Raw genomic sequence first — 72089 nt, 5'->3', positions numbered from 1 at the left:
GCTTTGCTTATCACTCTCCCACTCTGTTCCGTTGCCAGCAACCATGCCAAACAGTCACAGTCAACTTCTTAACTTAACACGGGGGCTGCTGGTGCACGGGGTCCCTGACATGGTGGCTCGTCTGCCGGCTGGGGTCTTGGCCGTGGGCTGACGGATGGCGTGCTGCCGTCGGCAGGGTCACGGGGGGAACGTGGCCTGATGAGTGGCTGGCTGAATCCATCCAGGGTGAAAGGAGAGGACACATCTCTGGGGGGAGGACTGGTCTGCAAAGGAATTCGGGTTCCCTGCTCCAGAGGACACAGCTGCAGTGTCAGTCGTGGAGCATTGCCACTGTCCCAGAGTCAGAACTCTGAATAAAGTGTCTCTTTTCCAAAATCAAAAAAGAAAAAAAAGAAGAAGAAGAAAAAGAAGAAATGAAAGAAAGATCAACAGAAACACCAAAGCGGCGAGGAAAAGGGCCTTTGCGCACCAACTCTGCCGCGCTATGCGAGGGGAGAGGCTGAAATCCCCAGAACAGGTTGTTGACATGGTTGTGGCAAATGCTGTCTTGCCACGCTGGGCTGGGAGATGTTTTTTTTCCGTGACAGTCAGAGGTCCAGCGTTTTCTAAGGGTTGTCAGTTGAAGGACATGATTTCAACAGAACACCCAGGCGTGCTGATGAATCCCCCCACGGCAAGGTTCGACGCCTGCTTTCTTCAAAGGCCAATACTAACTCTAACAGTGGGGAGACTCAGTCATTTCAAGTTGTTGTGAGTGCTCCCTGACTAAGGTATTGTGAGCCAGAATCCCTGGCAGGGTTTGCCATTCGGACCCCAGAGAGCCTAAATCTGCCACCATGTTGGTCTTCCAGGCAGTTATTTGCGAATACTGGTCTGTTCCACTGGCTTCGTTTGCCCTGAGGAGGCTGACGTTCTGAATCTAACGGGGGGTTGGGTCTAAGGTTGTGGGTTCAAGCCCCCTCTCCTGTGTCTGGAATTCCAAGAGAAAGCACAGCCTCCCTGTGTCACCAGCTAAGCCCACGTGTCCAGGCAAACCAACGTTGCTGCTAGGGTTTCAGGAGTGAACGTCTCTTCACAGCTCACTGGAAGTCGAAATTCAAGTGCCTCCTTGCAGAAAGGTGGCTCCTCTATTTGTCACAGTGGGACAGAGGCTTTGACCCATGCAGGGACCCGGTTTATAGAGTGTCAGCTCAACCACGTCCACCGCGATCATGCTTCTCCTGGTGACGAGCCCACAGCCCAGGGACCCAAGGCCCGACGGCAAGTGGTCATCTCAGCAGCACCCAAGTTCCTGAGACTGATAAGTCCCCTGCCCCCCCTACTCTGCCCTCCCAGGAGCCCCCAGACCCTAGACGGAGAGACTCTGTCTTGGGCAGGAGGAGAGGCCCAGGGGGTAGGGGGAGGGAAGGGCAGGTTCAGGACCTGCAGCTGTTCCCTGTCCCCTGGGTTTTGGCCTCCCCGGGACGGGAAGAGCAGGCCCAGCTGCTGCCGGTGCCCCACGCTCCCTGACTCACCCACTCCTGATGTGGGGGCTGGGCCTTCTCCCCCTACCTCAGCCAAAGCTTTTGTGTTGGTGGCATCTCTGCAGCCCTTCAGAAGCCCCCTCCAGGGCCTAAGCCAGGCTACCAGACCACTCTATTCCAGAGGACGTGGTTTTCCAGACTGAAACATGGTCAGGACCCCGTCATCCTGGGGATGGTCTGAGATCATCCTGGACGGGTAGGACGGTGGGAACTGCAGGTAGCAATGACACAACATACAAGCTGGAAAGGGGGACACAGGGTGTCCTGTCATCGGGATGCTGTCCTGGGGGTCCGAACTACTTTGCAACAAATCACCCACCTGACTCTAGGGTTACGTTTTCTCGCCTCCTCAGCTAAGGCGACCTCCCTCTCTCCATATCGCCTCAGTGCGTGTGATTCCTCACATCCAGAGATGGATAGGACGACAGATGCCAGAGGAGAGGGTGCGGTATTTGCTCGTGTGGATGTCCGGAAACCAGAGCGCTCAGGACGGGGTGGACAGGGTGATACATCCCTCAGCAGCTTTAGTCCTCACGAGAAAACTGACCTACAAAAGCACAGGTTGGGATCTTTCTTTAAAAGGTCTATGTTCCCTAGAAAAAGAAAGTCTCCACAGCATTCGCTTTCTGTTTTGAAGCTGTTACAAGAAAAATGGAGTGAGAATGGACGCCCCCACGTGTGTCCCTCGCCGGAACCTACACGACTCCCCCTCCTCTGTCACTCGGCCGCCCGGCTCCTCTCCTGGCCTCTGATCACAATCCTTAACAAGGGGCCGTCCTATCATTTGTCACCTTCCACACAGACTCCATAGATTTCAAATGTCAAAATCAGGGAATTCCCCTCATGACCGTTTTATTGGAGGGGGAGAGGGAAGGAGAGCAGGAGGATGAAAAGTAAATGAAGTACAGCTTACATTTTCCACACCCTCTGTGGATGCTAGTATGTTGGCCGAGTCTCCTTCTGACCATGTGTTCTGCGTGTTGAATAACAAACTGAAAGGTTCGTTTCCAGGGTTATGTTACTGTTGGCTGATAGCGTATCATTTCAAGGGGGTCCATTTTTCTCAGCTCTGTTCAAATCACTTTGGCAAGTTTAATCTGCTCTAACAGTTTTGCTATTTACTGCTGGAATTTCTGTATCTTAAGAGCACTCTGGGAATTTAGCTTAGTGGCTAAAAGATTGACTTACGGCTCTAAACCAGGTGGGTGTGGGCATGCCCAGAAACTCTGCACTGGGATGTGCTGCTGAATTATCTCTGCTTAGACAGCATTCCCATGGGCCCGGGGATTAATTCCTGGATTTCAAACAGTGCAGAAGTGATGGTTTGAATCTAGAGGTTAGAACTCCCCCAACGCCACGAGAGGGCCGCTGGGCTGGGAACCACGGGGGCTGGGAGGAACGCAGCCTCAGGCTCTCTGATTTACTAGTCCTGTGGTCTTGGGTGTATTCCTTGATCTCTTTGCACTTTCTTTTCCTCATTTGCAGAATGGGGTTAATAAATCCTGCCTTGGAGGGTTGTCCTGGGGACAGAGCAGGTGAGGCTCCTGGGAAACATGACATACACAAGTTGCTCGCTCTCTATTAGTTATCTCCTTCCAAGCCTTCCCTATCCAACCCACTCTCTCTTGCTTTTCCTTTTGACGATGTGTTTTGAATTATGCAGAGCTTGGGAATCATGAGGGGAATCAGAGTAATTGTGGCCCCCCAATCTTCCCAGATGCCACGATCATTGATAAAGTTCATTCTCCAATTTGACTCATCTTATTCTTGCAGAGCCTTAGAGAGGGCATTGTTACTTCTCTTATGTAGATGAAGCAAGCACAAAGCAGGGACCTAAAAACCAAGGACCACTATGATGACAGTGATGATGACTGAAGGTTGCATTGTTAATGACTGCTGACATTCACCAAAGGCTCCCATGTGCCCCATACTCTGTGAAGTGGTTCAACAGTCACTCAAGTGATGCTCACCCCAGCTCACTTGGGAGGACCACTGTGGTCCCCTTTTTATAGTTAGGATGAATTTCAGAGATACCCAAAGTCACAAAGCAAGTGTGGAGCAGAACAGGATTCAAATCCAGTTTCTAGGTTCCATATCAAGTCTTGGTTTAATTCTTTTTACTATCTTGAATGATAGGTGAACTTAGGGAAGAAATATTCCCTTTGTAGAAAGTGTGTCATAAGGAATATTTTTAAAGGAAGAGACAGTGAGAGCCTTCAACAAATACTTTACAAGTCTATTAAGATTAGCCAGTGCATGGGACATTGGGAAGTGCTTAAAGTCACCCACGTGAGAGATTACCATAGCAGGTATATCAGAAACTTCTTTTGTCCCTTATCTATTTCCAGGGCCTTTGGCTACTTGTTCTGTACCAGCCACCACTCTGACCAGCTCGACGTGGATTCCAAGAGATCACACTGGCCCAGCCTTATGGTGCCTCCCTGCCCACGTCTCTTCCTACCTCAGGGTACATGTGCAACCTGCCAATCATGGGGAATTAGTCTCATGGCACAAACTTTAGACCAGGAGAGGATGGAAACAGATGAAGAAGTGATTGCTCCTTCCTTCCTCAGAGTGAATTGTTCTCACACTTAAATATTCTTAGGTCCTTCAGAAAATGCTCCCATAAGGACGAGTCATCAAGGACAATTGTGGCCAAGTGGAGGTCATCTTGTGATACTCTCACCCTCAGACTGGGTCTCTCTCTCTCTTCCCCCCTGGCTCATTGCTCTCCTTGCTCATGGTGGTTTCCCAGGGAATATACTCCCTGGTGTCATACAAACTTGCCTAATTCTGCCTTGGACCCTGCTTGCTGGGTCACCTGGACCAGGATGCCAGGACTGGGGCAGTGGGCATCAGGAATGGGAAGATATGCATCAACTAGCTACACTTACAAAGGACAAGGACTTGATGACTGGAGGTGAGTGTAAAGAATGGGTCAAGGATGGCTTCCAGGCTAAATTTTCTTTAGGGATGCCTAAATTTTCCAAGGGATGCCTTCTTTAAAAAAAAAAAAAAAAGTCACCATTGGAGGGCTACTTTCTGAAGAAACTGATCTTATTTAATTAACCATTTCTAGCACCTACCATCCTAGATCTTTTGAGAGAGCAAATGGCCGTCTTTTTTGTGACAGCAATCCTGTGAAGTGGGTATATGATAGGAACAGGAGTGACCTCTAATATTTGAATAGAGTTCTATAATTTGGAGGTGATTTCATTTAATTTCTTCCAATGCCCCATGAAGTAGCAAGATAGAGACTGTTGTTGTTTATACCAAATAACTCTGAGGCACAGAAATAGTATTTTTCCTTGTGGAGTATAGACAGCCCCTCAGCAAGCTGTGAGTTTGGACTCCTGGCACCATGTTGCTTTAACCTATAAGATGTAGTGCCCACCAGACCCTCACTGACACTGCTCTTAGAGTCCTCATCCCCTCTGACACAAGGATCCCCCTTCAAGGTAACAGATACTACCATTCTTCATGAATACAGGTGGGCTTGTGATTTCCTTCTTCAGTATAAGGCTCTCAGAGATTCTCAACAGTACAGAGGGTCAAATCTTCACTTAATGTGTTTCCTAGATGTAAAAAGGGAGATTATACCATGTTCATTGATTGAAAACCCAATGTTGTGAAAATGTCAGCCCTACTTAAAATATAGATTCAATAAAATCCCAATCAAACCCCAACAGGGTCTGATTTGCTACATTTGACAAGTTGGCTCTAAAAGTGTGGAAATTCAAAAGGCCAAGATAACTAAGGCAATCTTAAAGAACAAAAGGATTCCCTCTCTTCTCTGCAAATTCATACATTTCCTTCCTTTAAATTCTGCTCAAAGTTTACCTTTCCCAGGAAGCCTAGTTTGTATTGCCTACCTGAGCCTTAGCAACACATGCAATCTGCATGATTCCACTAGAAAGTTTCAGCTTGCACTGTGAGTTCTGTAGTGTTTTAACTAGGAAGTCAGTGCACCTTTATGGGACTCAGAAGCTCTTTCATATATTGTCTGGTCTGGGAGACTGGGCTGCTATGAACTAGATGGATTTGATATTGTCACTAATATTCTATTGCCCTTCCCTAGATCATCTTGTATGGGGGGTGGCCAGGATCCAAAGCTGGTGCCTTCCCCTTCCCTGGCTGCCTCCTGGGATCCTAACCAAGGAGCTAGTGCCCCACCTACTTGGCACCTCAGCTCTGCCCCTTTCTCTCCAAGCACCCAAGACACCCCAAAGAATTCTCTGCAGTACCGAGCCCAGGACTTGGCTCAGAGAGTCCTAGTTCTTTCTAATTATGACATCCTGTCATCCTTCGAGGACAGTCTCATTCCATAAGCATCCACAGAATTCTCCCCCCTGTTGTTCCTACTGCTGATGACCAATTACTGGGCACTGGTTACTCAGCATCATAGTGCAGAGATGAAGGCATCCTTTCTCTGTCGAGGTCTCTCTGGGGATTAAGACAGATTAACAACCAAATAACAGTGGGATCCAAGGTGTTGTTAGGCACACATGGGGTGCTGTGCAAACCCACAGTTGGGTCATGAAACCTTCCCCAAGGAGAAGTTGAGCTAATGAAAGGTTTACATTTACCTTTATCTTCTGAGGAGATCCACAAGAAGGAAATATGGATATTTAACAAAATCTGTAGGTTCTCTGAAAAAAATATCTTTTCCCTGCTTTCCCCTTCCCACTGAGGTGGCCCAGGTCCATGACCCAACCCTTGTCTTCCACTTTCCTCTGTGTCCTGCACAGGCTTTCAGGGCAACCTTGAGCACACAGCCTTGTTCCTCTGGAGTCTGCCTTGGCTCCCTAGTGCCTTCAGCAACACTGACTTCTTTTCTGTTCCCTACAAGAACTACATTTGGCACCACAGGGTCTTGGACACCACCAGGCTTCAGTCTAAATGTGACTTCTTCAGGAGAACCCTCCCTGGAGTCAGACTGAGGGCTCACCACCACCGCACTCCCTTCTTCTGTGACATCAGTCCCAACACATGTCCATCAGCATGTGTGAAATTTCCAGGGTCTGTTTCCTGTGCCAGATTGGAAACCCTATGAAAACAATGACAGTGACTGTCCCAATCACCACCACAGTTGCTGTTGGTAGAGCGAGGATGCATGAATGATGTTTCACGGATGGTAATTGCCTGGGTACTTGTTCCAAGACCATTCTCAGCATTTGGAGGTTTCCATCCAGGGCGTACTCAGACTCCTCTGCATCAGATTTTATAGTAAAAGCTAAAAGAAACACAAATAGCCTAAAACTCAGCCCAAGACCCAGAGGCTTACAGGTTACTCGAGGAGACAGATATGAACACGGGCTCCGAGTCTGGGCGCCTGTGTTCAAACCCTGTATTCCAGGCCATCAGCTTCCATCAGCTTCCATCAGGACGTGTCTCTAATCACATTCCTCATTCAACACCCCCTCCCACTGCACTTTCTCTAAATCTTCGGAGTTAAGGTCCTAGGGGCTAAGGTGGGACATTCACTCTGGCTTGGGCGTGAGGCAGAGCATTGCATACATTTTTACAATCCACCCAGGCCGGAGCTCCATTTGAGAGAAAAGATATTGAGGCTTGGAGAGATGAACTAACTTGTCTCCTATCACACAGCTCGGGGGTGGGGGTTGCTGAGATGGATTGAGGGCTCTGGGAGCCTGTGATCAAGCCTCATTTCAGAGCGTAGAGTCACTCCAGCCGGCTTAGGAAGGATTTACTTCTGTTGTTGAATGGACAGCACACTTATGAGGGTTCTGGAGAATATGATGACAGGTGAGCTTCCAGGAACAGCTCCTATGACAGGAAGCTGCCCAGCAAGCTGTCTGTCAAGTGGGGAGCCTTGGTTCCAGTGCTGCTTGGGGTGCCTCATGACCTGCCTCCCTCCCACTCAGCTCACTTGCAAATGCACGCTCCGAAAGAGGACTCCCTTTTTTGGGTGGGTATCATTGACATATAACATGATATTAGTTTCAGACATTCAGCTATAATTTGATGTTTGTGTTGGAGTGCTCCTGATCAGCACAGACTAAGTCACAGCAGAACCCCTGCTCAACGGTGTCCGAGAAGGATAGTTTTTAGCTTTGAGCCTCTGTGAAGCAAAAAGGCATATTAACCGGAGCTGGAGAGGATGTTAGGCAAGGCAAGTCAGAGAATCAGCTTCAAACTCCAACACTGGATCAAAGTCCAAACATTAAATTGTGATTAGTGTGTGCGTGTGTGTGTGTGTGTGTGTGTGTGTGTGTGTGTGTATACAAGACTATAATATCTTATATATTATATTCTATAAGGTATGTATATCCTAGTATGGAATTATATAAAATATGTTCTAGCATATATAGATTATACGTAGTGTAGGATATTTACACATGTAATCTTCTCCTTCCATGCAGAAGGACCCAGGAGAGGAAGAAGCACATGTCAACTCCCACCCAGCATGTGCCACCATATTTCATCTTGTCCAAAGATCTTTTCAGCCCGCTAACCTTCTGATTGCTGTGGACGCTGCCGATTGTCTCCCCAGTAGATATCTGGTAACACCTGCTACAGGCTCGTGCCCTTTTCCTGACCAGGAGAAGCCAATTTATACTGGAGGACCTCCTGCTGCTAAAGATAGATTCCCCACCTCATTCTGGCCCAGAAGACCTCATCAGCAGTATGGCAGGTGGAGCTTCCAGCAAAGCAGTTATTTTCCTGATGAAAAGGGACAGACTGAACTGGAATTTTCCTTAGAGAGTTGTCCTTTTCCCTCTCTTCCTTCCTGCCTGGAAGTGTGAGCAGATTACCTAGGTGGTGGACCCATCCAGGGAGCGTAGGCCCCAATGCCACATCCAAAAACCAGAGGAGGGGGGGCCTGGGTGGCCCATGTGGTTGAGCATTTGACTCTTGGTTTCTGCTCAGGTCATAATCCCAGGGTCATTGGATCCAGCCCCACATCAGGTTCCACACTCGTCGAGGAGTCTGCTTGAGATTCTTTCTCTCCCTCTGTCCCTCCCCCCACTAAAGTAAATAAATAGATCTTTAAAAACAAAAAAGAATCAGAGGGGGAAACAGGAAGGAGCCTGTGGCCTGACTGTATTGTTTTGGTGTCTTGCCAACCTCGCTTGCCTGCTTCCAGACTTACTGATGTGCCGAAGTGTCTTCCCTAGGATCCGTCCTTGGACACCCTGCCCATGGTTGCTAGGGATAGATGAGCAGTTAGATGTGACCCGCTTTCAGTTACATACCACCTGTAATAAATTTAACGGCTTCAAACAATCATCTTTCTATTTATTCTTGATGGTGTGGGCCAGAGATTCTGATGAGGAGGTTAGTCTGAGTCCTGTGATATTGGCCAGGATAAGTGGTTAGGCTGGACTTAGTGGGTACCTGGGATGGGTTGGAAGGTCCTAGTGGGCTTCAATCCCAGGTCAGGCACCTGGTCCTCCACCACGAGGCTGCTCTTTCTTGCTGGTTATCTTGGGCTTCCTCGCAGCATGGTGGTCTCAGGAAAGTGAGGTTTCTCAAAGAGTCAAAGGTAGAAGCTGTAGACATTTTAAGTTCAGGCTTGGAAGTTACATGATCTTATTTCTACCATATTGTCTTGGTCAAGAAACTCACAGAGCCCACCCAGATTCAAGGGAAGGAGAAAGGGACTCTTTCATAACAGGGGCACAATAGGGTCACATTGCAAAGACGCCTGTGGGGTAGCAGTCCTATCTGTTCCCGTCTTGGGAAACAAATACCCCACACAACCTTTCACTTCCCTACTGTGCCACTTTATGCTACAAAGTGCCTCATTTAATAATTTTTACATAGGAGAAAAAAACTAGTATTTATGGGATTCCTACCACATGTTGATTACCATGCTAATCACTTTCACATAGAATTTCTCACGTACTGTGACTTATATTTTAAAATGATTTTCCCTAGACCTAATCAATCTGTTGATGGAAAGTGAGTTGCTGGTCAGTCCCTAAAGCAGGAGGCATGATGATTCCCTGACAGAGGGGACTTGTCTTGCTGTCTTCCATATGCAGGGATAACCCTAAACTTCTTTTCTTTATCCCTGGGGATCACAGTACACTGACTTCCGTTCCTAAAAGACTTCCTTCACGCTCTTGTTCATTCGGCTCCCCAGGGGGATAGAGCCCTGTCCCTTTAAAAGTTCTTTCATTACTGAGAAAAAATCATCTTTGGGCCTCTGGGTACCCAATTAAAACTTGTAGAGACAGAAAGCACTGGGGCAGCTCTGTGGAGACTCTCTTCCGTTCAGTTGTAAGACCCCCTCCCTGAGCGAGGCAGAGACTACATGCTGGGGTGGCAGCCCGTGACGTCAGTAGGAGAACTGATGACAGACACACCCAGAGGCTTGAGGGTGTTGGTGCTGAACAAGAGTCCCCTTGGGACTATCTTATGTTATCCCATTTGAAACTCTTGACTGTGATTCAAGAGTCAAGAACAAAACAATACGCTGCTTGTGCACCACAGAGCAACTCAGCTGCAGTAAAAACAGCAGATGCCTGAACATTCCATCTGCCAAAGAATCACCCGAAGTCAGGGGGACATCGTGACATCAGGGGAGTTGAGTTCACCAGAGTCAAAGGGGAAAGTTCTAGAACCTTCTAGCATCTCAGTAGGACTTCAGGGAGGTCATGGAAAAGTCGGAAGCGGTCCCTGATTTTCAACAGGCACAACTTGCTAAGAAATGCCTTTTACTGCGTATTGAAGATACTTTCAGAGCCATCCAGTTATTTCAAACTATTATTAGCCAAATGAGGAAACAGAGCCCCTAAAGTGAGGTGACTGGGAGAGGCTTGGTGCACTGGCCTGTGCCTGAGCAGCACCTGGATCCAGTTCTCTCTCTCTCTCTCTTTTTTTTTTTTTTAAAGATTTTATTTATTTGACAGAGATCACAAGTAGACAGAAAGGCAGGCAGAGAGAGGTGGGGGGGAAGCAGGCTCCCCGTCAAGCAGAGAGCCCGAAGCGGGACCGATCCCAGGACCCTGAGATCATGACCTGAGCAGAAGGCAGCGGCTTAACCCACTGAGCCACCGAGGTGCCCAGGATCCAGTTCTCTTGATCTCCAGTCCAGCCCTCTTTCCAGATCATCCCTGACATGTGTCTGACCAGATCCATCCCCTGAAATGGGGAAATAGAAAAATCCCACTTGCTCCTGGCAGGGAGTGCAGGGCGAGGGATGGCAGGTGACGGAAGGGACCGCCCATGACCAGAGGCCTCCCCTGAGGCAGCCTCCAGATGAAAGCCATGTGTGTCGGGGGTCTCTACCACCACCCTCACTGAGGCGCAGAGGACAGACAGCAGGAAGATGTTCTGCCGGAAACACCTGCGCAGAGCCTGTGCCCCACCTCCCACGCTGCACGCTCTGTGCTCCCTCCTCCCACCCCACTCCGGCCTCCCGGCTCCGTGAGCCTCGCTCAACCCACTGTGCTCCGTGCTCTGTCCTCCTTCCTCCATCTCCATGTGCTCCATGCTTGGGTGGAGAAGGGGACTGTAGCAGGGGGACCCACAGAGACACAGGACCCCTCGTTCTCAGAATCGGACACCCCAGCAAATGGAGACGGAAAGCGAAGAGTCTCACAGACTCTGAGGTTCCGAAGGTAGGGCTCATCTGTGCGAATCATGGAGCAACACAGGAAAGAGAAGGTGAGGGGCCAGTCCTTGGCACAAGCAGTGCAGACAGGGTAGTTTGTGGACCTGAAATCACGTGGGGTCTCCTTTGAGTGTCAGGGCATCTGTGAGTAAATGGATCTGGGTGAAATTTTTTTTTTTTTTAAAGATTTTTCTTAATTTATTTTTTACTTATTTTCAGCATAACAGTATTCATTATTTTTGCACCCAGTGCTCCATGCAATCCGCGCCCTCTATAATACCCACCACCTGGTACCCCGACCTCCCACCCCCTGCCCCTTCAAACCCCTCAGATTGTTTTTCAGAGTCCATAGTCTCTCATGGTTCACCTCCCCTTCCAATTTCCCCCCAACTCCCTTCTCCTCTCCATCTCCCCATGTCCTCCTGGGTGAATATTTTTAACTGCGCGGCTGAGAGCGGAATGCCTCTTAGTCTTGTCTTTGTTTGGGGTTGTGGGTTACCAGAAGATGAAGAGAAAAAAGCCGAAGCTCGGTCCTCTGCATTCAGAACGAGCAGGTGTGTCAGGCTCACAGTCGGGCGAGCGAGGGAGGGAGAATCCAAGGCCCAGGCTGGAGTGTGAGCGTCGGAACTAGCCAGACGGCTTTTTAAGCGAAGAAGTTCCAGTATTTTAAGATGCTGGGGAACCTGTGACAGGATTCCTCTCTGGCTCCTAGATATTCAGTCAGATCTGTGCTGTACCCATCAGCCTCAAGGCTTGGGGGGTGGCAGGAGCCGGGTAGATAGAAAGGAAAGGAATGCAGTCCCACTCTGGCCAGCCTGGGCGAGAGGGAGAGAGCCTGCCAGACAGCAAGACACCCCTTTAACCACCTGGATTCATCGGACACAGATAAAGCCCAGAGTGTAAGCCCCTAGGGATTACCTGCCCCTGGAGGAGCTCACGGTCCGGGGAGGGAGGACCAAGTCCATGCTAGTTCCATCCTAAGACCCAGGGCCCTGAAGACATGCTGTGACTGTTTAGAAGCCTGGCACAGCTTATTGGTAATGAAGGTTCAGGAACTTTCATGAGAGTCCTGAGGTCCACACCTGTGTCCTTAACCAGCATGGGACCTTAACCAGAAGAAGTCCAGGCCTGACAGACTCATTATACCAGGAGGTGGGAATTCTGAATCAATTCTGCCCTGAAAAGAGTCTCATGTGGGCATACCTGTCCCACTCTTCCCTCAGTCTCTGTCCCTCCCTCCCTCTTTTGCTCACTCACTCTCTCCCTGCCCTCTCCCCAACTATGTAATTCTTCCTGCAAATAGATTCTGAAATCCTACCTTGTCTTCAAAGCCTCCTGTGTCATACTGCCCCACCTCACGCACATACTCATATACACACTCACACACATACTTACACCACACAGCTCACCTTCACACACACTCACACACAAACATGCACACTCACTCACACGCACACACCACACGCACCAACCTCACACACGCGAAAATGCCATCTCTCCACCGGGAAGCAGATTTGAAAGGAAAAGTTTCTGATTTTGGAAGAAGCCATCACTTCTCAACCTTGATGCTTTCCAGCCCATACTCCAGACAGAAGGGTCCTGTCACAAGAATGTCAGGGGAGCGTGGGGCAGTGGGCGCGAGGGGCCAGACCTAGAACCCACTTCCGCCAAGCCTGGAATGAGGACAAACGGTGGTAATGGAATCACAGCTGTGTGGTCCAAACGTGTGGTCGGAGGCCAGCTCTGGCCCAAGGTCATGAGGGAGAGAAATGGGAAGTTCACGACCTCTGCAAAGCTAGTAGCTAAGGCCAGAGGCTCGGGAGGACCTCAGGGGGGTCAGTGAGATCTAGATTAAAGATTAACGGGAGTGGGGGAGCAAGGCTGCAGGAGGCAGGCACAGCCCTGGGGATCCAACCACACGGAAGGGGAAGGGGCGGGCACTTGCTTGTGGCTTTGTGGGCAGACCCTGGGTGGTGGACGTGTGACCCACATTCTTACCAGGAGCGGTTGAGCTAGGCCGGTGCAGAGCCAGTCGCCATCTCAGTGACCTGGGTCTTCTGTGGAGGTTGGGGTGAAGCCCAAGCAGGAGAGGCTTGGTATGGAGGGTGGAGTGTAAAGGCCATGCCTCGCCCCCAGGACAGAATAACCCCCAAACACGGAGACTTTGCCCCAGGGGTCCCTTGTCCCAAGGGAAGCACTTCATACCCTTCAAAGCCTCTGCCCGAGTGTGCTGTGAAGATGGGGGCAGGCAGAAGAAAGGGAAAAGTAGAGGAAACGTGAGATACGGGAGGGAGCACCCCCTTGACCTTGAACAAGCCCCCTTTCTCCTTTGGAAAACAAAAGCATCACAGGGGACCCAGCTCAGCCACCCCTCACTCAGGACCCTAGAGTGAGCTTTAGTAACAAGTGAAGTGGGGTGCGTTCCTGGGTTCACCTCTGGTGCTCTGGTCTGGGAGACACAACGGACCCCAAAGCTGTGCAGACCCACGTGGTACCCCGGGACATTTGGGAAGATAAAGGGCAAGAGGCAGATGTTTCCAAGGCAGTACTGGGCTGCGTTAAGCTCAGAGTGAGCTCCTCCCGGGCTGTTGGGGCTGGCAAGAAGGAGCAGAGCTGAATCGCCACCTCCGTGCTGGAACACAGAAAAATATCTTCCTGTCTGGTAACCCCCGCCCTGGCCTCCACTCTGCCCTGAAAACTCACATTTCAGGAAAAAATACTGTGGGACCACATTGGGGGAGGGAAGAGATCAGAGGAATGTGAATGTGAACGGGAGTCCCCACCCACCGCTCGGTTTGCAGGATTTCTGGGGCCCCTTTGCACTCCGCCAACTCTGCCTGGCTGGGGGAGCACTCAGGGCTCTATCAGTAACCTGAAACGTACTAATGGGGCTCTTTGCATTGCCTTACCCATGTGTGTATTTTATAAGACATTTTCCGGGTGACTCCTGGCCATACCACTTTTCTATCAAGCTGAACCCCCCTCACCCCCGCCCTCACTGGAAGGCACCAATGTGAAATCAGTGCACAGTGATCAAGGCATGAAGTCGCTCCTTCTTAATGGAATATTTCATTTGGGGAGTGAGGAGGATTTTGTTACATCTGCTTAAATGAAAACCTTCCTCATCACCCAATGTGGGGCGTCATTTACCAGATGTGCTAATCTGTCTTATACGTCATCCCTCGGCTAAACTGTCCAAGGCAGTCCACGCTTGTCCCAGAGAGCGGGGCTTCATGCCGCAAATAATCAGGAGTGCCCATAGAGGTGAGTCTGCAGATGACCAAGCACACCACCACTTTTCCCCGTCTCATGAGTATCTGTCCTGGCTTTCAGGGAAGAAAAGGCTCGTAGGTTTAAGAACTTCTAACAACACATCAGAAGGATGGAAAAGGTGTCAACAGGAAACTGAACTCCAAGTCTGGATTCAGACGGCCAAGACTCGGTCTGTTCCCTGAGGTGAGTCAATGCCTGGGCAGTTTGAAAAGTCGCTCTCCATGCCTCCCTCTTTCTGGGAAGGGCGTGTGCAAACACACCTGCCCAAACCCTCCTTTTGCTAATCTGAGTTTGAATTCCACTTAGATGACCTGGGCACCAAAATGAAAGGGATACCTTCGAGAGATTCCAGAACCCTATAGGTTGTCAGAGCTGCTGATAGATTTTTCTTCTAAGTGCCCAGTAACCCCTGGTGGTAAGTAGATATGCACTCTGATAGGCACGCATGTGCAGGATGGAGGTTTTCTCTCCAGCTAGAGTGCTTGCCCCGACCCCAGATCCCAGCCTCACTCATTCCTTCACTAGAGGCTAGGAATACCCAGGGGAAAAAAAAAGAAAGAAAGAAAGAAAGAAACACTCCTCCAGGAGTGTGGTTTGAAGCAATGCTTTGCAAACTTTAACAGGTACCCAAATCCTCACTGAAATTCAGACTCCAATTCAGTCATTCTAGGGTAGGGTCTGACATTGAATTTCTGGCAAGCTGCCAGGTGATGCTGATGCTGCCTCTGGGGCCACACTTTGAGGAGTGACAGTTACCACAGTGGTTCTAAAGGGTGGTTCCCAAGAATTAGCTGTAGAGAAGAGGGGCGAGGGGCGGGCCGGGGAACATTCTCGCAGGCCTGCCGGCGCCGAGGTTCAGGCCTTCCGTGGCTGAGCGTCACCGCTCCACCGGCCCCACTGGTCTCCACAAGGGAGGCCAAGCACTTGGCTGCAAGGGGGGCATCTTCTTGTCCTAGTTGATTTTAAACCTTCCACCTTCCTGGAGAGAAAAGCCTCAGAAGCAGAAAACGATTTGCAGTCTGATAAATTCAAGACAGCAGCTGGAACTTTGTTTTCCCGCCCGGACGGTGAGAAGGTCATGAAGACATCCCCATAGCTCTTTCCTGAGGATCAGAAGGAGCAGGGAGTGAGGGGCAGGCCAGGGGAGGAGGGGGAGGCCAAGGTCAGGAGGTTCATTTGTGTTTGGCTTAATAAATGGGGTCTTAAAGGAGGGAGGGTGGTTCCCGTGTGTATTTTGGTCCCAGTAGGCTTCCTTCTGTCTCTGACATTTTCCACTCACAATATCCCCACGGCAGAGCCTGAGCATGATGCCAGGAGCTACGGAAATAGCCAGGGAGAGTCCACGAGAAGCTGAAGTCGTCTTGATTTTATCTTTAAAATGTGTGTACTTTTGTCCTATTAAGTACTATATGTTTGTTTTAATTTAAGAAATGGCTCAATGCAGAGTAAAATAAATCCCCGTTACCCACGGTTATATCCCAGTGACGATGCAGAGAACAGGCACGGACAGATTTTGAGAACACATCGTTTTCTGAAGCAGTGGCATTTTCATGGAGGGGGACTTTTACAGGAAGAGCTAAGTCTGTCTTCTCTGTGGGTAGTGCACAGGGGTTGGGGTGAGGGCAGGGCGCCAGGGGACATCCTGTGACCGGAGGCTGTGCCTGGCAACTCTCTTCACACAGAGACCCCGACAGGCTGGGGTCCCAGAGTTCCACCCCTGAAAGGAAGTAAGTATAGCAGGTAAGGGAGGTAAGGTGGGTACTGGGGCCTGCACTCGGATCCTGAGGCTTGGGTGCTAGAAAGTGCTCAGATTCTTGGGAACTAAGTAGCACAGTAAACTCTTTGACCATATGGAAGCTTCTTGTCCTCAGAATATGTCCCCTCTACCTAGTCTTGGAGCCAAAGTTGGTGGACCAGAGTCTGCTAGGCCTGTGAGGGGTCGGAGGAGCTGGGAAGGGTGGGGGGAGCTGCTGCGAAGGTGGTGAGGTCAACTATTTGCTCAGAAGACACACCTAACTCAAGCTGCATATTGTACAAGAGTGCACACTTGCTCAGAACTCAGAAGGACTGGGGAGGAAGTGTGGGTGCCTTAGCTTCAATCTGTAAGAAAGCCACATTTAGAAGGCAGTCTCTTTTGCAAAGCAATCTTGGATCTTCTGGTGACAGGTCCCTCTGCCTCCTCAAGTCCTCCACTGATCAGGTTCTGGAGGGACACGGCATTGTCGATGCACCTATTTCCAGAAAGATCATCCATTTCCTAAATCCTCATAAATATCTAACACCTAAGATACAGAAGCTGACTTGCAAAACTTTGGTTTTTTGCAAGCAGAATTATACCTAAAGCTCCTCTGGAAGGAGCTGGGAGGAACTCCCTGATGGTACAGAGCTAGGGAACATCCTTCATGTCACAGAGTCAGGGACAGCTGCAGCCTTACTGTCCCCACCAGGAAAATAGGCACAGAGGTATGCTCTCCTCTCCAACTGAGGGGTCATGGAGACTCCTGGGAGCAGGAGCCTAGTTCAGGGCACACAGCAGGTATGGGTAAGGTGGGCTCACTCAGAGGTGTTTCTACTCCACAGTGGGCTCCCAGCCTGGAGACAAAGGCGCTGGAATCATGCTGAACCCACTCAGGAAACCCAGGCTCCAGGCTGGCCTGGATTTGGATGGAGACCAGCCTTCAGGAGCTGCCCAAAATACTGACAGCCGTGCTTTGGAAAGACACAGATTTCAACAATACACCCCCCTCTCACTGACCCTCTCACCCTCTGGCTCAAGGAGAGGCTTTCTGTCACTAAAAAGGCATGTTCATTTATAACAGATGGGGGTGTTTGGACTTTCTGGCAATGGATTTATAGATTTCATCCCTGCCCTACCTCTCTGAATTTCTGGCCTGGTGGGGTCACCCACCTTTTTTCCTGGGAGGGGCCTGAAGTCCCCTGGGACTCCATGTCGGAACCAACAGTAGGAAAGTGTTTAACACCGCAGTTCCTGACCTTGGTGATGTTCACTAGAGCATAAGGGGCAGAAAAGTGTTTGATCAAAACTTGTTTCCTTGCTACGTGGTTCAAGTTGATGAAACATGGTTTCTGAACCTAAAAACAAAAATCAAAGGGACAAAGTAATTGACCACAAGTTCGTATTTTCCCCACTCAGGACTACTCAGGGAGGCACATTTTCCTCCTGTTCTCACACTTTGGAGTACATCAGAGTCCACTGCAGGGCCTCTTAAAACCCCCATCCTCGGAGTTTCTGATCCGGGAGAGGGAGATCCTGCCTGTCTAGCTGAGTCCCAGGTGATGCTGAGGCTCCAGGGACCACACTTTGAGAACCACAGCTCTCCAGCAAGAACACCACTGGCCTCTTGACCCTTTGTCTTGCAGGTTCATCTATTACTTTGGTCTTTCCAAGGCCACATTTCCCCCATGCACCTGGGGCAGCCCAGAACGGGCCTCTGTTGACGCAACCCTGTGTTATCTGCAAGCCAAAGTCCTACAACAGGAAGTGGGGTCTTAGAGCTTCTCAAGCGCCAGCTGAGGCCACCAGGAGGCACCACGAGAGCACTCCCCCACCGAGGCACACCAGACTGCCCTTCACACCAGCATCGTGAGTCAGAAACGCTGGCAAGGCCAGCAGTAGCCCAGGGACCGAGGTCACCGTCTACTGGAAATTTCCGCAGGCAAGTACCTCGAGGCTTCAGTCCCAGCACAAGCACCCCAGGCAGGCGGTCCTGCTCCCTGCACAGGGAAGGATATCAGAGAGAGGCAGGTGGGGAGGGAGCTGCCGAGAAACAGAGCCTTTTGGTTTTGCTCTGCGACAGACAAAAGCAATTTGGAAATTATCAGATGGGAGTAAGCACTAAAAAAGAATAAACATTTAGCTATTTTTCCCCAAATCCAGTGAATGGAGTCATAAAGGGAGGATTAGTAGTAAAGAAACTGAAGAAATAACATTCCTCTGCATTCAAGTCTCAGGACGCCTTGGATCTGCTACACTGTTGTCCAGCTGGGCCAACACCAACACTTGGCCAACACTCCTCAGATTGACAGCAAATGTCATTGGACATTTAGAGGGTGAACCCTTTTTTGTGGTCACGTTTCCAGCAGTCTGGGAGAGTGATGTATTCCAGAAAATGGGGAGCAGGTGTCCCTTGGGACCCGTCTCAGCTCTAGAGAAACCCCTCTGGAAAGAGCCACTGCCTCTCTGCTCCTGATCCCTGGGGTGGGGGGTCTGCTGGGATCTGCTGGGCAGGTTAGTGGTGAAAAGTATCCCCAGGAACTGAATGGTGTCACTGTCAAAAACAGTTAGTTAGGCTTTAGCATTCACGGTTTGGGAGATGTCTGCCAAACACGGCTATTTTCTTTTTTACAGAATTAGTATGGAGACATCCCTGCCAGCAAGAATGGATTCCAGAAGGGATTCCTTCTTGAAGGTCCCCACCCTGCTTGTAAGAGACGTCATCAGCAGGGGCAGGGCACTCGCCTCCCACCTGACAGGAAGCATTTGCTGAAAAGCATTGTTGGATCACAGAGGCCCAAGTTAGAGGAATACAGGAATGATCCAGAGATCACAGAGCCGTGGAAAGACTTTCTAGCCTAGTATTGGGTATGCATGCTGATGGCTTCCTGTTCATTTGTTCATTTTTCATTCATTCATTCATTCAAACCCAGTGGTTCTGGAGCCACAGCTGTCCTTGCTGGGGTCTTCCCCGAACTGGATCAACCCTTGTTACTGTTCACATTCCAAGATCTCACTCCAAATCTGGAAGCCTGAGGAAACACTGCTACTATAGATCATACAGTTATGCTGGGGTCATTTTCCTTCTTTTAAAGAGTTGGGGTCTTGGTATCTGGGTCTCCTGTCCAGGTGGATTCATCCCAAACTTCTATATTCTTTTCTAAGATGTGAGGGCGGGGGCGGGGGGGCAGTACCATCTCTAGGCGGGAGCAGGAGTAGGGCAGGAATAGTTATAGGGTGGGAGCAGGTGTAGGCAGGAGCATGTGTAGGCCTGGAGCAGGTGTAGGCCTAGAGCAGGTGTAGGGCAGGAGCAGGTGTGGGGTGGGAGCAGGTGTAAGGCAGTAACATGGCTTTCAGAACAACACAGCCCCCATCCATTTGGTGAGCCAGTGACACAGGGCTTCAGAGAGGCCCGACCTCTACTCCACCCCCAAGACGCTGTCCTCCTAAGGCAACAGGGACTCAAGGATTGTTCAGGTGTGCTGTGCTGGGCAGGCCCAGGGACCACATACCTGCTGCCTGTTCTGAAACCAAAGTTTTAATTTCAAGATAATTGAGGATTCACATGCAGCTCTAAAAGAGAACAGAGACAGGTCCATGCACCCTTCACCCCTTTTCCCTGGGCATCACCTTCCATAACTTCCTTCCACTCTCTCAGCCAGCTTTCCCAGCCTAGTGGGATCCAGGGGAAGTGATGAGTTCCCCGGGTCCTTCCCCCGCTGTCCTTCTTTTTGTTCCTACAACTCTCACCTCTTCCCGCTCTGAGGTCCTTCTGCCAAGAGAGGATCTTTAATTCCTTCCACCGCCCTGTTTCTCCAGTATTGGTTCATGTTAGAAATTGCGATGCTTAGTGACCAAGCAAACAGAACAAAACCCCATGAAGTCAGTGATCCAGAAAATCCTTATACTTCTCAATGCAAGACCTGTGTGTGAGATCTTACCGGCCTGTGGCTAGTCACACTGTCTTGCACTTGAATGAGGAGCAATTCTATGGATCCTTTCAGAGCCTATATTTCATCCAATACAGATAATCAGAGGCTCCCTGGTTGTTTTTAATCATTGGTAGGGCTGCCGGCAGGCCAGGGAATGAAGGCTCTGGTGCCGTATTTAGTGTCTTGGGGCTGCCTGAGGCTAGAAGCCAAATTGCATCTGACTCATCTGCGCACTCAGTTTGGTTCCTGGACAGTTTCCTTCGGTCTTGCTCAACTGTGCTTCCGACAGGTCTGGCTTCATTTGGTGCCGTACACATGCTCTCGGAGGGGGCAGATGCCTCATCCTGCGCCACGACGCTCACAGGCCGAGGGCTGTGCTCCTTCCCGTGTATTAGGAATCCCTTCCCCAGCTGCAAATATTGCATAAGATCTGTTGACTTCTTTATAGAATAAGCCCAAGCTACAGAGCTGGCTGGCTGTCCTCTGCGGGAGGAAGCCGCCCTGTGGGGTCATCCCGCCTGCACGCCGGGCCACCCCTCCCCATGCTGCGGGAGACACAGTAAAGCCCAGTCATGCGCTAGGGATACGCTCACTACGGAGGTGGGCCAGCCTCATGCCCTGATGGGGAGGAGGGGAGCTGCAGACCCAAATGACTTGTGTGTAGACCGTCAAATGCATGCTTTTTCCTATTGGTTCCAGCAAGAGCTGAACAGATTTCTCCTGCCACCCCTGTGCTTCATGGCTAAAAGATAAAGCACATGAAAAGGACAGGAAGCCAATGAATCCAGACCCTGAACTTGCATTAAAAATGGTGTCACTTTATCCTAACAGCCATTAGGGAGCTCCCAGAGGTGGGTGCAGCCTCTAGCAATGCTGGGCACATTCCATGTACCCAGAAGGCAGAGGACAAGTGCTGAGCAGGAGGCCAGGAGGACAATCAGAGTAAGGCCGTGTGCTGGGGCAGCCTGGCCCTCACTGGCCACACTAAGACGCACTGTGGCAAAACAAGGAAATGGAATTGAGGGCTTATGCGGCTTCAAGCCCTCTCCAAAAGTCAGAGAGAGGTGCCATCAGGCTACGAACAAGGTCTGGCTCAAGGACGCTTATAACCCAAGGGACTAGGGGTGTCCAGGGAGGGAGACTTCCCCCAGCCCTCAGGGGCCCACAGCCACCTAGTGGAGACCCGCTCCTTAACCGGCACCATGGACGGGACTCACACAGAGACCTGTAAGCACTAGGTTTCCCCCACTCAGAGGCCATCACAAGACTGAGACAGGAATCTCAGGAATGCCAAGAGGAAATGAGTGTCGCCCATAAGCCACTCGCCCCAGGCTGATCAGTCAGGTTTTTCAGGCACGTTTATCTGGGTAGTTAGCTTAGGACTGATGGCTCTCCTTACAGGACATCTGGGATCCCTTGGAAACACATGGGATTCTATGCATTTTTGAGCCAACAAGGGAGAAGGTCCCCACTGACCTCACAAGTCGTTGTGGGTTGAAGTGGGCACTCCTCACCCAATTCCTACATGGAAGTCCTGACCCCCAGGTGACTGTATGTGTAGAAAGGTCTTTAAAGAGGTAATTCAACTAAAATGAGGCCATTAGGGTAAGTCCAAAGCCAGAACGGCTAGTTCTCCTCTCTTATAGGGAGAGGAGATTAAGACACAAACACACACAGAGTTGTGAGGACATGGGGAGGGGACGACCATCTGTAAGCCCAGGAGAGGGGCCTCAGAGGGAACCCACCCTGCCAACACCTTGCGCTCAGACTTTGGATCCTCTAGAACTGTGAGACTGCCAATTTCGGTTGTTTAAGCCCCTCCCCCCCCATCTGTGGTCCTTTGTTATGGAGGCCCAGATGGACTAACACACCAGTGATCTGCTGTGGATGAATTTTCAGTGAGAAACACTTCGTGAATCTCAGGAGAGTCCAACACTTTTTGACATTAACATGAATTCTTTGCTTTTTTAGGATCTCCCCAAAACAGTGATAGTATCCACTCACATGACCCAAAGCAAAGTGTCTTTCTCCTGCCAGCTCTGATGACCATCTACCCTAGCACCAAAGCACACACACTTCGGCGACAAGGCAGCACCCCACTTTCCCTTGTCCTAAATGTTGGGGAGCTGGGTAATGTTAACAAAGACTTATTAGTGCAGACCATACAAAGACTGTCAGCTCAGGAACCTATTTAGTTGGGAGAACACAGTGTGGACACCACTGGAGAACATTAGGATTTCAGTGAACACACATATCGCATTAACAATGGCTGTCTCATTCAATGGAAACGTTTATTTGTTGAAAATGGTTCATAGTCCATTGAACCTTTGGCCGAAGGAAATCTTTTAGAGCTTTCAGTAGCTCTTTCAAAGACCTGGCTAGCCAGCAATAGCCTGCAGAAGCAGACGACAAATACAGGAAGTCTCCTGGAGTCGGTCCCCGTGCATGTCCAGACCCAGCCGAGGCAGACGGTCCCTCAGCCCTCGTGGAGGTCCCATGGGCGTGCCTTCACCCCTAATCCTTGTGAGCAAAAAAGGAACTGCGCTTCCCATTAAAACGTGTCATTATAAAGAAGAATATGCTCATGACCCGAGAGGAAATTTTAAAGATAAAGTGATACTCACATAAAATGCTTTGATTTTGCCATATTTCCTTCCAGTCATTGTTCAAGCATTTTTATAATTTTATGGGCATGATGATGAAATAATGCGCCATCTTTTATCATTGTTTCCTTCTTTATTTTAAATGATTACCCTGAGGACATAATCAGGAGTGGTTTCATCGGGTCAGCAGGTGTGAGCGGGCTGTGAGACCATCTCCACCACCGGAGGGGCCTTGCTGGCTACACCCTGGTCTTATGCTCGCTGAGTATTTTGGTTATTTGACTATGTTCCTACTTAAAAAGATGAAAATTGAGCTTCATTTTTTTAAATTATTATTTGTTTTTTTAAAAAAAAAATTAAAGATTTTATTTTTTTTTTAGAGAAAGAGAGGAAAGTGCAAGAAGGAGAGGAGAGGGGCAGGCTGACTCTGCGCTGAGCACGGAGCCTGATGGGGGCTCCTGACCTGAGCTGAACTCAAGAGGCAGATGTTTAATGGACTGAGTCACCCAGGAGCCCCAACCCTTAATTTTTAAAAAACTTGGCTGTAAAAATTATTTTTAAAAAAGCTATATTTCCACAAATTTGTTTGAAAACTATAGATCTTTTCTTTTTTAAAAATATTTTATTTATTTACTCATGAGAGACAGAGAGAGAGAGGGATAGAGGCAGAAGGAGAAGCAGGCTCCCTACAGGGAGCCCAAGGAGATACTCAACTCCAGGACCCCGGGATCACGACCTGAACTGAAGGCAGACACTTAACCGACTGAGCCACCGAGGTGCCCATGAAAACTGTAGATGTTCTGTTTTTTGTTTTTGTTTTTTTTCTTCACACCCTTGACCTACTGAAATGCTGTTATTTTTCTTACAAACTGAAATGAGTATTCATTTCCATACCAACTCTCTCATGTTGTAGGAATGGTTTTTTTCCAGTCTACTATTTTTCCTCATCTCTTTTCAATTGAGTTATGAAACATTGATGTAGTTAAGCCTACTGGACGTTTCCTTGCAATTCTGTATATGGCTTTAGTCTTTGGAAAGTCCCCTTCCCCATGTGCCTGGGTTAGTCCTAGTGAGTCCTCCTCACTCCTCCTGGTCAGCCTACTTCATCTCAGGCCCTCCTGCCTTGTCTTCCTCTGCACTTCTTGCTAGACCTGTGGCCTTTTCCTTATACTTAAATGGGGCTATCTGATTTCGCAGGTTAAACTAGAAGATGGCCAGATGAATTTGGATTTCAGATGAACAATTAATAATTATTTTGGAATAAGCATGCCTCATGCAGTATTTAACAAATACTGTTTAATATATTAATTTAACAAATATTGTTTAATAAAATTTAACAAAAATTTTTGTTGTCTATTTGAAATTCAAATTTAACTAGATCCTAGTTTTGGGTCCTACCTTGTGCCCTATGCCGTATTCTCAACCAGTTTAAATATTTATTCTCAGTTCTCAGTAGGAAGTGTTGCTTGCCCAAGACACAGAGGTAGGACTCCTATGGGCTGACCCCATGGGCACTCCTTTACTGTGCACCAGGCATGGGTCTGGGGGATCTCACTGGTGCGGTCTTCAGTTTCTGCATCTATTGGGGCAAAGTGCCACAGACTGGGTGGTTTAAACAACAGAAATTTATTTTCTCATAATTCTAGAGGCTGGAAGTCCAAGATCAAGGTGTCTTCTGTGCTGATTTCTTCTGAGGCCTCTGTCCTTAGCTTGTGGAAGAATGTCTTCTCCCTGGGTCTTCACATGGCTGTCTCGCTGTGTTTCTGTGTCCTAACTGTCTCTCCTTATAAAAACATTTGCCATATTGGATTAAAGCCCATTTTAATGTCTTAATTTTAACTTAATTACATTTTTAAAGACCTTATTTCCAAATGTAGTCAAATTCAGAGGTAATTGGGATGAGGATTTCAACACATAAATTTAGGAAACAAAGTTTAGTCCATTATAGCATCCTCCACTCCCATGGCTGTCTGTCCAAGGCATTCACCTTCTGCCTTGCTCTCCACTCAACTGTATGTCTGTGGCTACTATCCTACTATCCCTCTAGGACTGAAGCCATAAGAAACTCTGATAGTTCTTGGGACATGCTGACTCCACAAGCCCTTCTCCCCAGGACAAGCTCCAGTCTTTCTGGTGGGGCTTCCATGGGTGGGGCCCTGTCCACTGTGGACAGATTACCCAACACTGACCAACACCCTTCTGGACTCCAAATTGGTACTGGGCCCGGAAACTTCTGCTATACAGCCTCACCCCACTAGGCCTGCTGGGTCCTGATAGCTTTCAAATCATTCTGGAAATTGCCTCTCTGACTTTTGGTTGTTGGACTCCTCCCTGCTGATGAACAGGTCATCTTTCCCATTGTGTCTGTCACCTCCTGCCTTCTTCCCTTCCTCCTCAGGCCATTTTGTCCTGGATCCAGTGGCGCCTCCCACCCGGGTCCACCCAAGTCATAACACTGTTCAACTCACTGCTGGCTTTTAGTTTTAAAAATAATTAATAATCTACTTCTTCTAAAATTTATTGCAACAGATGATCTATGGTGTGGTTTCATTTCATTTCAATTTTACAAATTATTATCAGGACATCATACTCTTATTAAATATCTATTTTCCTTCTCCATTGTTTTCCTGATGCTTGTCCATAATATATAAAATTCCTTCCCCACAATCTTTGCTGTAATGGAGGGATAGCTAGTAGCCACGTGTGGCTATCGAACACTGGCAAGGTGGATAGCCCAGATTTCAAAGACTTAGTGCAAAAGAAATATGTAAAGAATCTTAATAGTATTTCTTTATACTGACCACATATTGAAATATCATTGATACAGAGCATTAAGTAAAATGTATTATTGCATGGAGCACTGGGTGTTGTATAGAAACACTGAATCTTGGAACACTGCATCAAAAACTAGGGATATATTTTATGGTGACTAGCATAACACAATGAAATATATATATTATTAAAATTAGTTTTACTTATTTCTTTTTTACTTTTACTAAATGTGGCTACTAGTCATCTAAAATTCCATAGATGACTGACTATATTTCTATATACAATTGCCTTTAATCAAGTCATACATATTCTATTTCTTTCATCTCCTTTCTGGGTTTTAAGCAATATTTTAATATTTTAATGTTTCTCTTAAAATATACTTTAATATCTGCTGGAACTATAAATATTTTTCTCATTAGTCTTAGTTTTCAGACTATTTTTTGATATTCGAAGCCAATTGTTCTTTCAGATGATTTTCAAAATTATTTTTGCCAAATTCATAAAAATTATCTTTGAATTATTATTCATTCTTACATCTAGAAATATGTTTCTGTTCTCAAATTTATTGTCTTTTATGACTTCTGATAGATCTTTGAATATAAATTACATGTTGCATATTTTCTTGAATTCATCTCTATGTATATAACAATTTTAATATTGTGAATGAGATCTCTACTGAGACACCATTGGTCTTTACATATTTGTCTTTTAAATTTACTTAACTGAACTGTTTTTAAATGATAGTATATTCCTAACTGGTATTATTTGGGAAGAGGATTTTTCTCCTTTTACCATATGCATTCATTTTATTCTGTTTCCTATGTTATTATAATGTTACAATGACCAAGACTTCCAAACCTTAATAAATAATTATGGTGGTAATGGGCATTGTTCCTGAAAATAATTTGCTAAATATTACTTTTTGGAATATTTACCCTTTGAAACTTGGCAATGCTTTCTCTTGGCTTTGATTGCCTTCAAGGACACCCATTAGGGAGGCATTTTCTCTGTCCAAGTAAAACAAGGATTCTAGAAAACAGAATTTCTTCCTGGCTTTCTGTAACCCACCCACTGTAAAAATAAAACAAACCCATTATTTCTTTGGTTTTGAGACATATTTTCATAGAGTCACAGGCTGGGCTATGGACAGCCCCTGATGCCCTGCAAAAATGTCAATGGATGGAGAGACAGTTACATGTTCTCGTCCCTGGGCTCAAGTTCAAGGAACGTGGGTTTGGGTGAGGCGGGGTGTTAGTGCTAGATGTTAGAGTTGGGCTGAGATCTGGGAGACCTGGTTTGAATGCACATATATATTGAATTTCAACTTAAAAACTCTCTCCACATAACACATTCTTTTAATAACTAAATTCTCCAAACATCACTTAAAGCTATCTTATGCTATACATCAAGGAACAAAGAAGTGACTAGGGTATATCTCGGAGGAAATGGCAGCCTTAGAATGTTTACAGCATACTTCACAGGAGCAAGCTCTCACCCAGAGATGTGGATGGATTGCCTCTGAGTGTGCCCTCAGCCAGAACTGCCCAGGCTGGCCGGTCCTCCAGACTGTCCTCCAGATTCCTGGTGCAGCACCAGGGGCATCTGGATGCTGTCTGACTCTGGGGCCTCAGGAGAAGGCATTTTGGTTAATTTGGGGCCAGGTCAGACAAAACTGGGTGATGAGAAGTGGGGTCTGGCATTCCTGGGTTGTGAAAACCTTGGACAGGTCTCCACCCAAGAAGTGTGCTCAGCACAACTTGTCACTGACACGGTATGCCGCTCTGAATCTGATGAGAGCCCTCCTTGAGGGGAGCCTCCCTGGGAAGGTGTTCTGCCCAGTAAGGTAGAGCCCCCCACGCCGTGCTTGGCTAGTGAACTCAGAGGAAGGAGGAGAATCTGGGTAAGACCAGATTCTCAATTGTCCAAATCATTCCTGTGATTCCCTGAAAGGCCCCTGAGACTCTACCCCACTGTGGATCTCCTTCCGCCTCCTTCCTCCCTCTTTCTCCCCTCCTTTCTCAAGTGGTAGCTCTTGCAGGGGCGGGGGGTCACAAGAGAACTCCTTGTGGGTGGGTGGATAGAAGCATGAGACGAGTCTGTCGGACCCTGTGGGAAGCCAGTGCTGGGACAGAGTGAGAAGAGGAAGTGGCTTTGAAAGGAAAAGGGAAGCAGCAGGACTGGATGGGGGGCCATTAGACTGGGACAATGCAGACTTGACATCTTCCCTTCCCACCAGACAGTGAGCTCTAAGGCAGGTTTGCTTAGTGAAGGAGTCCTGTGTCGGGTAGAAATAGCCAGACCCTAGCACCATAGTCCTGCTTAGTCCCTGGCTGAGACCACCCCAAGATCAGTGAGGTCCTGGTTCAAAGGCAAAGGGAGCCAGTACGTTGTCACCCACATCTGTCAGCCAACCACCCTCTGAGCCTGAAAGGGAATCTGAGCTCATTCTAATCGGGGCTGTTGATAACCTCTGTGCAATCTTGTCCGACTGGTGTCTGGTCCTCTGTGGACTTCATCTCCAGCAAGAAGATTCCTATTCCCTTAGCACACTGGGATCCAGTTCCTCTCTGAAACAAAAACCTGCTGTGCTGACCCCTTCTGGATCCTGTTTCTGGTGGCGATGCTGTGGGATCCCCTTCTGGCCTCCCCGGGACACCTAGCTGTGCAGGCCCATGAAAGTCTGGGTTTCCTCACCCTTTGGGAGTTGACTTGATAATCTTTAGAGTAAACCTCCCTCCCCTCCGAGGGCAGGAGGGGTGATAATGTGCTATCTCTTCTGCTGAGCCCTTTGTAAACACTTGCGTCATTCAGCCGATACAAGACCAGATAAAAGAGGGACCCCAAGTCCCCTTTGAAATCGGTCATGAATCCAAACAACGATTTTTGGATGGATCACTCTGCTCTGGTTCATATTAGCTCTGCAATTAAGAGACTTACACAATGCAGCCCTCAAAGGGGGCTTCTTTACCACATGAAAGGGAGGAAAGGTTTGGCCCTAAAAGAAGGCGGTCCTGAGCTTTTCTTGGCTATTTTTCCCAGACCTTGGAAAAGGCCAGTGCTGTTAAAAGAAGAGGTCACTTGGAGGGAAGACAATCAGAAGCAGGCTGCATAAAGTGGTCCTTCTCAAAACAGAGCATTTCCTTCCTTTCCCAGGCTACTCTGGTACAAACCTGCCTTTCACAGACTGAGATAAAGGAATGTGGGTCCTTCATTCTGGGAGGATGTAAAGCAGGCGAAGAGAAGATTTATGGCTCCCTGGGCATCTCCATCCTCTGGGTCAGGTGACACAGCAATGCCAGACACCCTGGAAGAACCAATGTCCTCTAGACCTTGGAAGAAGGGAGGACAAGGTGTCCCCCAACCCACCAGCACAACCAGAGGCACTAAGGCAGCCCATTGGCAGCCCACCCCTGCTGCTAAGATCCTGTACCTGCTGCTTCAGCCCCACCACTCCCTGCACCCCTCCTTCCCAGTTCAGTAGCATGGGCACAGTGACTCCATCCTCAGCTCCAGCATCCAGGTGTCCCAGTACAGTGGACATGCCAGGTAAATCATGACCTCAGAGCAAGCCATTCTCATGGTCCCCAGGGTTGGTGCAAAAGGGTTGGATGTGAATGAGGAAGCAGGTGGATTTGGTGGATCATGGGTGAGGGGTAGCAAACAGGGAGAGAGGGGGAAGTCTGAGAAAATGACAGAGATATGGAGTCAGAGTCCAGATCAGAGCACTCCTGAATGCCATACCCATCTCCAAATTTTGCTGTCAGGCACCTTTGTTGTTTAAGCCAGCGTGAGCTGGCTGGTTTGATATTTGAAACCAAAAGGATGTGGATGACAGGGTGTTTTGGGTAAGATGTGCCATTGGCGGCAGCATAAATAAGATTCAGAACTTAAATTCATGTGTCAGCATCAGTGTCTTCTGATACAGGTTCTTTTTCCCTTTGAAGTAGCGGTCTGTGTATGACCCAGCAATTACACTACTAGGAATTTACCCTGAAGATAAAGATGTAGTGAAAAGAAGGGCCATATGCACCCCAGTGTTCATAGCAGCAATGGCCACAATTGCCAAACTGGAAAGAGCCAAGAAGCCCTTCAGCAGATGAATGGATAAAGAAGATGTGGTGCATATATACAATGGAATATTACTCAGCTATCAGAAAGGATGAATACATAACTTTTGTATCAACACGGATGAGACTGGAAGAGATTATGCCAAGTGAAATAAGTCAAGCAGAGAAAGTCAATTATCATATGGTTTCACTTACTTGTGGAGCATCAGGAATAACATGGAGGACATTAGGAGAAGGTAAGGAAAAGTGAAGGGGGGGCATGTTGGAGGGGGAGACGAACCATGAGAGACTGTGGACTCAGGAAACAAACTGAGGGTTTTAGAGGGAAGGGGTAGGGGGTTGGGTGAGCCTAGCAATGGTTATTAAGGAGGGCACAGATCGCATGGAGCAGTGGGTGTTATACACAAACAATGAATCATGAGACACTACATCAAAATGATGTACTGTGTGCATGGTGACTAACATAACATTAAAAAAAAATAGCAGTCTATGGAGTGGGTACAATCTTCTTCCTCCTGCTCTCCCTCATATTTTCTGGTCCATGGAGAACAGGCTGGGATTCACACCTTAAGAGCAGAAGTGAGCAAAGAAGACCCCAACCTTCCTTTCTGGACATGGTGCACCTTGGGATATTCCACACGTGGCCAGAACCAGACCGCACAGGACGGTGAGTGGGAGGATGTGATCCCAGCCAGAGGGCAGGAGCAGCCACATGAACCTGTGAAAACATCCCTGCATTTAAATTCTGGTGTCAGCTTCAGGAGGAGCTGGGTAATGAGGGGGACCTTGTCTGGGAGCAGGAACCTCTTCCGGTGCCCTCCGTCCACAATGCCACACGTACCCAGCAGGTGTAACACATCCCAGGGCTTGTTCTGATGAAGGCAGGCAGGCTGACCTCCAAACAAGGAAAACCAAAGCCAGAACTGTCGTCTTACAATAGAAATAACATATGCTCATTTTAGAAAACAAACATAAAGAAGAAAGCAAGAAGCCCCTATCTAGAGATGATATATCCAACCCACGGATTGGTTCTCATGGTCCTAAACAAACATTCAAGTGCTGTAGAGATACAAAAAGTATGCGAGTCCTAAGAGCACAGCTTGATGCATTTTCACAGATGGTACACATCCATGCAACAGGCACCAGAATAAAAACCAGCCTCAGCTGCCGGACAAGCCCTTCCCATGCCCCTTCCAGTCACCCCTCCTCAGTTCCAGCGCCGTAGATTAGGTTTTCCTGTTTTTGAACGTTACAGAAACGGAACCATACCGTGGGCTCTCTTTCGGAACTAGACTTTTGTATTCAGCATTGTGCTGTTGGGGCTCACCCACTCCATTGCCCACAATTGTTCCTTCTTGCTTCCCTAAGGTATTCTCTTGTGTGAACATAGCACGATTTATTTACCCCCATGTTCAATGTATTTGCACCTGTGCTCAACTTTAGGGATCCAGTTTTCCCACGTGGTGGTGGCGAGCTGTACTCCGACGGACCATGTCGGAGCGAGCAGGTAGCTGTTTCCACAGTCCAGGCCACACTTCAGCTCTCCCCAGTGCTACCTACATGCTTCCTGGCTGTTTGGGCAGCCACATTGGTGAGGGACCCATTCACATCTCTTACCTGTTTCTCCACCAGGCTTCTCATTTTCTTTGTCTTATTGATTTGCGGGAGTTCTTCATAATCCTGGGTTTAAATCTTTTCTAGATATGTGTAGCAAATCTTTCCTGTTCTGTGGCTTGCATTTCTACTCCTGTAACATTAAAACGTTATGCTAATCTTTTTTTTCTTTATGGTTCTGCACCTTCATGTCCTGCTTACGAATTCTGCCTACTTCAGGTTCACAAGGATGCTCTGTTTTTTTCTACATACTTCACTGTTTTTCCTTCAACGTTTAAATCTACGATAAGTCTGGAAGTGATTGTTTTATGGTGTGTGTTTTCCCAAGAGGATATCCAATTGACTCAGCATATTTCCCATTTTTTAACCAAAAATATTAAGAATGTAGATGCATGTTTATTTATAAGATAGATCTTAATGCATATAGAATGTTTTTTAACATTGCTTTTTTAAAATCAGTGTTGACTAATTCTCATTTAAATCCAGCAAAACGTAATGGTTAGTGTCTCCATGATGTCTCGTTACATTGATATATTGGTTTATTGAGCCATTCAAATGCTGTTAGCCAAACGACTGCCAGATTTTGGTACTTGTAAATGAAACTGATAAAAAGCTAGGTACATGTTGCAATATTTCCACATGTGTACCTAGGATAAAGTTCTAGAAGGATTGACCCAAATGAACAGTTTAAGGCTGTTCGTTATTATTGCCAAACTGCTTTTCAGAAGGTTTGCTAGGATGTAAAATTCCATGAAAAGTGAAATGGTTTTGCTCTCCTCGTGTCACTGCAATTTGTCAGCACCCAGGGTTGTCATTAAAATCTTCTGACAATTGTATAGACAATAAATCACATTTGATGTTGAACTGGATATTCTCTTAAAAGTGCATGGAACACTTTGAGTTAGCCATTTTATTTTGTGTGCAGAGAAGAGTGATGTAGACAATCATTGTTTTCTTTTATATTAAAGGCCTTACTGTTTTTTTAAATCAGTTTGTCAGAGCTAGGCATAGAAAATGGTAGAAATCAGCCATATTGGGATACCAATTTGTTCCAAGGCCTTTAAACTTTATTTAGGAATTGTATATTTTCATGAAGTTAAGCCTGTGCTATTTCCATTTTATTATCTCTGCCATTGATTTCAATCCTAATAGCATAGATTAAATTTTGCCTTCTGTGAATTATTTTTGCATCTAACTGTCTGAAGCTTATTGCTTTGCTCTAAGACTTGGATCTAAACGTTTATCTTCTCTTCTAACCCTGCACAGTTAGTTAAATTTCCCAGCGACCCAGCAATGGCATGGATAGCCCTGTGTTATCTTAGCAGCTGGCTCAAGAATTCCAAGTGGAGAACCAACATTGATAGGAAGAGTCTCTTGATGGGCTGGCACAAAGATGAACCAGCGGAGCCCCCGGGGACCCGGTGCTGAAGCCCCACAGAGAGGAGGTGTGCTGAAACTTCCATGAAGGCATTGCCTTTTTTGGGAGAGTGGGGAAGGCTAAGGAAGGAGGTGCAGAAGAGGAGAGAAGGGTTGGAAAGCAATGGTGTGAGTGAAGCTTGGCCGTGAAGCAGTCAACATGGACAGTATGCACATTTGTTAGCAGGTGACACCCACGGTGTCCCCGCAGTTCATAACATTTGGGCTGTGGAAATCCCTCCTGTCACATCTTGGCTCCCTGGACCCCAGACTGCTCAAAATGACTTTATCTGAGTTAGTTATGTTTTTCAAGGCTCAGAGAGGTACAGACATCACATCTATGTTCTGCACACAAGGATGTGGAGGCTGTGGGGCTGCCCTCAGCAGCACATGGCCTTGGGCTGGAGCTCAGGGCTGCCATGCACTGGGGCTTTGGTAGGAGAGTGAGCTAATAGCATCTGGTATGTGAGGGGCAGGGAAACCCCTGGCTCCCATCTCTGGGCTCATTTTGCTTGCTGTGTTGCTTTGCATTCAATTTGGTTTCCTCCTTTATGACCAGGGCTGACATTTCGATTCCATGTTGCTTCTGTTTGAAATCCAAATCTCTGAGCTCCTTGCATTAGTGAGGCAGTCAGAGCTGGCACTCGCTCTCTTTCTCTTAATCGTCTCAGTCATTTTTAAGTGTACAATTCAGTAGTGTTAGGTACATTCACACTGGTGTGCAGCCAATCTCTGGAACTTTCGTATCTTGCAGAATTGAAACCCTGTTCAGTGAACAGTGACTTCCCATTCCTCCCTACCTCCCCCCAGCCTTAAGCAACCGCCTTCTACTTTCTGTCTCTGTGAACCTGACCCCTCTGGGAACCTCATCTATGTGGAAGCATGCAGCATTTACATTTTGTGATTGCCTCATTTCACTCAGCATCATGTCCTCCCGGCTCATCCCTGTGGCAACAGGGTCAGCATAACCTTCTTTTTCAAAGCTAAGTAACATTCCGTTGTGTGGCTAGACTCTATTTTGTTCAACCTACATCCTTGGATAACTGTTTACCTGGGTTTGCTTCCACTTAAGACTCTAGCCCACATTTGGGGTTAATGGGGAGAAAACCGCATAGCACCACATAACCCCAGAATGGGGGGTCTGTCTATAACTCCCAAGTCCTTGGAGGGCTTTTGAAAAGAAACACCTTGTCCTGCCTCAGAGTGATAACATGAGTGTCATGCCACTGGGTTAAGTCTCTGACTCCAGACCCTTCTTGACACAGCCCTTACACCACCAGAGGACAGGGAGGGAGCTGGTCCATGCCTCGCCATAGTTTTTTCACGAAGCCCTGGATGAGACTTATTCTAATCTAAGTTTCAGTTACTCCCAGAAGTTTGAGGCCCTCCACTGACCCAATTCCCCCTTTGTAAGTATCATGATTTTCTGTTTTCAGGAAACTCTAAAGAGAGGGATGTTTTTGCTCTAAGTGGAAGAGGGCCTACCTTGTGCTCTGTGATCATGGCATCTTTTAATGTAGTGGAGTCTGGCCTTCTTCTCACAAATATCCAATAGGAGCTGATTACACATCAGTCACTGTCTTGGATATATTGGGTATACATACAAATAAGAATTCCAACCATGGAAGAAATGGCTATGTACCATAGGACACACACACACAGACACACACACATACACACACACACAGAACTAGTCATGCCCAGCGACAGAAGCCCTAGGATGGAGTTATGGACTGTGCTCTTCATTGTCCAGCCTTGGCCTTTTGGCTGTAGATTCAGAGAGGGTTATTGTGAAGATTGCTACCTTAACATTTTGAAGATGAAAACACCGAGGTTCAAGGAGGTGAACTGACTGTCAAAGGACACCAGCTGGTTAATGGCAGTTCTTTCCTGACCCAGGGTGCCCACTTCTATGTCCCAGTTCAAAGCTGGCCTCGGTCGTTGTCTTGGTGGGCTTTGAAGGGGTGCTGAGCTCCAGAATTTTGGTTAGAAATTGTGTCTTGCTCTATCTAATTCCTCACTGAAATGACATTCTGTTTGAGACTCGCCCTTCCTGGTGCATGCAAGTCTTATCTCATATCCTGTGAGACAATAGCTGGAGTGTGGCTGCAAGATTACCAAATGGTCCTTTCGCATAAACAAAATCCATCAGCCTCGCTCCATCCTGCCAGGAGGGTGAGCACAAGTTGACTCCAGGGAACTTTTGCTAACAGTCTGAGCTTGTGATGTTCAGCAGAGAGGTTCATGGCTGCTCTCAGAAGTGCCCTTCCTAGTGCGTGCAGCCTTTGTATTTTCCCTGTGTCTGTGTCCTGTCTGGGGCATTCCAATTGTCGCATGTATTTCTACCCGCCTAGTATCCTTTCTCTTGCGTCCTGGTGACTGGACCTTGACCTTTCTTTAGGGATGCATCATGTTCTATTTCTACCACCACTCTGAGAGCATCCAACATCGTCGATGAGGGAAGATGGTCTGAACCAAACAAATTCACTTCTCCCTGACATTTAAACATCCAGCTTAGTGGTTCAGGGTCAGGAACTGGCTCAGACTTGTCAGTCATGAAGGCTGAGCCCTGAGGAATCTGCCCATGAATTCTTTCCACCTAGAGCCCCCTCCCCCAACAGTCAGCTCTTAGCTGTTTTTCTGTTTTGTGAGACATTCCGTATTGTCTCTATACAATGCTATTTTACTTTAGCTTGCCATAGTCTACTGCTGTTATTTGCAACAACAGAATTATGACTGACAGTTGTGCAGACTGAGTAGGTAGATCAGGATCAACAACCCAGGGCAAAGAGGGAAGTTTAAGGATGAGGGATCAAAAATGAAGATAAAGAAGAGGTTCAGTGTCAATGAGGAACAACATCCCAGAATGAGTTTAGGGTAAAGGAAAGAGAAACTATGATACAGGGGTTAAAGTTACCCATAAAATGGAAGTATGACTTTACCCAGTGTGAACCCTTGGAGTCCTCATATGAACAGTTAGCACAGATGGAATGCATTAGGAAATCTTTGAATTTTATAAGACCTGGTTCACTTTCCTGCACTTTGGCCCACATGAGCTAGATCATCCAGATCGTGGGTCCACCTGTGACTTTACATAGCCCTCAGTGCCAAAGGACAAATACATGGTCTAACCATGAGTATATGTTTGGCTCAGAGCTCCTTATGACCTCCTATACCCCTCCCAAGGATGAGGCAGATGTAGTAGGCACACGCCAAGTCTTGACAGAGGAGTTTCCTTCTGGGGCTCAGCAATAGTTGTTTACAAGGCAATTTGACTTAAAATGAATGAAGTTCATATCCCAAGTGACCGGGGCTTTTTCAAAAAAGTTTTTATCTTAATTCCAGTCAGTTGACAATGATGTTAACACAGTGTTATATTAGTTTGGGGTGTACAAGATAGTAATTCAACACTTCCATACATCACCCTGTGCTTCTCAGGATTGGTGCACTCTTTAATCCCCATCAACCATTTCACCCATCCCCCCACCCACCTCTGCTCTTGTAACCTTCAGTTTGTTCTCTATAGTTAAGTCTGCTTCTTGCTTTGTCTCTCCCTCTCTCTCTCTCACCTATGTTTTACCTTTTGCTTGTTTTATGTGTGTGTCCTAAATTCCACATGAGTGAAATAGTATGGTATTTGTCTTTCTCATACTGATTTATTTCACTTAGCATTATACTCTCTAGCTCCATCCGTGTTTTTGGAAATGCAAGATTTCATGCTTTTCTATGGCCAAATAATATTCTGTTGTCTATATATCTTCTTTATCCATCCATCAAACAATGGACACTTGGGCTACTCCCATGTCTTGGTTCTTGAAAATAATCCTGCAATAAACATAGGGGGCCGTGTATCTCTTTGAATTAGTGTTTTTGTATTCTTTGAGTAAATGCCAGCAGTGCTATTGCTGGATCATAAGGCAGCCCTATTTTTAAATTTTGGAAGATCCTCCGTACTGGTTTCCACAGTGGCTACACCAGTTGATATTCCTACTGACAGTGTATGCGGGCTCCTTTTTCTCCCCATCTTCAGCAACACTTCTTGTTTCTTGTGTTGTTGGCTTTAACCATTCTGACAGGTGTGAGACAATATCTCATCCTAGTTTGGATTTGTATTTCCCTGATGATGAGTGATAATGAGCCTTTCTTCATGTGTTTGTTGGCCATCTGGATATCTTCTTTGGAGAAATGTTTGTTCATGTATTCTGCCCATTTTTAAATTGGATTTTTTGTTTTTTGGATGTTTAGTTTCATAAGTTCTTCATATATTTTGGATATTAAGTCTTTATTGGTTATGTCACTTGCAAATTTTTCTTCCATTCTGTAAGTTGCCTTTCAGTTTTGTTGATTGTTCCATTGCTGTGTAGAAACCTTTTATTTTGGTGTACCTGCATGGCTCAGTTCGTTAAGCATCTGTCTTTGGCTCAAGTCATGATCCCAGAGTCCTTGGATTGAGCCTTACATCGGGCTCCTTGCCCAGCAGGGATTCTGTTTCTCCTTTTCCCTCTATCCCTCCCTCTGCTCATTCTCTGTCTTTGAAATGAATAAATAATAAAAAAACCAGCCTTTTATTTTGGTGAAGTCCCAATAGATCTTTTTGCTTTTGTCCCCTTGCTTCAGAAGACAGACATAACCAGAAAGAAGTTGTTATAGCTAGTGTCAAAGAGGTTACTGCCTGTGTTTTCTTCTAGTATATTTTATGGTTTCAGGTGTCACATTTAGGTCTTCAATCTGTTTGAATTTATTTTTGTGTATGGTGTGAGAAAGTGGTCCAATTTCACTCTTTTGTATGTTGCTGTCCAGTTTTCCCAATACCATTTGTTGAAGAAACATTCTTTTTCCCATTAGATATTCTTTCCTGTTTTATTGAAGATTAATTGGTCATATAATTGTGAATTTATTTCCGGTTTTTTATTCTGTTCCATTTATCTATGTGTCTCTTTTTGTGCCAGTCCCATACTGTTTTGATTACTACAGCTTTCTAAAATAACTTGAGATTTTCTTTTTCAAGATTTCTTTGACTATTTGGGATCTTTTGTGGTTCCATACAAATTTTAGAATTGTTCTCTTTCTGTGAAAAATGCTCTTGGTATTTTGATAGGGATTACATTAAATGTGTAGAATGCTTTGGGTACTATAGACATTTTGACAATATTTGATCTTCCAATACATCAACATGGAATATCTTTCCTTTTCTTTGTTTTGTCTTCAATTTTTTTCATCAGTGTTTTATAATTTTCAGAGTATAGGTCTTTCATCTCCTTGGTTAGATTTATTCTTAGATATTTTATTATTTTGGGTGCAATTCGAATTAGAATTATTTTCTTAATTTCTCTTTCTACTGCTTCATTATTGGTGTATAGAAATGCACCAAATTTCTGAAGATTGATTTTTGTATCCTATGACTTTACTGAATTCATTTATCAGTTTAAGCAGTTTTTTTGGTGGCGTCTTGATTTTCTGTATATAGTATCATGCCTTTTGCAAAGAGTAAAAGTTTTATTTCTTCTTTACCAATGTGGATGCCTTTTATTTCTTTTTTTAAAAAAAGATTTATTTGCAGTGCCTGGGTGGCTCAGTCAGTTAAGCATCTGCCTTTAGCTGAGGTCATGATCTGAGCCGGGATCCAGTGCTGCAGGCTTCCTGTTTAGTGGTGACTCTACTTCTCCCTTTCCCTATGCCCCTTCCCCTGCTTCCTCTCTCTCTTTCTTTCTCTCACTTACACACACACACACACACACACACACACACACACAGACACACACCCCAGACATATGCACACGCACACATTCTCTCTCTTCCAAATAAAATCTTAAAAAAAAAAGAAAATAAGGTGAAAACTGCGAACACTCTTAAAAACATACCACACAAAATTCTGCTCTCAATTTTGGAATGTTTATGGAGCTTCTTAAGTGTATTTATTGAGCTGTATCTAGTCTACAGAGCCATCTTCAGACCCACGAACTCCTCATACCCCATTACCACATTTAACCACATTTACTCAGACTAGTCTTACAGGAAACAGTCACTGTGTTTATCCACAGGCTAAACTCCAGAGGCTTCCCCTGCATTTGTGAATCAATGAAAGAGCATAGGATCAAGAGGAAATCCCTAAAATCACCTAGATAATCATTTGGGAGGATTGGGCACTAGCACTAGGCCTCTCACCTTGTCTCCAGGCAGAACCTCAGATCCAACCCGTATCAGTACCAGCCCATGCTGACCCCGAGAAGGAGCCTTTACAAGCCTACTCTGGGCACAAAATCCAGATGTGGGCTGAGGCAGGGGCACTTATTCATCTCAGAAGGCAGAATCGCACATGCACACACACAGACACATTAGAGATGCACTGAATACACATACTGGCCAAATACCAAAATCAACAGTTGACTGAAATTAAGATCAGAGCATCTGGGTTTTAATAGTAAAAAGAATAAAATCCAAATTTATTTAAACTTGTATCTAAAAGTTTATTTATCATTCTATTTCTACTGAAATTTTAAAGACCATAATGTTGCAGTTTGGCGGTGCAGTGCAAGAACAAAGATTTCTTGGTACGGGCAACTCTCGTTCCTGCCACCCTACTGCATGTTTGCACCATAAAACAGAGAAAGCTGGGGGCTAGCCCTCAATTGCTTTCTTTCTCCTTCAACCTCAAGTGGGTGCCTGAGATTTATTTCCTTCATATTCTTATGCTGTTTATTGTGTCTGTTTTATTATGTTTGCTGAAGATCATGATTTTGGATTTTTGCCTTTTTATAATATTTCAAGATGACAAATGTTGACATTCTGCTTTAACTCTTCCATATAAGGTATGAAGGAGTCTCAAGTAGAATTTTTTTTGAAAGTCTCATGGACTAAATAAAATTAAATAACAGAAATAGAAATACACTTATTTATTGTGTTTACTGTTATAAATACTGGCACCCAAATAATTCTACAAAGATTAGAACTAATCTCTGTTCTGCTATTTGAATTTTTATGAATATTTTTGGTCCAAAGGAAAACAATGTTATTCCTAACACTAACACACAGCCACTTTCTAACCAGTATCTACCAATGTTCTATTCAACTGTATGAAAAATTTTAGTGATGTTAGGTATAAAATTAATAGATTTTCCATTATTATTTATTGTAGCAGTCTGCTCATGAGATGTTAAATATGCCCTTATAGTCCCATGGACTGGTAGAATTTTAAAATATATAGTAGACAAGGAGATTTTTTAAAAGGGTTTTCTTTGGGGTGCCTGGGTGGCTCAGTGGGTTAAAGCCTCTGCCTTCGGCTCAGGTCATGATCCCAGGGTCCTGGGATCAAGCCCCGCATCGGGCTCTCTGCTCAGCGGGGAGCCTGCTTCTTCCTCTCTCTTTTTGCCTGCCTCTCTGCCTACTTGTGGTCTCTAACTGTCAAATAAATAAAGAAAATCTTTAAAAAAAAAAAGGTTTTCTTTATTTATTTGTCAGAAAAAGAGAGAGAACATGAGTCGGGGGGAGGTGTGGCAGGCACAGGCAGAGGGAAAGAAGACTCCTTGCTGAGCAGGGAGCCCAGTGCAGGACTTGATCATAGGCCCTGGGATCATGACCTGAGGGAAGGCAGATGCTTAACTGACTGAGCCACCCACCCAGGCGCTTTGACAAGGAGATTTTTATTCCTGATTATATCTAGAATGGTTATCTATGTTTGGAAGTGAATATTCATATATTAATAATGAATCTGAATGTCATCTCTTTGTCCAGGTTATTATTTTGTTACACTGATTAGATAATAACCTATAGGATCACCCACTCCTTCATCCACATGAGACTGGGGAATCCAGAAATGATGAGAAATAGGCATATAGCTAATTAGACTTTTGAAGATCAAGAGTGAAGCCACAAGTGAAACTAGATTCTACTCCGAAGATGATCTTCAGGGCATTCCTGTCTGTATGTGTGTACGTGGTTAATACTATAACCGAAATGCAAGTTGTGTGGAACTATGCTTATCCTTACCAAATGTACATTACTTCCCTTACCATTGTACTTTATCCTCTACCAGGTTCCATTCTGTTACATTCAACAAATGCTGGCCACCACCTTCTAAACTGATTTCACAATCCACAATTCAAAAACCATTGGGGGGGAAAAAAAAATTGGAAAGTGTTTCCTAAAGTCTGGTTCCCTTTGTGCTTTAAAGTATCTCCAGGAAAGAGTCATTCCATGATCAGTCTTAATTCTTTATTAACTACAAGGTGAGAGTCGCTCCACCCAGAAGCAAAAGGCCCCCTGGTTAGTCCCCACCCTACAGGAGTGGTTGGGCTCTTTCCTTCCTCCGCAGCTTCCTTCCCCACACACTTGTTGAGTGTGTATCCTTTGGAGGCTCCAGGAATGTGAAGACTTCATTTGTGACTTAAGTATCCCACACTCAAGAGAATGAGGAAGTTACTAAAAATGCTTCTGCCGTGACAATATGGTAATCCTTTGTTTTGGACAAGTACAGCACATTATGAGAACTGAGAGAAGGATGTCTCTCCCAACTAAGGGGTCAGCATGTTTTCCTGGAGAAGGTTACATATGAGCTGAGACCTGTAGAATGCACAGAGGCACCAGGCAGAGGAAAGGGAAGAGCCAGGTGGAATGGGAGCAGAGACAGGGTTAGAGAAAGCAGAGACAGGGTTAGAGAATGCCACTCTGGAGTGGGCATCACCAAGCTACTTAGGTTTCTGGGAGCTTGAAAATGTTCTCCCTTCCAAAGGGAAGAGCCTCTGTCTCTCCCAGGTTTAGAAACTTGCATTCAGTGTGGAGCTGTGAGATAGCACTTGAGACTCTGCAGACCCCAAAGTTATGAAACCCGAGCTGAGTGGGGCCCTGACCTGACTCACTGAGTCTTTCTCCTGGAGAGTGAGCCCAGGTGGATAACCCTGAGCTAGAAACTTCATGTGACAGAGGCCTCTTTGGGGAATGTCCAACAGGATACTGGCACTCACAATGAGTGCCCCTGGAAGGGAATCCTTCTGGGGAATGAGTGGCAAGTATACTCAGAGTTGTCAGTTCCCTGTCTTCTTGTCCCAAATCCTGGGACAGTCTTCAGTCACTACATGGGCTCATCACATCCCTAGTAAAACCAGTGATCAGGTCAGACATGAGACATGCCATCTCAAGTCAAAAGAAGAGTGACTCATCCATCCTCCAAGTAGAAACTCATGCTAGGGACCATCAGGAGGAATAATAATGAAAGGAACAGGAGGGAACTCAGTATCCTGCAGCCCGGGTGCCCCACCCTACTCCTGTGGGCTCCCTGGGTCCCCCACCATGCTCATCTCTTCCACCAGCCTGCAAAAGAAGGTATTTCTTCAGGAGTATCCACCCCAGGTCACGACCTCCTCCCAGACACCATCCACTTCTGGCCTGTCCCCTCCAGCTGCATCCTGAGATATGGTTGAGACAAGGTTTTGCTAAGGCTGCCCTGGAATCATTTATTTATTAATGGGGACACATGTGGTGTATCAGTAAGGAAATGGCTCATTAATCACTGGAACGTTTCCCCCAAACAAATCTATCAAAGGAGCAGAAAATGTATATACTGTCCCCATTGCCAGACCCAGTTCAGCTGTTTCTGGTGCTGAGCAGATGGTTGAGGTGAGTGACATCTTCCTCACACCCATAACTCTTTAAAACATCCCAGCAACTATGTTTATTATCAGCACCCAGGATGATTGGACAGCATGACTCAACAGCATTGAAAGATGTAATCCACATGAATCATAAAGAGCTTTTGCTAGTGAGCACAATTCTCTGGCATATGGTGATGTCACACTTAAAGCTTCCTACCAGGCCTAATGCTGGACTCAGGGCTGGGAAGGAGGAGGCTGAGGCTGGTTTTAGAATTGAATGAGGAGATAAGTTCCTTCTGGACATCTTTATACTTGCTACAAAAATTTAGTTAGCAAATCCTTGCTAACTAAAAATTTAGCCATACACCCTTGTCCACAATTGATCTCATTTACACATTTTCATCTCCATGGAAGTCACCCAGGTCCATATCCTATTCTTCACTTAGGTGCTGTGCTATCCCCTGTCTGTCCTCCTGCTCCAACTGAACACCCTGTAGCTCAGTCCCCACACAGAGGCCAGAGGGGGCTTAAGAATGGTAAATAACAGCGAAAATCTTTTAGGAGGTCAGGGGATCCCAGAATAGAATGTAGATTATGACCAAAGAACATAACACTAGTACAAATGCTGAAACAAACTCACTGAAGGTGGAGGGGGAAAAGAGGGGCTGACCTGAGAAACTCTGGAAATGAGTGGATTCTATAAGGCTTAAGGCAAAAGGAATTGCATATGGGCACTATGTTCTGATTAGTGAAGTTGTTCCTCAGGAAGGCATGAGCTAACAACACTGAAATCACTATATATTCATGCTAGAATGGGACAGCTACACAAATGAGAAGCAAATCATTTTGACTGGGTTTCTCCCTCTTGGAGTAGAAGGTAGAAATAAGCTATTTTAGGGGATAGAATGATCCATGCAATACAGGATTAGAGTTGGAAACCAGTATGTGCTTATGTCTGTCCTACTACAGCTACATATGGATAAATACAAAAGCAATTGTGCATGTGCATGTATGTGTGTGTGTGTATGTATGTGTGTGTATGTATATATGTGTGTGTGTGTGTGTGTGTGTGTATATAGTAGCACACACACACATACATTTCTATGCTCTTTCCTCTGCAAGTCCAGAGCAGTGGCATCCCAGTAGCAATGAGCACACAAAACACCCAGATCTTGGTTTCTACCACCATTCTCCAATGTGGATCCTTTGAGAAACAACTGGTTGTAGGGCTGGGGCAGAAAACATACCAGGTGGGTCTGGAGCATCTCATAGTGCTAGAAAGAAAAGAAGCACTCAAAAGACAAATTGTGAATGATGAATATTAATGTATTGTTATTGGTTAATTAGTTGTGATAAATGCATCCTACTAATGTAGGAGGTTAACAACAGAAGAAAATGAGCTCAGAATATATGAGAAACTTCTCACTATCCTTGCAACTTGTCTGCAAATCTAAAATTATTCTAAAATTTTAGAAAATTTTACAAATCCTTTAATGATACCCCAATGTTCTTAACTCTTTTCCTTGCTCTGTACCTCTTCCATTTTTTCAGTTCCTTGCCCATTTTGCCTCAGTCACATTGGACACCTTCCTGTTCCACGTGTCTTTATCACCCCAAGACTCCTGTACTTCCAGGACTTTCTGTGTGTATCATCTCTGCCTAAATGCTCTTCATGTGCTTAGTTCTTTTTCCTGCATCAGACCTCAGCTGAACTTCATCTCTTCAGAGACATGGTCCCCAGGCCTCCCACTCCAGCTAAAGTGGTATCCTCCTAACATTTGATACTCCATTGTACACACTTATACACATATACACACAGGCACATACACTCATATTCTGCCCTACCACTACCTCGTTACACTACCATTGTGTTTAATAATTGGGCTTATTTTCTGTCTCCTGAGTAAGTTGTTAAGATCCCCAAAGAAGGTATGTGCTACTCATCACTAACTACTCAACATGTAGCTCAGTGACTGACACATAGTAGCTACTCAGTGCAAATGTGCTGAACTAAATGGATGAGGGTATTAATTAGTCAAACTTACTCTTGACAGTCATCAATTTTTATGTGTTACATGTGAGCCACATATCACGAGCTCCTTTCATATGGCAAGTGAGGATGATATGGATTCTCCATGGTTCTCCACAGCTTTGGAGCAGAATGCTCAGAACCAGTCTGCCCCTGGGTAGGAGGTAATCTGTGACTATTAGGAATTATCAAACTTGAAATCATCATGTGATTTCATTGAGTATGATCATTCATTCATTGAGTGTGATCAAAATTCACACTGTTGGCACACAGAGAAATAGGGCTTCTCATTCATTGCAATCAACCCTCATATTTGTTATCCAGAAGTCTAAAATCAACTAATTCCCCCATATGCTAAAATTGTGATTATGTGGGATAGCCCAGGTGCCTTGCTACTGTTGTGTGGTTGTCAAAATGAAAGAGATACAATATAATGTGAAGGAGATAATATGATTAAAACATTCAAAAAACGGGCTTTCTTTAAACAACAGATCTATACCTGGCAGCAAAATTTTTTTTGAATCTGTTATAATTCTATGTGACAATCAGCTTTAAAGAAGCCTCATGTGCCATTCATTATGACTCAAAATGAACTGTATTGTCCCATAATGTTGTTTTGGAAACAGTGGCATCAACAATGATATAGAAATCTTCCACCTGTTTAGCTAGGTCAGAGCACTAAGTAGGCAAGATTTTAGCTCTAAAATACATTAAAATTTTGAGAAATATAGGCTTTTTATTTGGAGAGGTTTTAGGGAGCTAATAGCTTGGATTCTGGTTCTGTGGATCTTTAGAAGACTACGGGAAGGAGCCTTCCTGGAAAAGCATCATCTCTCACCAGACAATCAAGTATTCTGGGATCTATCCTGGAAGAAGGGCAAGCTACTCATCCAGGGTTGGATAGTAGCTCTGTCCTGCTCTGGTGGATGCTTCAGGGGCCCAAAGGGTAGAAGTACAGGTTTTTCCCTAAGTGCCCATGAGAGGAGGTCAAGTACACCAGGCAGTTAAACATGTTGGCCCCAATCTTTCTAGAATCATTTCTAAAAACTCATGGAGAGAAGGAACTAAGCTTGGGGGCTGGGTGGCCTCTCCTTGCCTTTCCCCAATAGGCCAGGGCACCACTCCAAAAAAGGCATCATTTTGTGCCCCACTACTTCCCCCACCAACCTGTGTGCAAAACAACTTTTCTCTTTATCCCTAGCTACTTCCCAAGACCCCTTTACCAGCAGATTTATTGTATCCTTCTTCATTGTCACTGTAGGATCTGTCTGCCCCCATTGTGTGCTGGTCACAAGAGGAATGACTTCAAGTCAAACCCAAGTTACAATTCTGCTGCCATTTTTTGTTGGGCAAGACTCTCTGTGCTCCACTGGGCTGGATTCTACGATGCCCCCTAATGCCAACACAGTTCTGAGGAGAATCCTAATAAGTCTCTACTTTGGGCATGTCTCACTGAACATGCTCCTTTTTGGACCATGAGTTATCTGGACCAGATTTATCTTCTCCTCCAATCTACTTCTCTTCTGTTTGCTGGTTCAGATAAGGTACCACCACCCACTAAGTTGACCAAACCAGAATCCAGACCTCATCCTAGACTCCCCATTCACTGCATCTGAACTGTTTTCAGTTTCTGTCTTATGTCCTAGACTGTGGGGTTTACAAATTTAAGGACTGGATTTTCTTCTCTGTATCTCTAGTACATAATCTATATCTGGCTCTTGCTTTGTCCTCTCTGTGACTAGGGAGTTAAACCAAAGTGAAAGTGTTGTAATTTCTGCAATCAAGCTAAACAGTGGACACTCAGAAGATTCTATATTATCTATCTAGCTGGGTTTTAAGTTATTTCAAGCCAGGAACTCATTCTCATGCTCCATGGAATCCCTTTGTTACCACTAACCACACATACTGCTCTGTGTTCATTGAGCAGAGAGGATGACGGGCAGCTGCGAGCCCTAAGTGGTCTGAGATGAAGGAAGAGAACTACTGCAGGCGGTGCCATTGTTCATTAAGTCTGAGTCCCTGTGGAGTTGGGACACAGGGACCCCAAAAGTCCACTTTCACAACTGAAAGCTGTGATGTTAATCACGACTACTTGTAAAATGTTAAGTTTTATAATTTTTAAAATGTATATATATGTAATAATTATTTGATTTCTTAGTACTAAGGAATAAGGAGAATGGACCAAGTCAGGAGACTCACCAGGAATTCTCTGGGTCAGTAAATGATTCTTTCCCTGTAGGAGCTAGTCCAGAGAACTATTGACCTGCTACTACAAAGGAGTCTTTAGAAGAATGGCTGGAGGAAAGGCCCCAAGGGAGGAGCCAAGGGGAGGGGCATTGGGTGGAAGATATAAGTATGGAAATGCCCCAGGGCCCCAGCTTTATTTCAGGAGTCTGCTCCAGCTGAGAGTCTGTCCTTCCATCCCAAATATCCAAAAGGCATCTGATGAAAATAAAACACCCTGACTTCCAAGGGACAGCTGAGACCACTGGCTTTGGGAGAAGGGCTGTGAGAGCTGGGTTGAAGTCTGAGCTCATCCTAAACAGACCATTAATTTACCCAACAAATATTTATTGACTGGAACATGACTGCTTGGAGAACTTCTTGTTCTTTGAAACTTTCTCATGTATTTCTTTTGTCACCCTCTCTCTTTCTCAATCCCTCTTTCTCTCTGTCTCTCTCTCACTCTCTCTCTCTCTTTTTCTGGCCCTAAACCCTGGTACAAAAACTCTTGAAAAGAAAAGGGGCTCTGAGTTTGCAGCTGGCTGAGGGGATGGGAAGACGGTAAGGTGGTAGCTGTGAGGTGATGGCCCAGGTCCTAGACCTCCTAGGAGGGAACCAGGGGACACTCAAGGCAGCTTCCAGACAAGGAAGGTGGATGGGCCATATCTTGGAGGCCCCCAATTCAGGTGAAGTGGATTGTTCATTATAACAAAGTTCTACAGTAATAACAGGGCCACAGCCACAAACCACACATTGCTTCATTTCCTAGCTTTTCTTGTGTCTTTCCTCAGCTGCTCCTGACGGCCCAGAATGTGGCAGCCTCTCGTGTTTCTTCTGCTTGGCCTGAGAGCTGATCCTTTTGATTTATTATTCCCTCTCCACTCTTAGTGTTTAGAAGCAGAACCTACAATGTTGCTCTGGGTTAGAGACCTAGAAAACTGCTCTTCGTTAAAGTTTTGTCCTAAAATCCAATGGGCTGTGACTGATGTTTAGTGGCTTCGTGACATCTGTTTTGGTTACTCTGAAGCCCTTCTGTTTTCTTTTCCAGGATTCATAGAAGTGAGGTTATAGGAGGGTTGACTCTGGATAACAGAGGCCAAACCTGGTATTTCCAGACTGTGAGGAGAATGGAGACTCTGGCGCTTCCAGGAAGTACAGGCACATAAGGCAGTGCACAGCTGGAACATCTGGCCTTATAAAACTAAAAATAACACCCCATAAAATGCATTTTATTCACTTACTTTGACAACTGAAACACAGTTTCCATTACTCATGACTCTGAGCCTCACTGGTGTAAGACTCCCACCATTAAATGCCACAGACTTGACTACATCTTGGTCACATGGACTCATGGCTCTCCATTCTTCTCTTGTTCTCCCTGGTCTAGGAACTCTGACTCCAATCATGGTGCAGCCTTTGCTTAACAGGCTCTTGTCCCCTCCTTTGTTGATGGCAATCCTATTTCTCCCCTTAGGTGCTCTTGTATAGATGAAGATTCTGCCATCCTATCTACCACTTTTTGGCCTTCTTTTTCTTGGTCATTTATCCAATTTGAGATAGTGGCTCATGTTCATAGAAAACATTCTCACTGGATAATTGTCTTCTATTCAACTCCAAGACTTAATCTATATTCTGGATGACATAAGCATCCAATGGGTTTGACCAGAGGGCCATTGTTCTCTCAGCTTCTCAACCTGACAGCATAGTCTTCAGGAACTCAGTATCAGAGCCATATCTTAGACTTGTCCCTAGAACTTACTTACTTCTGAAATCTTAAGTTCCTCTAACCCAGAAACTCCCTGACTACAGTCTTCCATCACTGCTACCTTCTCTTATGCTAACTTCTTTTTCACCTGTCTGAGATGCAGTGAAACCCAGAGGAGTTGATGTTTTGGACTCTCCCAATCTACTGCATCCCCCAACCCCACCCTGGCCTTGCCTCCACTATGCTGATATCAAGCCCTGATCTTGGGATATCACAACATTCACTTTCCTGCCAGACCCTCAGGTGGTTCCCTTCCTTGTCCTTGCCCTTGTCCTTCTACCCTTTCCTTTTAGCAGAGCCCATTCATGATTTCCCATTTCTCTATTATGATATCAGATCACGAGGCCATCATCCAGGCCTCCAGGATCCAGCAGCACTTCAGAGTTGCCCCAGTCAGCCTTATGGATGTCCCTTGCCAGTCCCTCCTCATATTCTGTAGTAACTAGGCTCCTGCAGACCTTTGCCATCTGCCCAAACTGTAATCCCACCTCCGTTGCCCCTCCACTTGAAAAGACCATCCTGACTTTAACTGGAGGCCCTGCTGGAACTTCAGAACTCTCTGTTTTCTTTGTTTCCACAGACCATGTTCACATCAGCATACAATCTTGTATCCTCACCTCCTTCTCTCCATGCATAAAGGATGAGTTGATTCTGGAGACAATGGCCCTCTACTTGTGTTTGTATCTAATTCCCTTATCTCCCTGAGGGTCTGCATCTCTCAGTCATACTCTTTCTATCTTGGGCTTAGGGTATCAACTACTGACTCTTTTTATTCTACACATAAATATTCTCAAGACCTTTTAATGGAAAAAAAAACTTACTTTTTGTCTCACTTGTTGATGGATATACTTGGAGATTTTTCTTACTCAAATCTTTACATTCTAGTGCTTAACATTCACACATTCACCTATTTTTCTGTTCAACCATTCACCTATCTCTCCACTCAAACAAATATGTTTTGAGTATCTACTTTTCTTGGAAATAAGCAGAGATGCATTTAAATATACAATAATGTTCTTTGCAGAATTATTATAGTAAAAATAAACAAACTGACACAATGTCCTCAAAGGAAATAGCATAAAATCAGATTTTTTAAGACCTTTGATAATACATTAAATTATTCCATTTACAATAAACAGTAAATAACAGAGCAGAACAATATATGCTATAAAATCGATACTTATACTAAGGAGAATGCATTCATGTAATCAGTAGGAAAAAATTCTCCAAAGATCCTAATTATCTATGATTATGAATATCTTTGTTTAAAATTTTTAGTTTAAAAAACTTCACTGATTTTACATTATTTTTATAAAAAATTATTAATTAACTAATTCTAACTATTTACTGAATAAATACACTGCTTTAGTTGGAAACAATAATAGTAATAATAGCAAACAGACATGGTATAATGTTTACTTTAGAAGAATGATGCATAGGGACACCTGGGTGGTTCAGTCAGTCAAATATCCAACTCTTGGTTTTGTCTCAGCTTATGATCTCAGGGTCAGGAGATTGAGCCCTGTGTCAGGCTCCACATTGAGCACAGAGTTTGCTTAAGATTTTCTCTCTCCTTCTCCCTGTGGCCTTTCCCATTCACACATTCTCTCTCTCTCTAAAAGAAAATAGTAACAATAAATAGAACAATGAAACATAGTAAGAGGAAGCCACTTAAAATCACAATCCCATGGGGTAAAAATTATTAATGTTTTCATTTTAGAGAGGACGACACTGAGGTCTTGTCTTTACCACTTGTAGCACAATGAAACTTGCTGCAACCTTGTGTTTGAGATGTTAGAGTCGGGCTCCAGGTCGTTATTCTGTACATCTAATTCACTGATGCCATATTTGTTCAAAAATCTAATATATAATATATTTATTTTCTTGCTGTTAATTAGAGGTTTTTGCTATGGAAACATTTAAAATTTTCATGTATTCACATTTTTTACTGTGGCCCTTTGTGGTTTGTTTAGTAATTGTAGCTCTTAGAATGAATGGTTAAAGAAAATCTGGTACATAGTCACAATGGAATATTTTAAAGTCATAAAAAAGAATGGAATGTTGACATTTCAAACTACATGGGTGGACCTTGAGTGCATTATGCTAAGTCAAATAAGTCAGACAAAGACAAATACTGTCTGATTTCACTTATATGTGGGGTGTCAAAAAAAAAAAAGAAAAAATGCAGTTGATAGGTATGGAGGTCAGATTGGTGGCTGCCAGAGTGTACAAACTTTTAGTTACAAAATAAATAAGTCCTGGGATGTAGTACCCAGCATGGTGACTGTAATTCATAATACTGTATTACATATTTGAAATTTGCTAAAAGATCTGAAAAAGACCTTAAATGTTCTCATCACAAGAAAAAGAAATTACAGTCATGTATAGTGATGGATGTTACCTAGACTTATTGCAGGGTTTGTTTTACAATTTTTGTAAATACTGATTTATTATATTGTATACTTGAAACAAGTATAATGTTATATGTCAATTATCCCTCAATAAAAATAATTAATTAATTAAATTTTTAAAAAGGATAGTCTTTCTCCAAAGATCAGATGTCAAAATTATCATCTATCTTTGTATGTGGAAGTCCTTTAGATTGTTAGTTTTTTCCTAGTCTTTAAGAAATAAGATACGAGGGGCTCCTGGGTGGCTCAGTGGGTTAAAGCCTCTGCCTTCGCCTCAGGTCATGATCCCAGGGTCCTGGGATCCGGCCCCACATCAGGCTCCCTGTTCAGCAGGGAGCCTGCTTCTCTCCCTCTCTCTCTGCCTGCCTCTCTGACTACTTGTGATCTCTGTCTGTCAAGTAAATAAATAAAAATCTTTAAAAAATATTTGAAAAAAAGAAATGATACTAAATGAGGGATAACCAATTCTTTTCAGTTAAATGCTAACACCAGCTAATTGATAGCAGTCACCTGGGTTGCAGCGTTGAAAATGTTTCTGAATTCAGGTGTTTTTTTCAACTTTCTCCTAAATAATACCAATGGTCCAAGCATCATTTATTTATAAATATTTGATAAACCTTGTTCAGCTCTTGTGTTTTTAATGGCATCTCTCCTCCATTACATTTTTGTTTCGTTTTGATGTCCATCTGCTCCAGATTATATTTTCTCTGTAACCCATTCTTTGGTTTTATTTTTGTTCTTGTAACTGAGAAGTTTTGAGGGACCACTTAAAAGACCCTCCTTGGGGCACCTGGGTGGTTCAGTTGTTGAGCATCTGCCTTCAGCTCAGGTCATGATCCCAGGATTCTGGGATCAAGCCCCATATTGGGCTCCCTGCTCAGCAGGAAGCTTGGTTCTCCAGCTCCCACTCCTCCTGCTTATGTTTCTTCTTTTGCTGTGTCTCTCTCTGTCAAATAAATAAAATCTTAAAAAAAAAAAAAAACACTTTTCCTTAGCAGCCTATCCAAAGAGTGCTCACTTGTTCACTCATTCAGAGAACAATGAAAACAAGATGACCACACCTGCTTGGCTCCTCTCTTTGCAGAGCTGGACCAGGAATGGGACAGTTGGATGGACTACTTTTCTCTTTTTGCATTCAAGTGTTGTGGAGCTCCTGTCTGTAGTAAGGCTGAGTGGGCCAGTAACTGCATTTGGACTCAGGACAATTACAGCTCCACGTGTTATGGGCCCACTATGCATTAAAGTCCTTTTATGGAGCTGTAAAATAAATGACTTTTTCTCTGCTCTTATAGGTGTGGTTTCTAAAATTTCCCTTGATATTGGACTAGAAATGGTATATAGGGCTCTGTACACAAAGCTTTAATAAATGATTAAAATCCACAAACACAAACAGTGAGAAAAACAATCAATTGCTGACAAAGTAATTAACAAATCTAGACTCATAGATGCTTTAGATGTTAGGAGTATGTGACTTTCAAATACTTGGTTAATATGTTTGATAATCTAGCAGGGAAAATGATGTGCGTGAACAGACAGGGAATGGTATCAGAGAAATGGAAACTGTAAGAAATGGGGTCATGGAAATGTTATAAATTAAAACAAACAAACAAACACAATATTAGCAATGAAGAATGTCTCTGACAGGCTCATCAGGAGATTTGAAACAACTAAGGAAAGAATTAATGGACTTGAACATAGGTCCATAGAATTTACCCAAACCAATATACAAAATGAGAAAACAAATAATGGGGGGAAAAAGAGGACTCAAGACCTGGGGGACAGCAATTTTTTTTTTTTTAGCATAGGTCTAGCTAGAGTCTTAGAAAGGAAAGAAAAGAGAGAAAGAGAAGAAGTACTTGAAAAGAAGATCATCAAGATTTTCCAAAAGTAATACAATACTTCAAGCCACAAGTGAGAGAATCTCAAGGAGTCTCAACAGGGATAATTTTGAAAAGCATACACATAGATATGCCATAGTCACACTTCCAAAAAACAAATAAGAAATCTTGGAGGCAGCTGGGGAAAAAGGACATCACTCACAGAAAAATAAAGATAATGATTATAGAGCATGGCTCAGTAAAAACTATGCAAGCCAGAAGCCAATGTGGTGATGTCTTTAACATCCTGAAAGAAAGAAAAATTGAACTCAAGAGTTCTATACCCAGTGAAAATACGTTTTCGAAAGTCAAGGTGAAATGAGGACTTTTCAGGAAAGCAAAAGCTGGTAAAACCCATTACCAGCAAACCTGTTCTACACAGAATGCTAAAGAAAGTTCTTCAAGAAGAAGAGAGGTGATACCCAATAGAAACTTGGATCTACACAAAATGAAAATAAGCTCCACAAATTCTAAAAAGGGAAGAAAAAAGCCAAGGTCTGAAAAGCAAGTCCTCAAAATTCATGTGTGTGTGTGTTTTTCCTTATAAATCTCACTGAATATCCACTCAAGACAAATAATATAAAAGAAGTATAGACAGTCCCAGGAATACATTAAGCATCCCTAGATTCTAGATCATCGAGCTTTTTCTTGGAGTGTTTGAAACCACAGAAAAATCTGTGTCATGCATATCAGACTGGACTTGCTTAAACAGATTTATTTATTTACAGATATTTATTTATTTATTTAGAGATCAGGTGGGGAGAGGGGCAGAGAAAGGGAGAGAGAGAATTCCAAGCAGACTCCCTGCAAGTGAGTCACCTGGCTCTATCTCAGGAATCAGAGATCACAATGTGAGGCAAAATCAAGAGTTGGTCACTTAACCAATAGAGCCACCCAGGAACTCATATTTCATACATTTCTTTCTTTCTTTCTTTTAAATTTTATTTTATTTTTTCAGTGTTCCAAGATTAATTATGTACCACACCCAGTGCTCCATGCAATAGGTGCCCTCCTTAATACCCACCACCAGGCCCTCTCAACCCACCACCCCTCCAAAACCCTCCGTTTGTTTCTCAAAGTCCACAGTCTCTCACGGTTTGTCTTCCCCTCTGATTTCCCCCAAATCAGTTCTCCTCTCTTTCTCCCAATGTCCTCTGTGTTATTCCTTATGCTCCATAAATAAGTGAAACCGTATAATAATTGGCTTTCTCTTATTTCACTAAGTGTAAGCTCCTCCATTCCTGTCCATGTTAATACAAAAGTTGGGTATCCATCCTTTCTGATTGCTAAGTAATACTCCTTTGTGTATATGGACCACATCTTCTTTATCCATTCATCTGTTGAAGGGCATCTTGGCTCTTTCTACAGTTTGGTGACTGTGGCCATTGCTGCTATGAACATTGGGGTATGGCCTTCTTTTCACTGCATCTGTATCTTTGGGGTAAATACCCAGTAATGCAATTGTAGGGTCATAAGGAAGCTCTATTTTTAATTTCTTAAGGAATCTCCACATGGTTTTCCAAAGTGGTTCACCAACTTGCATTCTCACCAACAGTGTAAGAGGGTTCCCCTTTCTCTGCATCCTCTCCAACACTTGCTGTTTACTGTCTTGTTAATTTTGGCCATTCTAACTGGTGTAATGTATCTCAATGTGGTTTTGATTTGAATCTCCCTGATAGCTAATGATGATGAACATTTTTTCATGTTTCTGTTGGCCATTTGTATGTCTTCTTTGGAGAAGTGTCTGTTCATGTCTTCTGCCCATTTTTTGACGTGATTATCTGTTTTGTGTGTGTTGGGTTTGAGGAATTCTTTATAGATCTTGGATATCAGGCCTTTGTCTGTACAGTCATTTGTGAATATCTTCTCTCATTCCATGGGTTGCCTCTTTGTTTTGTTGCCTGCTTCCTTTGCTGCATGCTTTTGATCTTGATGAAGTCCAAAAAGGTCATTTCATTTTTGTTTCCTTTGCCTTTGGAGACATGTCTTGAAAGAAGTTCGGGTGGCCGATGTTGAAGAGGTAATTGCCTATGTTCTCCTCTAGGATGTTGATAGGTTCCTACCTCACATAGAGGACTTTTATCCATTTTAAGTTTACTTTATGTAAGGGGTAAGAGAATGGTCAAGTTTCATTTTTCTACACAGAGCTGTCCAATTTTCCCAGCACCATTTATTGAAGAGACTGTCTTTTTTCTGCTGTATATTTTTTCCTGCTTTGTCGAAGATTAGTTTGTCATAGAGTTACTATAGCACCACATCTATCAATCAATTTATCCATCTTTCTTTCTTTCAACAACATGGATAAATCTCAAATTTATTATTCCTTAAATTTTTTAAAAAATTTAAATTCAATTTAGTTAACATATACTGTATTATTAGTTTCAGGGGTTGAATTTAGTGATTCATCATGTGCATATAACACCCAGTGCTCATTCCATCATGTGCCCTCCTGAATACCTATCACCCAGTGACCCCATTCCCCCTCCCTGCCCCTTTAGCAACCCTGAGTTCCCTAGAGTTAAGAGTCTTTAATGGTTTGCCTCCCTCTGTTTTCCTCTTATTTTATTTTCCTTTCCTTTCCCTATGTTCATCTGTTTTTTTTTTTTCTTAAATTCCATATATGAGTGGAATCAGGACAGTTGGGATAATCATAGAAGGTACCCATCCAACAAAGAACGTTATGATCAAAATGATGATGATAAAACATATTTTTATCCCTGTGTGATATCTCATTATCAGCAGTGCAACCCGAGCAAACCACTTAACCCTTCTGACCTTCTGGACATAGCCATTGCTTGCAGCAGGTTGTGAGGTTAAACGAGTTAATGGTTGTTCTATGCTTAGAACAGTACTTGACATATGGTAAGGGACTCCTGTAGTCACTAGTATTTCAAGGACATAAATTTCTGTTCTCAGTAGGTACATTTTACTGATAAACCATATAACTCATACTTTATAGTGTGAAAATAATTTTGAACTGAGAATTGTCTGCCTTTAAGGACCAAAGAAATAAGATACAACTTGAACATCAGACTGATGTGAGCAACAGAGGTCATTATCTTAAATAAAAACAAGAATAAGTAAATACATAATATAATGTTTGGCTAAACAAAAATAAATTACTAATGTAATTGAATAAGTCACACCCAAGAAAGGAAGGAAGGGAGAGAGAGAGAAGAAGCAAGAGAAGAAGGGAGGGAAGGAAGGGAGGGGAGAGAGAGGAAGGAAGGAAGGAAGGCAGAGAGAAAACAAAAAAAAAGGGAAAAGAGTGATATTTAGAGGGAAATGTTACTTTGGTCTGCCTTTCACTTTTCTGTGTTCCTGTCATAAAATAAACTAAAAACAAAAGGGAAAAAAATACATTTGAAATACTTGTGGCCAATCCAAATCTAGTCTCTATTTTTAGCAGGGTTAATTTAAAACTCAACCGTATAGTAGAGAATGGTTTCAAGTTACACAAAACCCTATGATTTGAAAACATAAATGGAAACAAACACTCACCAGTGAGCAAGTGTCTCATTTGGCAGGAAACAGTTGGGACAAGTGACCCAAAATACTCATCCAGCATCTCATGGCAAAGTTACATTTTTTCAAAACTCAAATATCTCTGTGTGTGATTGATAGTATTGTCTTTCTTAGGATGTAAAATGCTTGAGGCCTTCAACAGTAAACACCACGGTGTCTACACACAGCACTGTAATGTGTGCAGCAATACCAGAGACACACCGGGAAGTGGATGTGCTCACACCAGTGTGCTCTATCCACAAAAGGTGCAGCACAGCAGCCATGATGAGTGCCTGGCTTTTTCTCAAGCTCCTTCATGCTTGCTGGCCAACCTTGAGCAGACAATGTACATTCCATGAGCATGGGTCTCCTTACCTCTAACACATGAGGATGGAGACAATGACCATGATGATGATGGTGGTGATGGTGATGATACCTACTTGGTCAAGTTGAGGGGAGGACTACATGAGGTAACACATGTCTACTTAGCACAGTAGACCTGCTATAAAACTGCTTGTGATTGTTAGTATCAGAATATATTAACATGGGTTTAAAGTGTGTTACTGTTTTAAATGGAAATTACCTGCACGGATGGTCAAGAATTACTCTCTTCCTTACAAGAATTACTCCCTTCCTACACTAAGAGATAAGGAACTCTCTTTGCACTATCCTACTTTCTTTCTAATTTACACAAACACCATTAAAATGAAAACTTGAGAATCCAAATCCCAAGTCCATGTAAATCCATGTATTTCACACCTCAGAATCAAGTGTGACAAAATTGTTTTGTTGTGCTAAAACTATTTTTATGCACAATTTACTTTTTCCTCCAGTTAGTATGAAATTGTGGTTCAAATGTATGCCTTTCTATTGCAAATCTGAACCTCGGGCTCAAATCTTGTGTATACTTTACAAGAGGTGGCTATGAATCCTGGAATAATTGATCTTTCTACCATGTAAGAGCTTAATAGAAGTTTTAAAATTTTAGAAACTAAAGCAATCTGCACTTGTTAATCTTATTTATTAACTATAAAAATGCTTCAGGCAATATAGCTATATATTACAAATTAACAAAATGTGATTGCTAAATATATTATTTTTAGAATTTGAACATTTCCCCCTAATTGACTGTTCCTTTAATTAAATATGCATTTTCTTTAATAGTTTCTCAATGGATTATTCAAATGTATTCATAGCAATAGGCTATAAATGTACTGAAAGCATCATATGTTACCATGTGCATGTATGGCTGTTTTTTCCAAAATGTGAGGGTTAAGTTTCTCTAAGCACTGCTCATTGGAGAATCACTGATAGTGAAGCAGAAGAGTCTATGTAGAAAATTAAAATTTACCACTTGAACAAGAGAAGTCCAGTAAACAGGATTTTTAAAAAATCATGATCACTAGGGGCACCTGGCTGGCTCAGTCTGGAACATGTGACTCTTGATCTTGGGTTCATAAGTTGAGCCCATGTTGGGTTATTATAAGTAAATAAACTTTAAACTTAAAAAAATTAAAAAAATTATGATGACTAAAGTCAAAGAAAAAAATCCAGAACACTGAATAGCAATTATATATATATATATATATAAATGTGTATATTTATAAATTATATATTATATAATGAAAATATATTTTTATATATATTTTAAATCAGGAACCATTGATATAGTTATGTTGATTTCCATTTCATTTGGAACCTAAATTATGCAACCAGTATGATGGCGGTGATGATATGATGATGATGATGATGGTGACAATATATTTTGAAAAAAGGAGGAAGGTAAGAGGGCAATTACATTGGAAAGGGAAAACTGCTCTTGGACTTTTCCTCAGAAGTTCATAAACCTTTCTTTTATTTTATCCCAAATGTTCACACTGAACTTAAATCTGTGGTGACCTTATGGCTGTTTTGTAAGTTTGAATGAACTGAGCTTTTCTGAAGGTATTTTCTCCACACTTTTGAAGAAAGTGCAAAGTGAGTGCTCTCTTTTTGATGGGATTTTGCCCTCTTTGCAGGGAGGTAGTCAACCATTGTGGTTTTATCTGAAGTTCAAGCTTTATTCATGAAAGACATTGGTTTTCTTTTCCTTTTCAGTAAGTTCTGAAAAATGACATTTTCTTTTGTCCAAAATTAGACCCATTGGTGATTCACTGAGTTCTCCAGGGTCCTCTTCAGTCAGCCCCAGTCCCAGGCAGTTCCCCGTGGGCAGAGGGACCGTGAGCCGCTTGAAAAATCCAAGTTAAAGAAAGAGTTTCAATGATGCCTTTCAAATGTTCTTTGACCAAGTTTCTTTACCTAGGGACTCTCATAACACAAAGATTTGGCCAATAGGTAAAGCTGGTAGAGGGAGAACATTTCTCCAAACTTCCTTCCCAGCCTGTGGGAGGAAATAGAAGGCCAAGACTGCCCTTGAGGGCCAGCAGTGGGGGCAAGGGGAGAGCAGTGCTGGTGGCAAAAGCCTGTAGACATTAACTGTTGGAGAGAAAAGGGAGAACCTCCATAACTGGCCAGGAAGAGAATAGTTTAGTGGCCCCTTGAGGGAACTGGTGTGATGAGGAAGAGGAGGTATGGGATCCAAGGTTAGCAAGGCAACCTCTAGAACCTAGCAAGTTTCCTGAGGCAGCAATCTCTGGGTCAGCAACAACCCTATTCTCATGCCGATGGGAAAGTTAGGTACTCAGGGAAGTGAGGTACCTCTCACCCCCACACAACTGCTGGGACCTGAGGAAGTGAGGGCTTAGCTAGCAGTTTGTGTGAAAAATAAATTTACTGCTTCTCTTGTCCACTTTAGGAAAATCTCAAACAGAGGACAAATATGTGAGGATATAAATAGGTACACTTAAGAATTGTGATTTTCTACATATACACTCATCTTTACGTATTCTTATGTAAGTTTCCTGTCATATGAGGAGTGTTTTGTTTAAATGTTGAGGGAGTCACACAGTCAGAAAAAAAGGGAAATCGACCCAGTTTTTCAAGAGGAGAATCTACTTGCAACCTGGTATTGGAGAAACATTTTCCCTCTTTTGCTGCACCTGTTTATTCAACCAGGTGTCCAGATCCCATGTTTCAAGTTTTGCCAGAGGAAGATGTTACCTGACTTACCCAGGCAGCTGTTGGGAGCTGAGGCCCTAATTTGCATGGGGCCAACAGCTTGATGGAGCATCTGTCTCCAGAAGAAGTCTACACTTGAGATAACTGGTTCCTTCCAAAGGTTGTTCAACATCCACCAGAGTTATGGTTGAAGACATAAAATTCAATGAAGGATGGAGCAAACATTTCCTGAGCCTCTGATCTGGGTGCCTCACTTGTACATGGGCAGCATATCATTGTCCAGTGTCAATGGTAAGAATATACTCTTCCTAGTGGGAGCTTTAGGTGGACGAAGATTCTTCATATAAGAACCCTAATAACACAAAGACTCAAGCCCACCCAAAATGCCAGTTTCCCTCTCCCAGGAAATAGATGAATGTTTTTTTCAATAGGTTAGCTTGATGGAGCGCTAGTTGCCAACATAGATTGAGCACCTGTCACAAGACAGGCACATGCATAAGGGCTGCATCTGTCCCCCTCTGACAGATGAAGAAACTGAGACTCAGGAAACCTGGTAAATTATCTGAGGCCACACAGTGAGGAAGAGGCAGAGTCGAGGTTGAATCTGGGTTTCTGACTTCATAGCCCCTCTCATGATGACCATGAAGAGACATTCCCAAGGTTTGAGAGAAAGAAAGCGTGTGCATGTGTGTGTGCCTGCAGAGATTATAGAAATAACAAAATTTTATGTGAAATGTGAGGTCTTCAGTAAAACTGGGAAACAGAGACTCTCTTCCCTGTTTTGCTCCCCTTGTCCCTCCAGCTCTTGCTCAGTTCAGCAATGTCCACCCCCCACCCCTCCCAACCCCACTGCCGCCAGCTGCAAACAAAACAGATGAGACAAAACCCCTCCCTGGGCAGCCCTTCCTTACATGGAGTTCTCTTGAACTCCCTTCTCACCTTCACTTCACACTTCTGTGTCTTTTTTCCTAATCAGAAATTCATGCAGCCTAATTAACTAATAAGCCGTTCCTCACAAATAACAGATTCTATTTTAACAAGGCTTTTCTGGAGACATATGCCTTAATCCAAGGATGTAACTTGACTGACAGACATTTCCCAAAACGCGGCACTTCAGTTTGACAGACATTTTGGTCAGTCTCCTCCTTCCAGCTTTGCAATTCACTATAAAATTGTTGTCTGGGCCAGTCAGTCCTGTGTATCTCCAGGAATATGGTAGCTCACTGCCCTTCTCACTGTCTTGTAGAGGATTCAGAGGGAAAAATATATTTTCTCTATCACAAGACCCCCAAACTTGTAAGCAGCTAAGCTTTGTATAGAGAACGTGCTGGATCTTTCCAGATGAACATTAGGAAGTCAGCATCTGGGAGGGTCTGCTTGATCCGTGAGCACTGGTGAGACTTTGACTTTCTCTGACCCTATAAATAATACAGCTGCAGCAGATAAGCAAAATAGCCCTGGGAAAGCAGTCAAGGTCTTCATCTGAAGCCTGGAAAGGACATGGAGCAGCTGAATTTCTTTTCCTAAAGCAATTACACTCCCGGAGTTCATCTGTTGATATTTGCCTCTACAAACAAGTTGAGTTTTCCTGGAAAAATGTCGAGTGTTCCATATAGAAAAGATCTGATGTAGAGTTCCTTACTGTGTTATCTTCTTCTTCTTCTTCTTCTTTTTTTTTTTTTTTTTCAGTTTGCCTTTTCTTCTAGAATAACATGACTTTGTGAGGGGAGGGCAATGAACACCATGACTAAAATAATTACTCCATGAACAACTAAAAAAGACCAGCTATGAGTCCTTTCTCATTCAAGAAATGGAAATAATACCTCTTTCAGCTGCTACCTATAAAATATTTTTTTGATGTGTGAATAACATTTCTGCCGTCATGGATGCTCTGCCATGAGGAGATTTTTTCCAAGTCAATGGTGGCTTTTCTCTACTGCCTCAGGCAGCTATTCTGTGTTCTTGCTTTTATTCAGGGATACTCGTGAAATGAAAGCTTTTCCTCTCTTGAGGCTCTGTTGCTGTGAATCTAGCTCAAAGACCATTAGTATTTTCTAGAAACGTAAATAATACACTCAGAGTACTATTTCCTGAAGTTTATCACACATAACTCATACAAATACACCGTGAGCATGTTTTGAAGATTGACTTCATTCATTAATGAAGGAACTAAAAAGGTAAAAGCCGGTTCAAAAGAAGGTGAGTGTATGTGATCCATGGGGAAAAAATGTTGAATAAACTTGCCAAGTTAGAAACAAAGCTGGGGGCTTCCAGGGAAAGTGAAGCAAAGCAAAACAAAATAAAACAAGGAAACAACAACAACAACAAAAAAATACGGGCTTGATCCTCTTTTCTACTGGACATAAAAATTTGCTCCTTATCATGACCCCCACATCAGTAATGAGTGTTACATTTTTCAAAGAGCATTCTTCTAGAGTTTCTGATGCTCCCTGGATGGACTTGTTAAACTGTTAGATGTTGTTCCACTATGTCATCGAAGGGGCACACAGTGGTATTTTTCCCCCTTTATTTCTTGTTTTTCTTAGCACTTCTCTTCTGTGATACTTGTGCAAGAAAATCATCAATGAGGTGAGATTTTCTAGAGGTAAATCCCAGTATTTCCCCGAAACCTTTTTTTTTTAATTTTTAATATATTTTTAATTAATTAATTTCTTTTTTTAACAGTGTTTTTTTTCTCCCTTTATTTCTTATTTTTCTTAGCACTTCTCTTCTGTGATACCTGTGCAAGAAAATCATCAATGAGGTGAGATTTTCTAGATGGCAAATCCCAGTATTTCCCCAAAACCTTTTTTAAAATTTTTAAATATATTTTTAATTAATTAATTTCTTTTTTTAATAGCTGCTGGTCTTTCAAATGGCATTCTGTTAGGTGACTCAGGACCACTCAGCCCTTGTGGGGACTGACATCATGGTCCTCACCACGGAGGACGCGTCAACACTATGTACTTTTGGTCTATAGCATTTGTACATCCTATGGTTTAGAAGAACTTTCACGGGCCTTGATTTATCTGCCCTATAAGATATCCATCATTACTCTTATTCCCCTTACTTATAATAAATAGTTCATAAATAGGGCAATAGTTTGGCATTCTGTTTCTCAATTTGCATAAATAGAATAACAGACAAAATTCTTTCTAAAGAGAAGGAGACGTTCACATACCAAAAGAAACTGAAAGGAGAGTATTGAAGCGTCCGACGACCCCCAGAACACCTGCCAACAATAGGCAGAGTGTCCAGCTGCCCAGACAGTGTGTACAGGGGCGGCGCCTCTCCTGTTCACAATGGCGTCGCCTGAAAACAGCAGTTAAAATGCAAATGTGGGGACAGAGCGGAGCATCAAGGCCTCACATCTCTGAGTCTAAAAGACATCCTGTCAGAGGCTTCTGTTGCAATTGCAAATGCTCCTCTTTTGTTCCTCAAGGCCCCATGAGACAGCTCTGAGTAATTCCTCCCCGGACAAATTGGCTTTCCTCTTCCGACCACAAAGGCCCACGTTGAGTTTAAAGGGCAAAGCTCAGATTTTGTTCAAGGGACTTCACGAAGGTTAAGGTTAACCAATGGCACAAGGGACAACCGAGGGGGCCCCACCTATCCTACGATTCTCTCCTTCTTACGAGAGGCCGCAGCTGCATTGTGAGCTCATTCTCTCGCAGACTCGGACATTCCCATTAATCTCTTGGTTTCAGCTTCATAAGTGCTGTTACTAGAGTTCCAAGAATTTGGATATTTCCAAGAAATCACTCGACAGGTCAGAGGAATGATGTCAATAAGAGCCAACCCTTTTAAAACCTTAACTTTGATGGTACCTGCTAATTTCTGAACGTGGAACTTTTACCCTGAGTGGGTCTAAGAATTTCACCCAGGAGACATATTGTCCACGGCCCTCACCATGGACAAGGGCCAAGTCCTGGGATCAAGCCCCCAGGCCCCTCTAATTTCTCGGAGGTGGGATAGTTTGGGCCTGAGCAAGCCTGGTTTCTGTGACACACCCAGACCCGGAGTTGGGACAGCTGGCCAGTGCCAGGGGCCTGCTGGGCTGTGTGGTCATAAGGCCAGGGACTCACTGGCTGGGGACCTTCCTCAGGCACTGTGGGGGCCCTGCACGAATCTTTGGGTCACCCTATGCAATATGTGCTGTTCCACTTCATGGCCAAGACCCTTCCAGGAAAGTTGGAAGGAAATCAGCTTCAGTGGAACAGCAGCCTGTGACCTAAAAGGCATTAACTCCACAAGATACAAGCTGAAAACACAATTCTTTTCTCTGGAAGCAGGAAGTCAATTCTCAAGAGAACCTATTATTTTCTGATGACTGGTTCTTTGGAAACATTACAACTTGGGGTTTTTCGTGTAAGAAACATGAATAGTGTCGTTGGTTTGCTGAACTTCCATTAAAACTCATTAAAACACCAAGATGGGAAACTGCCTATGGCCTTCAGGTGGTCATGAAAAGAAATTGCTTTTTTTGATTTTTAATGAACCAAGAGACCCCAGATGTCCCGGCCCTTCCCATGGGAGGGGGGAGGTGGACCAGAAATCTCAGCATTCTCTGTGCTCTGCTTACCCAGGACCTGTGAGGGGCAGTGGTCATGGGACCAGGGATGAGTCCCTTGCCATGGCCTCTGCTGCTGTGTCCCAGGGAAAACCCACTTTTCTCGACACTATAGTCCTCCCTTGGGTAAGAGGAGTCAGGAAAGATGGGCTCCCTTCCAGTTTCGTGACCCCCGTACCTGGCTGAGGAAGTGGTCTGCTTTTGACCCAGGGTCCCAGTGCATGCTCTGTTAATACCTACCCATCAACTCCTGCCCACAGGGACTCAAACCAGCCCCCTAGACTGGCAGAGACTTGGGGGGCTGACCTTAGGTCATCCCCTTATTTGTCACATCACATCACAGCTGAGAGTGTCCATCCACACGCTCAGGCATGCAAGGAATGGCTTGTCTTCTTTTCTTCAAATTAATCTGCATCTGCCTCCATGCGTTCGACCCACCAGCCTGGAAAGAAAGGAGTCTCTTGTTACTATTGCTTCTCCCCCGACCATATTCCTAGGCTCACATGTGGCCCATCTCCTGTGTACAGGCTCCTGTGCCCTAGACCCCTGGGATTCCAACTTCTATCCTGCAAACTCCCTGTTCCAGTTTAGAGTGCCTGCTGTCCTGCTGCCGGCATCTGGACTCAGCGACTTGCCACCACATGGTCTCAGACAAGCTGGTATATCTGCTGTGCCTCAGTTTTCTCATCTGTGAAATGGGTGATGGTGGCACCATGTTTGGGGAGAATTTGGGTGCCGTGGGTGCGATTATTCCTAGGAACTGTTATTTGGAAATCACACAAGCAGGGATAGTTACAAGAACCTGAGAGTGGTCTGAATGACCATTTCCAGAGGTGACTGCACACGTTGGATTCAGCAGCTGTGATACAAGTCCCAGACGGCCTTCCTGACAGCCCTAACCCTTGGGAGCACAGGTCTCAGACGTGGGGAGTTGGACACTGAGGGCATTGCTCTGCATACAGGGAATCTGTTTGATAACCAACTTCTGCTGATGCCGAAACCAGTTTTCCATTTCCAGAGGTGATTAAAAGGTCTCTTTAATAAGGAAGTCACCTCAGTTTAAAGAAATGACTGGTTTGAAAAAACACAGAAGTGAAAACGTGTGTGATGGGGCTCAGACAACCTCAGTTTGGAAGGCCCTTTCTGGGGAATCTGCCCTCTGGGTCTACACTGCAGAAAAACAAGACAAGTTTCCACCTTTGAGAAGTGAGCAGGTCACAGCCAAGATCAACAGGAGTGACAGGACAGAACAGAATTAAATAGCAAGGAATTGGTAACAGATCCAAATTCTGTAAGAGTTCAGAGCCCGCGGGTTGTGGGGCGGAGGAGGGGAAGGGTGTCAGGAGAGAAGGCATGGAGGAGGGACGGACGAGTGGGGTTTCCGACAGGGCCATCCCCAGCACAAGAGGAGCACAAGAGGAGCATAGGCAGGGCCTCGGGGGGATGGAAGAGAGGAAGTGTGATGGCAGGGATGGGCTTTGAGTCTCTGCGGTGGACCTCAGTTCAGTGTCAGTGGGGAGAGGGGCTATTAAGGAGCAGGATGACAAATCAAATCAAGGGTGGGAAGTGGGGAGTTCTGCATCATTAAGCCTCAGCTTCGCAGGATAGCGCAGTCCTTACAGCATCGTGTTTGGCAGCAACGCACAGGCTGTGTTGAGGCTGAGGCCCAGCCAAGGAGGAGAGGCCAGCTGGGAGGCGGGTTGCCCCATCCTGGTGTGGGCAAGGGAAGGGGTCAGGTGGGTGAGGGAGTGCGGAGGAGGATGAAGAGAAGGTGATGAGGAGGAGAAAAAGGAGGAAGGGGAGTGCTCTGGGCTTAACAGCTCAGCAGGACGCTTCTGGCCCGGGCTACTGTGAATAGGTCTACAAAAATCACAGCAGTAGTAACATTACTTTGAGATCTTGACTCCAGTCCCTTTGGATAAATCCCCGGAGGTGGGATTCCCAGATCACGTGGTGGGTGTGTTGTAACATTCCAGGAGCCTCCGTGTTCTTTTCCTCCGAGACAAACCAGTCTACACCCGCACGGACAGTACTTCTGCTCTGCGCATTTACACCAGCCCGAGTCTGGGTGCTGACGGTGGCCCGCCCCACAGCGGGGAGGGAGTGTGGCCCTGTGCCTTGGGTCTGCAGTTTCCCGATGACTGGTGACACCATGTATCTGATCATATACCTCTTCGCCATTCACTGATGAATGAATGGATTTTTAAAAATGTGTTATATATACACAATGGACTATTATTCAGCTTTTAAAAAGAAGGAAATCGTGTAATGTGCAGCAACACGGTTGGCCCTCGAGGACCTTATGCAAAGTGAAAGAAGCCAGTCACAGAAGGACAAATACTGCCTGATTTCCACTTACGTGAGGAATCGAAAATAGTCAGGCTCAGAGAAGAAAAGAATGGAATGGTGGTTGCCAGGGGCTGGGGGGAAACGAGAGAGGGATTTGCAGAACGTTGGGAATAAAATCTCAGTTATGCCAAGTGAGGGAGTTCCCGAGATTTGGTGTGCAGCGTGGAGCCTGTGGAGAATAACATTGTATTCACCATGAAATGTCTATTCAGAGAGTAGATCTCGTGTTAAGTGTTCTCACCCCAGTGAAAGAAAATAAAATAAAAATCCTCATCGGGACCTGTGGTGAGAACCGACCCTGGGAAGGGAGAGATCAAATGGTTCATGTCAGACCCTAAAGAAGAATCAAGTCCAACTCCTCCTGCAGCTTCTCCTATGCACAGAGGTCGTGGCCCATGGAAGACAGTGGGAAGGAGTGTTTCCCCTTGCAGGAAACTTTCACGTGGATGTCTTCCCCCGCTGGGGCATTCTTCAGGCTGAGGTTCTGTCTGTGGGGTCCTCAGAGCTGTCTGATGTTGTTTCTGCAGCTCTCTGGCTGTCCTGAGACACATTTGCCTCTGGAGGGCTGTTGAAAATAAAAACCATGAATACAAAGCATACGTGCCCGTTCCAAATCGGACAGGTGGGAGGCCGGGAGCTCAGGCCCCAGCATCCAGAATGAAGGTGCCGCACAAATGCTTAGACTCCCCCAAACGGGACAGCGGAGGAAAGGGGAAGGTTCTCATTTCCAAGAGGAAGCGGGATTCCATCCCAATATTGTGTCTCTTCCAGGTTTTCACTTTGATAGTCCACTTTCTATGTCTTCCTGCAAATCACTTGGGGAAGTTCAAAGAATAGGGTAGAACCACGCCCCTGTCCCAGTTTGCAAGACCTTCGCCACCACACGTATCAGAGAATCTACTTTCAAAGGTGACAGTGAGGAATTGTCCCATGTCCTCTGACAGGGGGACGCATCTGCAATTCACTTTCATCGTGCAATGTAAAAAAGTGCTACTTACACAGCACGTTTTCTTCTGTTCTAACTGAACTGAAAGCTAGAGGCTGTGGGATCCGCAATCAGATTCATCATAACCTGCCTTTCCCTTTCACTGTGCAGACACAGACCTAGTTCGTCCCGTGGTGTGTGCAGGGACAGTTGAACGAGAGGACACTTGTTGGAGACAAGGCTCAACTCCCACCCCAACAGAATCACCCTGGAGCGGTGCTCCAAACCTGGCTCATAAGCTCTCTCCTAGATGTCCCGTAGAGGGAATTTAAACAAGACATTTACCATCTGTTTAATAACACAGCACTGAGCAGGAACTCGTAACAATATCCCCCGAGCTGGGCTTTTCAAATCATTTCTTTTCCCCGAGCATGAAACTACTTCTCCATCTGTCCTAGGAAAACAGGAGATAAATAAATGTTTATTCAACCTCATCTCCGTCAGAGCCGTTGGTCTTTAGGAAAAATTATAAACTGCCTTCACTGTAGATTTGACAAAACTATCTGTAATACATGAAATGATCAGCCTTCGCCAACGCTTACGGGAGACAGGAAGGAAAACCTGCAAATGCTCTGGCGACTTGTTCACTTTAGGGGGGCGGCTGGTGAGAGAGACACAGGAAAGGGGCTGCCAGTGGTGGTTCTGTTTGCTGATCTATTTGCAGACAGATGGACCAGCTTCCACCGAGACAGGGGTGGGGGAGGTCTGGAGATGTCCCTAAATGTCTCCTTTATTTAGCTTTCCAGGTCCTCATCGTTTGGGACCTCGCTGCCTGCCTCAGGGCCCCCTCACTCTCATCTCAGCCCACCCCGTAGACTGGGACAGAAATGAGGGTGATGTGGGCTGCGGTCATCTTGGGGCCACCACAAGTCACTGTCTGCAGCCTCAAGACGGACCTCATCATGGCACAGGGACCATCTTGCTCCCCACAGGTTGATGCGCAGATGAAGTTGAATGTGTAAAAATGTGAAGCTCAGAAGATGAGGCATGACAAGTGGCAGATGCCCCCAAACAGGGCAAGATCAGGGTGAGAGGGAAGAGAGACATTCCCCGTAATCACCCTGAGTTGACATGGTCTTGAGCAAACGGGGCATGGTGTCATTCTGGACATAAGCATGAACTGTTATCACCACCATGGGGATTCTTCTCCTCATCACCATCTCCTCAAACCTCCTGGCCACTTCCATCCCTCCACACATGGAGCAACGCCGGCTCTAATCCACAGTGAGCACAGAAGCCATGCACCAGAAACCACCGTCCCCTCTCCTTGTCTGCATGGGGGCCCACCTGCCTTCCCCGCGGACCCGTGAGTGTGGTTCACAGTTTCTTCCCTGCTCCACACCCTCCCACCCTGCTCACCCTGTTGGGTAATGGCCAGGACATGGGAGGCAAGAGGTCACAGGGCCCAGAGGAGAGTCCAACTCTTCTGAGACTGTGACTAAGCCTCTGTTCCCACTTTCTAACTATAAAGTGGGGGTAAGGGTAGAACCTTCTCATGGAGTGAGTGATGAAATTGTTGAATGATACACAGCATGTCAAGTATCAGGAAGAACACCTGCCTACCGTACATACAAGACCAACACAAGTTACTACCAGCACGATGTCCTTCAGGCAAGCCTTCCGGGTTTGGCCTTGCTCCCCCGTGTTGCACTGACTGTACTTCATGTAATGTTTTCTATAATCCTGTGAAGGAGGTTCCCTTGATTCTCTGACTGAATAGTGCCAGGTAACAGCTCTAGGCTTGATGCTATATTAAGCTCTAAGGCTGTTCCCAAATATTCTGGGGTGCTGAATCATAACAGCTCTGGTCGGGGGAGGTCCAGTCGGGAAAGGAGACAGAGATGAAGCAAATGTACTCTAATGAGGGAGACAGAGAGAAGTCCAAGACACCGTGAATTCAGGGTCATGGGTCCAGACGGGCCTTCTGAGGGGATGGTGATCCCCTAAGACTCAAAGCATGAGTAAGCATTGGCCAAGTCAAGACAAGACCTTTCCTGGAGAAAGAGCACAGCACCTGGAGCAGGAAAGAGACTCAAGAGAGTCTACCCTCAAGAGATTATGAGAAGGACAGAGTGGGGAAGCTGAGCAAGCCAGAGGATCAGGACGGAGAGGACAACTCAACGCTCTGTGCCTAGAGGCTCTTTGGCAGCTCCAGGGTGTCTGGAAGGTGGAACAGAAAGACCCTGAGGCTCACGGAGGCAGACAAATCCATGTCATGCCAGAGAGTGTGGTTAAGGGGAAGCTGTGCCTAAAAGGAGAGTGGTCACCATTCTTTTCCAGGCCACAAAGATGTAAGCACAAGGGCCAGCTGGACAGGGAACCAGCTCTAGTGATGGACAGCAGCATGGAATTAAATGACCAAATTTCAGATTCTTGCTACACCAAGAGCCCAGAGAGATTTATCTAAGTTATAAAAATTATGAAATGTGACATTGCGCACTCCCATGGCATGGATCAAATCCTGATTTGGCTCTATTCCTCTTAACAAAAGTCTGTGGTTACCTGTTCCCTGAGCAGTCTGCCCCCATCTCTGCCTCCCTGAGCCTGCCCCTGCCTCCCATCTCCTGGGCACTCTCCCTCATCCCTGGGGCTCCCCAAGTCCTGTCAATCCTTAAGAGGTTCACCCCAAATCTTCCTCTTTTACAAAATCTCTGCACCTTCTGGCCCACATTGACGTTCCTAGTGCCTGACTCTGTGGTTCATGTCATTTTAATATCAATCCTATAACACACCGTCTCTATCCCCAGATATCCTGCATACGTGTTCTCATTTCCTCTGAAAAAGTAGCCGCAGACAGGATCTCAGACAGTGTAGAAATTCAAAAAATGTGGGTCCAATTTCCAGAGGCTGCTGTGTGATGACCACCATATTACTTTCATGGATAGAAGACAATAATATGCAAAACATCAATGGGTCCTTCTGTGTTCATTCCTACCCCTATCCACTTATTGTCTGAAAAATATTTGTTGGGTGTCTATTATGTGCCAGGCACCATATGCAAGATATTTTTGATAAGAAGAGAACTTTATAATTGAACAGAAATACTAAGATAGTTGTTCTGATGTTTTGTTTTCTTTTTAAGTAGTTGGATATTTTCAAACACCATTCTCCATTTCTGGTTTCTCAGTAACCTCTATCTATTCATCTGGGTTGGCCAAAGGGCTGTGACCAATGAATGGTGTCTACCCAGTGGCATAGAACATGCACTCCATAGGCCTCACAATTGCCAGCTTGCTGTAAAGCATCTCCCTTCTGACTGCCATTTCAGATCTTGGCAGATATTGAGAAAGCAATCAAAGAGTTATAGCCATGGACACCTTCATTCTAAGGAAGGCAACGGTAGGGTTCAGGTAAGCCTCAGGACATCCTCACAGTAAACCAGCTCCATTCCACATGGTCAAATACAACACCCTTCTCAATCAAGTATTTCTTCCCCTTCCCTCCCTGACTTCCTAACCAATTTCCTTCAACTGCATTCTGTGTAAACATAACATTCCCCTGCTGGCCTCTTCATGTGTGTGCTTTCCCCACTGGTCTCTGCATCATGTAAATATTTAATATTCTTGAATTAGTGTCTGCCACTGTGTACCCTACAACCACTCACAGCATTGTGGATAAGGCATAATTTGTCAATAAGTCCTGTAGCAAAGGGCAATTTTGAGCCTTGGAAGGTCTGGTTCTTTTTATACACTAAGTTTTGTTGTTGCCCGTAAGTGTTTATTATGGAAAATACAAGAACTATAGATAAACAGAGAAAAACATTATCCACCCATGATCCCACCAGCCTAGAGTGAATCACTGTTACAAGAACTCTGGAAAGCTAGTCAATAGAAGGCAATGGGGCTGGAATTCAGTTTTTATGAAGAATAAAACACATGTAACATGTAACATTTAGTAAATACATTCCTCATTTGACCACAAGTCATAATCCTCTCTTCATGAACATTTCTGCATGTATTTCTGCATGTATTTTCTGATACCTGGGAATAATGCCTAAAAACAGAAGTTCAGGACCAAAATGTATATGGTTTTATGTGGAATTTACCATAAATTCTCAAATTACCTTGCAGTCTTACATCTGTGAGTGTCCTGATTTTCTTCTATGCCGCTAATACTCAGAGCATCTTCCTTCCTAACCTTTACCAGACAGATATAAAAACTGATGATCTCACCATTCCATTTCCTTAAATATCATTTTTTTTTTCAATTGCCAGCTTATGGTCAGAGACTATTTTCCTGAGACGAACCTGGGTTAAGAAGGGTTCTGATTAACAATATAAGTAAATGTGACAGCTGTTCTTTTATTAAGTTAGGAGCACCCATTTGGGGTGCTGGGCTATATTATCCAAACTTATAAACCAGCAATGAGCTTGGGTGAACAGGCCAACAGTGGGAGCTGGTTACACAGAACACTCGTCTGCTTCTGCAATTAGGGACTGAAAACGGAAGACTTTGCCAATTCATTGAGTAGTACTTGTTGGATGCCTAGCATGTTCCTGGTACTTTTCTAGTTGGAGAAAAAGTGGAAAAACACACATAAACCTAGAAAGAACACCTGACAGAGACAGGCCTGGGATAAGGGAACCTGGGGATGCTTGTTTCCTGCCAAGCAAATGATTCTTTTCAATGAGTCAGTAGAGATTAGGGCTGACTTCAGCAAATGTAGACAGATATCTGTTACAGTCCAGGGAAAAAGATGGATAGGACTCCACCCCTTACCTAAGAGTTCTAATCCATGTAAGGAAATTGAAATTCGAGAATTATTTTTAAATGTCCTACAGATAATGACTCAGGCTTCTCTGGTTCTCTGTCTTGCTCATGCACTCCGATTCTTGCAACAACTCTGTGCGGTCATCAGGGAAGACACCGTCAACGCTTCGCAAAGAAAGGTCAGGGCTTGCCCGGGGTCACACCCATGGTAAATCGCCCAGCTGGTATCACACAAGGCCTTCTGAGGCAAAGCTCATGTTCTGGCCGTGACACTCCTCCCACTTTGAATGGGGTGAGGAATTGGGAGAAGGAGGGCATTGTGGACGGGGAAGGAGAGGTGAAATGGTCATTTGGTTGATTACACAAACTGAATCTGACATTCAAGGCTGTCTGTATAATGCCAACACTGCCAGTCAATTTATCCAAGTCCAACAGTCCACCACGTCCTGGGAAAAAATTCATTAAAGCGATTATCTGGTGTCAAGCGCTCAAACCTGGCTCTGT

Source organism: Mustela nigripes, chromosome 3, assembly GCF_022355385.1.
Source record: "Mustela nigripes isolate SB6536 chromosome 3, MUSNIG.SB6536, whole genome shotgun sequence".
In the NCBI taxonomy this organism is placed as follows: Eukaryota; Metazoa; Chordata; class Mammalia; order Carnivora; family Mustelidae; genus Mustela; species Mustela nigripes.
The sequence above is the reverse complement of the archived record's forward strand: the minus strand, read 5'-3'. Positions refer to the sequence as shown.